The 64,827-nt window shown below is 40.4% G+C and overlaps 1 protein-coding gene across 5 annotated transcripts; it reads right to left on the reverse strand.

Annotated features, from left to right (window-relative positions):
- Nucleotides 1-11,490: 11,490 nt before the first annotated feature.
- RNF182 (ring finger protein 182) lies at nt 11,491-40,468 on the reverse strand. Of its 5 annotated transcripts, XM_061346431.1 has the most exons (6): nt 40,218-40,468; nt 33,832-33,970; nt 29,123-29,251; nt 23,683-23,859; nt 17,824-17,904; nt 11,491-12,487 (listed from the first exon to the last, which is right to left on the reverse strand). In XM_061346431.1, the coding sequence occupies exon 6, from the start codon at nt 12,269-12,271 to the stop codon at nt 11,534-11,536; it is 738 nt and encodes a 245-aa protein (XP_061202415.1). In that variant the 5' UTR covers nt 12,272-12,487; nt 17,824-17,904; nt 23,683-23,859; nt 29,123-29,251; nt 33,832-33,970; nt 40,218-40,468; the 3' UTR covers nt 11,491-11,533. The 5 variants fall into 5 exon arrangements, with proteins under 5 accessions (XP_061202415.1, XP_061202414.1, XP_061202416.1 ...); XM_061346430.1 differs by lacking the exon at nt 29,123-29,251; XM_061346432.1 differs by lacking the exons at nt 29,123-29,251; nt 40,218-40,468 and adding an exon at nt 39,993-40,210.
- Between the last annotated feature and the right edge of the window lie 24,359 nt (nt 40,469-64,827).

The raw sequence follows: 64,827 nt of genomic DNA on the forward strand, positions 1-64,827 counted from the left end.
CAGCGGTGTTCAAACTGCAAGCATCTGTCATCACTCCACTGAGGAGAATCTTCAGAGAGATACCAGTTTAAAGCAATAAGCAAGCAATGAGTTATTTTCGGAGAACAGTGACCCCTGTGACACTGTGCTGCAAGCAGGGAAAAGAAAAGTCAGTTAATTGTGTCAAGTGTTCTGTTTGATTAGTCAGTCAGGTCTAAGTGATGTGATTTGTCTAGTGATTTGGTGGTTGTTCCTTGTGCAGAACAGAAGGAAATACATCAAAGCAATACACAAAGCAGAATGGAAGGAGGTCATGGCTGAAACATTTCCTTAAGAATCTCAGCAGCAAGGCAGGCAGGGCAGAGGAGGGAGCCCTTGGGGAACAGGGAAGGAGAGCTAAGGGGCTGGCAGTGTGGAAGGAAGGATGGGAGGAGATGGTTGCTTGGTGCCAGGCCTGTGGCAGGCCATGGGGAGGGGAAGGTGGCTGATGCAGCTGATGCTCAAGTGCCACTGCCCTATGGCTTGTAATAGTTGTGCAGTGCAGAAGATAAAGATGCAACAGGCAATGTGGCTATTAGGGAGAAAGCTCGCATCGAGCCCAGCCTCGTGACTGAGGGTTAGTGCTACACTACCAGCACACAGCACTGAAGGGGGAAAGAACGCTTCATGCAACATGAGCTGCTTACACTGGGTAAATGCACGCAATGCTGTGCTGGGAATGGAATGCTCTGTTCCTCTTCACGTTAACAGGAGCACAAGGCTTCATCCCTTGACACTGTGTAAAAGCATGCTTGTGGTACCTGCAAGGGTCTTCCTCCCAGTTCTCTCTTTGAAGCCAGTTCAGATTGCTCTACAGCATTTCCCGGAGGTGGCTGGCACCAGACGGTTCAGCTGTGTCTCCTTGTCCAAGGATTCAGCCATGATTTATGTTTCAGACAAGCAGGCACAGCTGGCAGGTAACATCTCTCAAGAGCTGTGATTGCTCAAAGTCTGGGAGATGCAGTGTTCCCAGTGCTCCCCACCCGGTTGCTATAGAGACGTACAGCCAGGTGATGCTGAGGTGCGTCCCGGGTCAGAACACCAAAGCCTTATGTGAAACTACTCATGAAATAATTTGCCTTTTGAATAAAGTGTAAATGGCAAGAGGCACACGTTTGCATTCCTTTGTGATGTGTAAGAAGCTCCTGGTATTTTCTATGTATGAGGATGTGGAGAGCTGGCTTTTAGCTATGATGTATCAAGAATCAGGGTCTAAGCTCCATATATTTTCCTTTTTGGAGGTTCCAGTGATTCTGGCTGAGCACTAAAAGCTGCCTCTTCTCACAGTTATATTTTTTTTTTAATGGTGATTTTATCAGTGCAGTTCAACAAAGAAACTATGAGCTTCCAAGTGAAGGTCACGCTTACTCTCATTTGCTGATGCACTGCATTTCCTTAACCTATGCACCAGGCTGTGTTGGAAAAAAAAAACCAACAGGGGAAATATCTGAAATTCTGGTGTGGTAAAAATGAAACTGAAAAGAAACTTCCCATGTTTTAATTTCCTGTGGAAAAACAAATGCCTAAATTTTAATTTGAGCTTTTATTTCTATGCTAGGAAGAGGGAAGATAGTGCACCTCCACCTTTTGCCAAGGATGGTTTACTCTCAAGTTCAAAGTTTACTCTCAAGTTCAGAACTCAGCAGGTTCAAATATCTACAAACTTAGAGGCTCATGAGATCTAGAAGTCAGAAAGCTCATATATGTTCTGAGCCTTCCCTCAGTTAAACAGAGAAAAAGTAAACAAAGTGCAACAGGTGAGGATTTGCAATTTAAAAGTCACTGCATGACTTTTGTATGTAAACATCACTCCATCAAAGTCCCATCCATTGAAAATGCACGTTACACCAGAGGTCACATACTGGATAATAATGTGAATAAATCTTCCTATTCTACCTACTACTACAAGACTACCTAGCACAACCCTGTGAGCTGTGCTCTTCTAGGGTCCATCTCTGCCTGAAGCCAGCAGTTACACAACACATTCAGTCCTTGCCGTCCTGCTAAAGGAGCATTACTTCATTCTGGTGGAACGTGTGTTTGCCGGGCAGCGGCATTTCCCAGTGTGCAGATCACACCCATGTCCCCCGCAGCCAAGCTCCATTGCTGCCGCCCTAAGAACACGAGGGACAGCCTGCAGCTTGCAGCCTTCAGAAGAGGCAAACACTGGTGGCTCAGGTTTTAGAGATGCCTTTACTAAAGATTTCCAGGCAAGAACATCCTTCTCTAAACCAGGAACTACACTGCCATTTTATCTTACAAATATGTGGTTGAGTGATCATCTAGAAATCTGCCCAGCTTTTGTTTAAGTTTTTGCAGTCTTCTTTTAAACAAAATACCTTACCTTTCCATGCAGCAAACAGAAATCTGTTGTCATATTTGGTTAAAATAATGTGTGATACTATCACATACCTTCACTTTTAAGCCATTCTGATGAATAACACGAATGAAATCTGAAAGACCTCCAAATCCAGGCATTAAGAAATATGCTTACCATGACAAATCTTTACTGAAAAAATTTGAGTTTTTATTGAGTGAAACAATTGATTTTACATTAATGCTTCATTATTTCACATGGGGAGAGTTTTACTTTTCCCATTTGCTACCACGTTATAGTTTCGCTGTCTGCAGGATTATGTTGTATTTCATTGTTCCACTCCTCAAGTGAAAACAAACAAAAAGGAGTCCCCACACTATGACTTCTTTCCATAAAACTAAAAAAGACAAAAGGCAAAGATAAAAGATAAAAGGCAAAGTTACAGCAGTCAAACTCCTCTCATAAAACTCACATTACATTGGGTAAGCCTCAAGCTGATCTGAAATTTAAAACCAGGGGATTTTAGGAGACAAAGTATAAAGTAAAGCAATGTGTGCTTAAACCTTCTTAGTTTGCTGGATCAAGAATTATACTGTACAATGTGTGGATAATTCACCAGAGCTTGCACACATATTTTTCACATTGTACCTGTCTTTGTGCATTATTTCTATAATCTCTTACTGACTTCACCTCCAGCTGTTTGCCCTCTCCACCCAAGCCCTGTTGTGTGATGAAGCCTCTTTCTTCTTTCTCCTTTAAAACAAAGAAACATTTCCCCCACACTTTCAGAATCCTCTTGCAAAGTTTCACCAACTGCCTACCTGATTTATTTAGCCTGTTTCATTACCAAAACAAACAAAATGTCATCAGAGATTTGCTCCTGACCCTGGAAGTGCCACAAAATTCCTGAGTTTCACCTCAGAATTTTATTCTTTGCTGGCAGAAAATGAGCCCCATCTAGTTTGAATGCAATAATACTGTTGCGTTGGGATGGCTTAAATTATTTACAATCACTCCGTTTTTCTAAGTAAAAGCAGGAACATCGATGTAAAGAGCATCAACACAGTCCTCCAGAGGCTGCAAGGAGCTTTCCCTAGGGCTCAGGACAGCAAGGGGCTGAGCCCCCTGTTTATATCCGTGGCAGCTGAAAGCAGAGACCTCCAGCTTTTGCCCTAACTGGCTATATGAAGGACCAAACATAAAGGACTCATCCTCTAAACAGCATTATTATTAGATATTTATCTGCCAGCATCTCCTCTTCTTGAATGAAGGAGGACATGAAAAAGGCCACAACCCTTGCAGAAAAGAAAGATTAAGTAAAAGTCATTTAAAAAAAAAAAAAGTATTCTTACAATAGAAGCATAGAATCCGCTAGGTTGCAAAAGACCCTTAAGATCATCAAGTTCAGCCATTACCCCAGGGCTGCCAATTCCACCACTAACCCATGTCACTGAGGGCCTCACCTACACAGTTTCTGAACAGTTCCAGGGACTGTGATTCCACCACTTCCCTGGGCAGCCGGTTCCAATACCTGATCACCTTCTCTGTGAAGAAATTGTTCCTAATATGCAGTCTAAACCTCACCTGGCACAGCTTGAGGCCATTACCTCTTGTCCTGTTGCTTGTTATTTTGGAGGAGAGACCAACCCTCCCCTCACTGCAACCTCCTTTCAGGTAGTTGTAAAGAGCGATAAGGTTCCCCCTGGGCTTTCTCTTCTCCAGACTAAACACCGCAGTTCCTGCAGATGTTCCTCATCATTCTTGTGCTCCAGGCCCTTCACCAGCTTCGTTGCCCTTCTCTGCACCTGCTCCAACACCTCAATGTCTCTCTTGCAGTGAGAGGCCCAGGACTGAACTGATTTGAGGTACAGCCTCCCCAGTGCCCAGTACAGGGGGATGATCACTGCCCTGGCTCTGCTGACCACACTATTGCTGACACAGGCCAGGACGCTGTTGGCCTCGGCTGCCTGGGCACAAGCTGGCTCGTGTTCAACATCCCCAGGTCCTTTTCTGCCAAGCCGCTTTCCAGCCACTTTCCCCAAGGCTGTAGCACTGCATGGGGTAAATGAAAAAAGCTCTAGGCTGTAGTGTGTTGTGTGTGGCTGCAGCAAGTGTGTGAGGTAGGTGTACCACTACGGCAAGAAAGGGAAGGCATCTTACAGTGCTTGCTGATGAGTAGCTGCTCAGTCCAGCAACGTCAGGCCACATGCTTAATAGAGCTAAAATCTGTACAGAGACTATGCCAAGATGAAATTAAATATTCCCTTGGAATCTACCATCCCCTGCACCCATATGAACTGGACAATTGGAATAAATACCTGTAAGTTTATCGATGCACATGGTTTTGTCCTCCATATAATGCATGATATATAAACTAACAGTCAAGTGTAACACCTCAGAGACACCGTAAGGAATTGTATCAATGACAAAGTGATTTCAGTGGCCATGGGAGTACAGACATCTTACGTGCTCATACAACTTACTTACAAGTGATACTAATTAGAACCTGTTTCTTAGTGTTTTGCCCTGCCTCAAACCAAAAAAGTAGCAGCAGCAAAGGTAAAATACAAGTAAAATGGCTGGTGCTAGGCATATAAAGCCTGCTGTCTAAGGAGAGACCAGATTGACTAGGACCAAAAGAGGCAGCTGGGGAGAAGTATGAGGGATAAAATAATGATGGCAATATTTCTAGAGGCAGATGAAGTTCTGGGGGGTGTGAAGGAAACAATGGGTAATCACACCTTGGAACTGCTTTTCCTATCAGAAAAAGTAGGGGACATGTAACTGGTATCTTGGGAGTTTTTAAGACAAAGCAGACCTTTTCTACAAAGGATATAACTGAATTATGGAGCTCACTGATGCAGGATTTTATAGATGTCAACACTATAAATGGGTTAAAAACAACACTTAAAGGGAGTCACGGAAGTCCACAGGCAAGACTCAATCCCACAGATACAAACATAACCTCCATCTCAAGAGGTCTCCAAATGGCTCACCATCCATGGGGGCTGTTCATGGACTTTTTTACATACATCCACCAACAATCTAAGGTCAGAGAGACCCTTCTTGAACCAGCTGACTGCCCACCTGATCCCAGCTTGGTGTTCTCTTATATAGTATCACTTTAAGCATCTTTTGAATGCAAGACTATGAAGTCCACCTGTCCACCTAGGGTTTCCTTAGTCACACTGCTCCGTCTTGTCATCTGAGATAGGCAGAGGATTATCTAATACATGGTAATTAAATCAACAATGCACTTTTCTGTTGTCAAGACATGAGTCACTTTTTCATGCACAGATCTGATCCAACGACACAGTTGCAAAGGCATCTTTTCAAACCCTTCTCCTTAACACTGGATTAGATTTCTCTTCTGAGCTAAACTGTCAGCAAAAACTGCTCTGCAGTGAGTGGCAATCAATCCAGCCTTGTCTCTCAACAAGTTAAGAGTTTTGGCATAGAGTGGTTCTCACATAGAGGTTTGCTTCTGAAAAGGATATTTAAATGCTTTTTAAAAGTGTACTTTTATTAAAATCATCCACTTTCAGAAAGAAAAGCTCTTTCTAAAGAAATAGGCTGTTTGCCTCAGCACCTCTTGAAATTTCAGCAATATTGCCACGCACGCACTTGGGAAGATGCATTTCTTCAGTTTCACTTGGCATTTTTCTCTTGCTAATGTTGAATGAAGCCTCAGCCATGACTTGCCAGGGAGTATGTCTGCTGGTACATGGCACACCATCTCAGTGGAGTATTAGCAACTGTTCAGCAACTGGTTACTTACCTCTTGCATTACTTAAACAACAAGGATTATGAATTATTCAGCTACAGGATGAAATGGATAAATATGATACATTTCCCAGATTTCACAAAAGTTAAAAGAGCGGGAGCAGAGTAGAGGGATGGCTTTATGCAGAAGAAAAAATTGGGATCAGTATGAAGAAAACATTTCCTAACAAAGATGCCTATTAAATGGCTGAAAAGTCCCTTGTGTAAGAGGTGGAGGCCTCATCACTCGAGACATTTAAAACCAAACTAGACAAAGCATTCATCTCTACAGGAGCAGAGGAAATGGATAAAATGACTTATTAGGCTTTTTTCCACCCAGCTCTGATTTCCATGATTTAATACATTTTTTAAAATGCAAACCACAGTTGCATAACACAAGAAAGAGGCAGAAATACAATAAAAGGGTTTTTAGTTGTAGTGTTGCCCAACACAATGAAACTTGATTTAAATTAAATTTATGCTAGCAATTCAGACTGCAAGATGACTTCTCTTCCGAGCATTGAAAGCTTTGCTACTGCCACATGAGTCTCTAAAAATATGAGTTGCCATCCCCAGACTGGGGATTTATTTTGTGTACCAGAACTCTCTATAAAGCATGATGATTCAACTTTCGACAAGGGGAGCTGATGCAAAAGACAGAATGGTGCTTTACAGAGAAGCAGGGGAGTGTGGGGCTTGTGCCTAAGGTCTGGCAGCCTTATAAACTCCCTCAGGAATTTCCAGCACTAAATATTTACTGATGTCACTCAACATCTAATCTGCTTGTATGTAAGTAAAAGTAGACTCTCAGAACAGTCTCTTTCCATCAGTTTGAGTATCTTAAAATGATTTCAAAATTCTCAGTTCTTCTTCCCCCTGTTGGTTTTTTCTTACCCTTGAAGGCAGTTCTATTTAAAATAGAGCGCACTCTCTTGCTTTTGTCGAAATATGAAGAAATACAGACCCTCTCCCTCCCCTCCTCCCTGAATTGAGAAACCTTAGGGTAGTTACAATGAGCCAGTTTAAGAGTGGAACACTGTGGACCTTTCACTACACCCATCACCCACACAGGAAAATGAAATCATGATGTACAACTGCTGTACAAGAAATCAAGATGCACAACTGAAGTAAACTGCCACAGAGGCAATGCAGAGGAGGGTGCTGAGTCATGGTGGTCCTCAGGCCAGAGACAGCCTGTCGCACTAGTTTTGAACCAGCCACGATAAGGCAGGATGTAGCCGCATGTTCTTGCTTTGACATCAAAGCTATTTTAACAACCTGCTGCTGTTTCCCCTCTGCACCCTGTTCACTCTCGCATCCTGGCTGTAATTTGCCATCTTTTCAGAATTAATCATGCTCTGGACTGAGCCGCAAACTCAGTGTAGTAGGAAAGGTTGCTTCATTTCAAAATACTGTTTACACAGTTCCAACAGAGGATGCAGAAAAGTAATGGGGAAAAGGGAGTTGAATCTAGCCCTGGAACTGGTTAGAATTAGGAAGAACAATGGTTCTGTCCTGTAATTACAAGGAAGTCCCTCAAACACAACGTCATCCACTTTCCCGTGAACCTCCTCAGTTCCCCTTTCTCTGGTTGAAGTTATGTGTAACCATAACTGAGTTTCCCTGTACTGTACTACTAGTCTACTTGGCTGTGTGCTGCTTGGACCTATCTTCAGGTAACAAAGGTCATGGGGAAGAACATCTATTCTTGGATACATTGTAAAATGCTGGCAACCCTGAAGTTTGCCAATAGTGTTATCAGGAGAAAGCTTCACCTATTTTAAGTGTTTTATATTAATATATAGGTTTTGCAGGCATATGATAAATATAGTAGGACAAAATTCACAATGCAGCTAAATCAGACATCAGCCCTTACTTTCTTCAAGCCTGTCTGAGAGATCCCAGCTTTAACTAGTTAACATAGTAGAGTATGCCAAATCTAAGGATCTCTTTAAAAGATAACGATCAATACTTTGCCATTTGGAAAGTAAAAATAGTCAACTATAGCAGCAGTAGCAAATGACTTTTAATTACCAAATGACCAGAAAGGTAGGTATGAAAAAATTAACCTTTGTTTTCTACCCCAAACTCATTATTTAAAACACAGCCTGTTTGTCCCAGGCATAGACTTCTCCCCGCTTTACACAGCTTCCTATCCACAGCTCGCCCACAGCCCCAAGACTCTATGTGCTGGTTATGAACCCACAGACCCTGCTTTCCATGTAACTCACTCTCTGGTAATTGTCCTTTAGGCTCTTGACTCAGGCCATGTTTGCAGAGTTTCATCCCTCACTGGATCCCACTCAGAGGATGTTTCAGTGCAGCACATCCTTCCTATGTTGTGCCCAGCAGCTACTACTACATCATCCTGCCCTGGCCCTCAGGAGATATCACTGTATTATACTGTAAACAAGCAGCTAATGAGGATACAGTCTGCATCCATAGGATAAGCAGGAATTAAAACAAAAAATCTAATTTGTATAAAATTAATCCTGTAATAATGAATTCATAACACATTGTACCCAGTTGAGTCACATGTCTCTGCAAAGCAGGAATAAAATCCTACCGAAAGGAAATTGCCTTGGTGGGCAGGCAGTATTTTATGATCACAGGAGCTATTACTCTCCAAGGAGAGAAAAAAGTCACAGAAAGGGAAGGAAATGCAGACAGGCAGGTATGCAGGGCTGGATTCTAGTTCCATTTACACTAACAGAGTTATTCCACTGTAGAGGAGACAAGAGTTTTCAGTTCTAAGTCTTAAGGATGCTGGAGAATAAAAATAATGGAAGAGTAATATCTGAAGTTCTTCTAATCTCAGTCACACACCAAATTCTCTCTCCAAAGATAATTGAGATTTAGACCTCCTAGCAATTCTCAGTGGTCATACTGTAAGTCATACAGGAATGTTATGAGACCAAAGCTGTAATAACGTGCTCTGTCTGAGCAGCAGAATAGCTATGCAATCAATATGTTTTTACACGCTCGCATTTTAGAGTGGATTAGTGTTGCAGCACAGTCTAAAATAACAGCATAAATTTAACAGGCTGGCAGTCTTAAAAGAGTGAAGTATAACAACAGGTGTATTTATTTGTGCTGTGAGGTGTAACTGATACCACTGTAATCCTGCCGAGATTTTTAAAACAGAGTATAAAATACTTGGTGCTGGAGCTAAAATAATCAACTGAAAATCAAACGGGAAAGACAACAGGTATCACTGTAGACATGTTGTGCAGAGGTACTACGTATGTGTCACACATTTGCAAAACCTATTAGTCAGCCCTTTATTAGAGACACTACATTCAGACAAATTGAACAAATCCTAAAACATATAAATCCCTAACACTACAAATACATCTTTTCCCAAAGCTATGAAGTACGATAACACCACATAGGTTTCTATTTTTCTTGCTTTTTGACATGATTGTTGTTGGATACTTAGATTTTATGAGTTCTTAGATGAGTCAGACCTTGCGGTATACTGGAACTGGAGATGATACCTCTTCTAACTATATGCTTTACCACAAACATTAAAAACAATTACTTAGAAATAGTAATTTCTAGGAATTCTGAAAATATTTTAGTTATAATTGTTATCAAATCATTACAGAAAAGTCTAAAACATTTCCAGTAATCATTCATTACATAGCTCCATATCTCCATACACTTGGAAACTATGATTTTGCTTTAAGTTTTCTTCTTACATATGTGTCTATATGCACATACACACACATATATATGGACTACTATAAAATGAGTGTCAAGAAAAGCAGGACCTTTACATTTCCACATTCTTCCCTATGTTTGCAATAGGAATGAAACTGTAGATAACATCCATGCCATCTACAAAATTTAAAGCAGACACAACAACCACTTATGCTCTGCTTTTCCCATTGGCATTTTCCATTCTTTCTTAAGTCAGTCTGCTCTAAGAATACGTTGTTAGGCCATACATTCAATCTTCATGCAACAAACCCTTCTCCCTCTGACACTGCCTTGAAACTACAGAATCTTGTGCCTGACCCAGAAACCATGCTTCCCTTCACAGCTTTAACCCTGCTGTGCACAGGCAAACAAGATTGCATCTGTGGTGTCAACTAAACCTAGTTACACACATTAAATATTTCCTTTTTTTGTGCTCTTCCAGTAGTTCAAAAAGTAGCCTAAACCATACAAGATACAAGCAAGCCTTACAGGGCCTGATTCTATTTGTGGAATCATCAGTAACTCCTCTGAACTCAACTGATGAAAACATACCGATTGCCACACCTAGAGTGCCATCCACTCACAATGGTGACAGAGGGAGTTCAGGTATTAAACATTTTGAAGAACTATGCGATGAAAGGAAACCTTTCCAAAGTCATAGAACCTCCTTACAATGCTCATTCTGTGAACTGAGAGAGAAAAAAAACAAGTTTCAGATTTTTTTTCTGAGATTTGTCTTAGTGATTGAAGGTCCATTTCCTAATGGTTGGGAATAAAAGTCTGTCTTGATAGTTAAAGCCACATAAGCCAAATTCTCCCGTGTAGCTACCACAGAGTAGATGTGCATGAAGCTTATCAGGCAATTTGTTAGGAGGACTAATGGGTTGGAGATGTGGTGCGGTGGTAGAAATGCTAGAAGGGAGGGTGAGCATAACAACATAGCTACATAAGTCTGCAGAGCGCTGACTCCTCAAAGGGAAACTTAAGGTATATGCACACCAAAATAAGCACACCTAGAGAAGAGCAAATGTGTGGCTGCGTCCCTGTAAGTACTCATTAGCAAGAGTATTTCAGAGGGAGCTGCAACTATATAACAAGTGGGCTTCTGTTTGGGGAAAGTGTTTTGGAGACATGTTTTTAGCATGGTGAAAAAAAGATTCCTCATGTTGCAGAATGCAAAAAACCTGTAACCATTGGCCTCCTAACAAATATTTCTGCTATAACAAGAACTGTGAAAAAGCAATGGCAGCTTGTCTTATTTATCTTATAGTATCAACTAATAAAGTGATTTTCTTTGCTATAAATGGTAACATATGATAAATAACAGATGTTCCAAAGCATGAGATGCTGTACTTTGACCTGGAAGGTGTCTGTTGTACTAATTTCTTCTAGTGTGGATCCTGCAGCCTTGACTGACATGATCAAGCCAATAGAAAGCAAATTGCTACCCATGTGAATAGTGGCAGCAGCAGCAGGCACCCAGTTTGGCAATTTTGCTTTATCCTTTCCTACAACTTGACCTTTTAACATCAGCATGTAAATTTTATTTCCATTATTTAGCTTTAAAAAAAAGGAGGGGGGAATCAAATCAAGTAGAAAAAAGGACCATATAACTAGGGCCACTGCTTCCATTTAGTAGGATGGACAACAGTAAGAATAAATAAGAACACAAAGACAGGACATATCAACTATGCTACGCAAGTGACAATACATCTTATTTTACTGTATTTGTTATCAAGATGACATGCAGTCTAGAACTTCATGGCAAACACACTGGCAAAAGCCATAAACCATGAGAATAACAAGGCTCGAAGGAACAAGGCTTACAAAGACAACCCCAAGGGTAACTTTCTTAGATACCAGTAAATAAATCCCTAAAGGCAAGGAACTAAAGTACAGCAACCCAAGCAACCACACTAGCACCCTAATTGAGGTCTGGAAGAGCAAAGATGTGCAGTTCCACACTGTCCAGTTATGGGACACAGTTGCAACAGAGTCAAAACTTGTAGGCCTGTAAAATTCCACAACAGGGGTTGAGTTCAGGGTCTGGGGACTTTCTCTTTGTACTTCCATGATTGTTATAACCAGGCAATTAGAAGAGGTGTGAGAAGGGCTAACCAGTGACGCCAGCCTCTTGGGAGTCAGCAAGAGTTCTGTTGGGTTGTCTGGTAGGCACTTTTTTCCCTTTCCCCCACAAGCTAAATTCAGAAGGATGTTGTTGTCATCAGGAAGACTACTAACCTCATCGTCTGGCAGGCACGTTTCAAACCTGCAAAACGGGCATACAATGACTCCTTGTGGGGAGTCACCGAAGTCTATGATCTTGCAAAGGCATTTGGCACATACTCTGTGACAGCACTCCAGCACTTTTGGTTTCCTCTGTCGCAGGTTATAGCGGTTGTAACAGATCTTGCACTCGAGCTCATCTGAGCTCTGGGTTTCCACAGACTCCTCTGGTAGCTGACTGGTCATTTCTTCTGATGGTTTTTAGACTTCAGGAAAGAGAAGTCAATGGATGAAGAGGTCACTCTAGGCTTCTTTTAGAACTTTTTCCTGATGATCACATCACCCATCTCAAACAGGAAAAGAAGAGATGACATTGTCCAAAGCATCAGCAGGCATCATCTATTTTCAGCTTCTGCTAGGGGGTGTGTACTGCATGTCCTTTACTCTGAGCCAGGCATCCATCTGAAAAAGACAATGTGGGATTTTTGTGTGAGAAAAGCTAAGCTGTAGCAGGTGCAGGTTCTACTTTTCAAAAGCTTAGCTTCCTTTGCTAAAAATACCTCTAAGGTAGTATTTTGCTGTGCAGATAGTGCCTATATAGCAGTCATGCTGACAAAACTTAGTATCACTCTGCACGCATTTGCTTTAGACTTCTAACTTTGACTGGCTCAGCCCATGAAGTTCTCAGCAGAAGCTGCAATCTAATCACGGATCCATGACCGTTTGTTTAAATCCCGGTTTCCTCAGGAAATGAGACCTAAGCCCTGGTGCTTTTCATCTTTCTCAGTAACTTGTGAACCTGCTGATCGCTTTCAAACAGCTCAGCAGAGGGGCAGCAGTACTAAACATAACAAAGTTTCTAGAAAAGAAGTGAACACTGGCAGTTGGGTAGAGGAGAAGGAGAGGTATTTGTAATGACCATCGCTTATCCTGAAGGACAATGGTCAGCCAGCACACACTCAGCCTCTGCTCTTAACAGGCAGCATGCTGCCTGTTGCTCAGCCGGAGAAGAGGGCAATTCAAAGGGAAGCTGGTGATACTCTGAGGGGATAAAAGAGTTTCGGGGAGTGAAATGGGTATGGAAAAGGGCTGGGGTTATTGTAAGAGTTATGTGGGGACCTAGGTAAAATCTGTAAAAAGATCAGGCTTTATTAATTTCACTGCTTCTGGAACAGCTCATTTCTCTGTTGACACCTAGCTCCTGAACATAGATTATGAAAATGAGGGTTCATTAGCTTGTAACAAATGTCTCCTCTAATGTGTGGATGCTAGGGTGAAGGCTAATGTGTCTCTCAAGGGCATCAGCCAGATGCTTTCTGGCACAGCCATGAAACACTGGTTTTCAAGTGTTTCATGGTTGTGACAGCTGTTTCACACCTCAGCTAAGGAGAGGCCCGTGGCATGCTTGTATTGCTGCATGCCCATTCTGCACTGCATTTGTGCCACCAGAGACCCATCAGGTTCGCTGAAAAAAAAGTGTATTGTTCTGTTTTGTAACTGTGCATTTTCATGACTTCATGAAACAGCCCCTGTATTATAAGCAAAACATCGACCAGGACCGTGTACCCTGGGGACCAGTAATTACCAGCATTTATGAAACCAGCTTTACTTGTCAGAAGATAAAAACTTCTTCAGATTCGGGCATATGCTTGCTCACAGGGACGGGTGCGCCATTGCATTTGCAGGTTTTGAAACTGTGCTTCACTGCTAGAGTAAGAAGGAACTTGCCACAGTCAGACAATGGGGGTCAGCACTTGTATCCAGTTGCCTCTTGCATTATCAATAAATATCAGGCACACAGAATGGGGGGGGGGTGGTGGGGTGGTGGTGGTGGTGGTGTAGGAGAGAGGGAGAGAAATGGTCTATTTCAGTAAACTTGTTTCTTAACTATCAGTTTTAGTAAATGTTTGATTCCTTTACTTTGGAAAATTTTAACCCACTCCTAGCATTCAAATCTTTGTCCTTTTTTTTTGAGAACAAGGCAGGAAGTTGTGTCTTTTAAGCAATGCACTCCTTCTGTCAATACATTTTACTTGTCAACTATCAGGCACAATAAAGTGTCCTTTGTGGGCCTATTGTTCCTACTGTGCTTTATGAATTTTCCATTCTCTCAACTTTCTGCATAGCTTCTATAAGTAACAATTTCTCAAACTGACCTCCTGGATTTTAAGACAAAGATTTCATTACTGCAGACAATGCAGTAATGAAAAAAAAACCAGGACAACATAGTGAAGAAAAAACCCCACCATATTTCTCTAAGAGTTTATAACAGACATGGCTCCCTCCCCATTTAATTTTCCTAACTTTTTTCCTTCCTCTTCCAACTTATTTCTTTAGTGGTTTAAAAGTTTTCATCTCTCCCTTACTGTTGTTCTTATTATTTATACTGTGAGTATATTTGTGGTGTGTTTCATTAGGCAAGGCAAACACAAAAAGGCTGATCCATAATTTTTAGTGTGTACAAGCTAAACATATAAAAGACAAGTACATCTTTTACAGACCTTATAACCTATCCTTTATCCTTTGTTACACTGTGTGCTTCCTTATTAATTTCTAGTACTCTTTATTTCATTCCAAATATCATCTTCTAGATGACTTTTAGGCATACATAAATGTCATGAGATGATAACTTTCCAAAGGACAAAAAAACCCACAAAAGGGACCTAAATAAGTGAAATGCTGACCTACAGGAAAGCAAAGCACCACTGAGAAGTTAAGAAGCCAAACAAAAACAAGTGATGGTTTTGAACTTTTACATCTTGAGTCTCATTCAAATTCTGTACCCGAGGTGAATTCAGATTACTAACATGTTCATGCTTCACAGCTAAGGCTGGCAAACATTGTCCTGTGATGTAAAATTAGAATTCTGATTAACCAAAAAGCTGTCCCAAAATGTGTCTGCTTCTTATGGAAAACTGTGATCTTTCTCTGCAAACTCCCAATCTTTCTAAATGAATATTTCTTTTTGTTTTCCAAAAAAAAAAGTCGACTTTCCAACCAATTTTGTTAAAACCTGGATCACTTCTGCCTGAGTCAGATTTCAAACTGAAAGCGTTTTCCTGATTATATCCCCTTTAAGTGGCCGAATTTAGCGTTAATACAAGGAGCAACAAGTTGCCGGCACTAGCAATATCTCAGCTGCTAGATTTGAACCATTAACTTCATTTCCAGAACACAATGATCCTCCTTGAGGTAGTTTCTGTCATGAGCTATTCTACAAATTATTTTCTAACTTTTTTTTAATGTACTGCACAAGAAAGAACTGACATCATCTTTCTCCTTCCACAAAGTGTCTTCAAAACATAGCTATCAGTAATAAAACATCACTGATTAATTTTCTTTAGCTAAGTTTAGATGTTTGATTTCTCTGTATGTGTTCTTGTGTGATTACTGCTTACTACTATTCTTCATTTATACATCTATTCCTTTGAAAATTAAAATTTAATCACTAATTTCTATTAATGGTATTCATACATTTTTCAGTTTCTCAGCTCTATGGTGGGTTTAGATGCTTCTTAGAGAATTTTGTATTTTTTCTTCTCAATACCCACATTCTGTCTTTTTTTCTCTGCTGAGAATTGATGCCTTTTGAGCTTTATTAATGCTGCTCTGCTATTATACACACCACATATACTAAAAAGTTCTCTGATCAGGGACTTGTGAAAAATACAAGAAAACTGAGGATTTTAAAGAATTTTTGCTTCAAATTACCCCTATTTCTTGAGAAAATTAGACATGTCTTGAGAAATACAGCCAGCTATTCCTTCAAACCACTTCTGCTCTATGGCAAAGAGACATGTGTGTCTGCGTGTCTCTCCAGGAGGGTATTTACTGGAAGCAGGCAGAATAAGGAATTAAAGTAGGGAATACGTTAACTGCTGCCCCTCTGAATCCTGGTCCCCCACCAAAAAGGTGGCAAAAGCTTCACATACTTCTGCTTGTTGTGTGTTTAAGGAAAAAACAGCTGCAATATTACACAGAAATTATTTACTATATTATACAGAAATGAGGGATTGTGTCTCTATGTTCATGTTTTGTTCTCCTCTTCTCTTTGAGCCACTTTTTTTATGATGATATGAGAATGTACATCCCTATTATATGTTCCAATACTCTATTAATGTTTGGGGTTTTTTTATTATTGGGAGACAATATGAATGTTTTTTTCTGACTTTGACATCCAAAGGACAGTCAAGTAAAAACTCCTGAGCGGAAATCCTATGATGAGTCTAACCTCTTTCACTTCCACGTACAAAACTGCTATTGACTTGAGATCAAAGTGAGGTCCCATGTCTATTTTGAGAGCACTGTGTTTATTTTTATGAATTCAGATATTGCCATGACTTTAAATTATTCATTATGTCCAGTTTTCCACTTGAGCTTATTTATTTTTAGAGATGCCTCACCTGCTTGTTTGATACCAACAGGCACAAGTGTAACTAGGGAACTTTCAGTCACGTATTAAGAAAATAATATTCACAAGGTGTTCAAAGACTGGAACATGTGCAGAGTGAAGCAGAAATTAAATCTCCAACCTTACAGATACTGAAAACATGAGTGGGTACAACCCTGACTACTCTGCCGTAGAATCTGGCCCTGCTTTGGGCAAAGGAGGCAAAGGAGACTAGACTCTTGCTGGAGATTCTTTCCAACCCAAATTATTCTATGATTCTATGTTCTGGTATCCTGAACTCACTTTATGTGCTCTGTTTCAGAAGCTTTGTTCCTTACTGAATAAGGAATCAGGCTGACAGTTGCTTTTGTAGCTAAATATCTCTCCTATATATTAATTCTACCATTTAATATATGAATTCTTTTTTTACAAGAAAGCCTAGATAGCTTCTGTTATTCTGTCTTCCACAGAAGACTATTCACTGGGATCAACACAATCCAATTGCAGAACTTTTCATTCCTGTCTCTATTATGTAGCACATAGCGGCCTTCAGAACAAAATATAAACTGTTAGACATGTACAATGATAAAAGCATACACTCCAGCTTATCCAAGAACAAGCAGATCTGTTATACTGACAAGCACTTGTCTTTTGTAAGGGTTCTGCCTAAGCACTGCAGGTGTGAATCGTTCCTATTCACATTATGTTCCTGCTGCTGCTGGAGCTCTGCCTCCCTCTCCCTTCCCTGTGCCACCTATGCTGTACCTGGCAGACTCCTCTCCCTGACCCTTTTAGTAGAATGGAGAAAAGTTGAAGGAGAAAGCAGAAGATCACCAGGAGTCCCCAGTGTTTCAGCTGACTGCTGGAGGGCAGTCCCAGTAGCAGGGGGAATATCCTCCCCTGAGAGCAAGAGGAGGTCATCGATCAGTCTTCTAAATCACTGCTGGGTTGCAGACTGCAGATTTGCAGGGTTTCATCTCAGGCATTGAAAGAAAGGTGGATGGGTTGTGCAACATGTTGTGACTCCCCTCTTTGCACTTATTTATCAAATACTGCATAGACAAGTGTTCTTACGAGAAGGACATAAGCAGTTAGTTGTAGATGAAGCTCTCAATATTGGAGCTTAGTCATGCTGACAGGGCAAAGTAGATGGGATATTTGTGCTTCTCCCTAATAATCATCCTCTCCCAGTTTATCAAACCAACATTTTATCATTCATCTCTCACACCTAAAATAAATACATGAGGTCAGTAATTAACTTCCATCCATGGAGCTACCCAACGTGATATTTTCAAATGTTTTTAAAGCTTCCTCTAAATGCAAGCCGAGTGTATTTGGGGAATGGGAGAAGAAGAAATGTATATGTATATATATATATATAGAGAGAGAGAAATACAGAGAAACTTACTTTCCAAGAAAAAGAACTTCTTGCAAACGTTCACTTGCAGGGAATGCAAGAAATGCCTGTTCTTCTCCACATGGGTAAAAACTGGTGGAAAGGAGGGAAACAGAATTAGTAGGGCAGGAATATAGCTGGAAGTCTTTTCAGTCTGTTTCTCTGAAAGAGAGGAATGCAGTCCAACTTCTCTAGTTTGGATAGAAATACCCATATGTTAAGATTTCTGTTTAGGAGTATATTGGGTAAATCCCATTTACTAAAATTATTTCTGTAAAATAATCCAGAGTTATCTTTACAGATCTGTTGTTGATTTTAAGCCTCTTTCAATATTATGCGCTAAACATTCTGAAGTGCGATCTCATCTAGCAACTACATATTCACAAATGTTAGCAATTCATTCAAAGAAACCCCAAAAGCAAAGCAGCTAACAAGACAAACTGTGCTTTGAAAGAAGAGTTTTAAAAACATCAAAATACTTTCCTTCACCAATCTTACAGATGCTCTTTGGTCATTTTTACTTTTCCAAACAACCTGCAGTCTCTTCTCCAGCACAGACCAGAAAGCATCCATCTCCTGTGGACCACTGCATTCACATTTGAGCAGCTTTGCTGCATTCTGACTCAGCAGGAAATGACCATCACACTAGATTTTTCCAGCTTATGCTAAGCACAATGCAAAAAAAACCCCAAAACTGCTTTACTAATGTGACATTTGAATAGACTACGATCAAAGTGCCAGCAGCTATCACATGTTCAACCTGTTTCATGCCACATTTCTGCTAACACTGGATGGGTTTTAACAATGGGCAATTCCCTGTCAACTCTATTCAATGTGGGACTTTGCACTAGAGTTACAGAATGTGACATACTGATCCATGTTTGGTTTACTGTCAGCTCTATAAACTGCTATGAAAAATGCCTCAATTCTTTTCACAAAAACATAGTTTTCCGTGGGACAGGTAATGAGGTTATTTCTTAAATGACTATGCACAAAAGAGAAACCCTGCAAATATACAGCAAATATACAGTAAATACTTGTGTATTATTGACTGCTTCTCAAAAGACTAAAATGAAATAGAAGTATTTCTATCAGAAGTTACTGTTATAATATTTAAACTCCTTGCCTGATCTCCCTTAATCCTCTGCAATATCAGAGAAAGACAAAATAGCTTTTCATATTCAAAGTGGAGTTCATCGGTCTCTGATCATGTCATGTAATAGCAGTGTGCTATCTTTTACAAATCAGCAGTTACTGTTGGTTTTTATTTCCCCTCACCAGTAAGTAAACAGAGATATTTTCATCAGACACAAGGTTCAGTTTATTCAGTATTGTGACACTGGCTCTTAGGGTACATTCTATATCCTTTGCATGTGCATATTCATACCACCAGATTCCATTTCCTCCTAACAGTACCATTTGCAACACTTTTTTGTTATTCCAATAACTCACATTAGGTGTCAGGTAGTACCAGAAAACGATATGAATAAAAGCAAATGCCTTCTTGAAACGTACTATCCGCAATTACTTTCTTTCTAGCTAAAGGCTGCTACAGTCTTGATATGAATCTTAAAACTGACTGATGTAGAAAAAATGTTTTCTTAGACTTGTAGACACAAGCAAAATCGCTTCCAATATTTCTTAAGAAGAATTTTCCCCTCATTTATAATTCATGAACTATTTATATAGCAATATGCTGAATGACTACTTAATGTGACATACAGTTGTAGGTTGCTTTGTAGCTGTTTTAAGAATAATAAAGGGCAAAGGGTCTGATCTCTTAAGAGCTGTCTTGATTTAAACAGACTATTAATTACACTAAATCGATAAGTAAAAAGTGGCTTGAAATTTTTATTTAAAATGATAACATATAATTTTGGAAATTAGCTAGTTACACAGAATTCATTCATTTTAAAATGATTTTTAATCGTTTCACAACCTGATTATGTGGGCTGTGTTCGCATTTTCTCTGATACTGTTTTCTCACTGCCAATGGCTTTTCCTTTATGACTCTGAAACCAAGAAATTATCTACTCCAGTGAGAATATATTTCACGATAGAACTCATGACCTTACTATTCTTTTAGCGAAAGGTTACACATTCTCCTTTTTGGTAGCATGGGTGGTTTATAGCAAGTTTCTCAAATACTTAGTTCTGCTTTTCTGCTTTAGTGCTTATGTCCTTTAGGAGCTCTTCTGAGAACTGAACAGAGTGTAAGACATGGATTCTAGAATACAGTTTGAAAAGATACAAAGCGATAAATAAATAAAAAGCTTCCCAGTGCTTCTTAATACAGGCATAAATGTTTAATCAATCATATGACCTACAGACATGTCTAGCATTTTTCTTTAAATTAGGCATTACTAAAAGCCAATATGAATTTCAGAATACACGAAGATAATACCATAGAAGTTTACTTCCATGTTTTGTTTACTACTGTGTGCTTGAATGTAAGCAATTAAAATAAGTCCAGAAATACAGGCAAATATTTTTTCTTTTTTAATAATAATAAAAAAAAGACTGTTGTAGTGGAAGTTATTAAGTAACATACACAAAATGTAAAATCCCCAAAATATGACAGATTCGTTTTTCTTTGGACATATTTTCTATGTTATATAATTTGGGAGGGACCAGGTGAAACAAAAAATACAGAAAAATAATCTTGATTACATCATTCAGTGAGAAATTTCTCTTCACGCAGGAGAATAATTCATTATAATAATTTCAAATTAACCTTCAAAATAAGATTAAAATAGAAAGTAAGTATTGCATTATACTTGTCCTAATGGAGCTGAAAATAATCCCAGAATAGACTTGAAATGAAGACGTACTTGCTTTTTCTGTTGTCATTAAAAGCAGTCTGCCTAATACTTAAGTATGTTTAACTTGGCTCATTCTGTTTCAGACATTTTTTGGGATATGAACAGGTATAAAGACTTTACAATATTTTCTATTTCATCTTAATAGGGTAGTGAACACAGGTGGAAGATTATACAGGACAGTACTCATACTGAAGTGTTCAGTACTAATGTTGCAGATAGACCCAATAGCTTGAAAAGAAAAGGAGGAGGTCTGAGAAAACAGTACTTTATCCTGGATATACTAACCTGTAATTTCAGTATTTAATTTAGTTCACCTAAAGCACATCTAAAAATAGTACTGCTAGGATCAAAATTATTTTTATTTTGCCACTATAGCAATAGTTGGCATAAATTCCCTCTTCACTCAACATTTTTGTATATGACTAGAATTACAATAATGTAACTGAGAAAAAAAGTTGCATAAAAATCTTAGATATATTGAAAAAATGAGTAAACAAAAAACCCCCAGCTGTTATGGAAAAAATATTAGTAGATCTTCTTGACATGTGGTAAAGCTGAATTGTATGTCTTCAATCGCATTCATGGAAACTGAGAGATCCCAACAGAGAAGTGTCAGTAAGGGGACATTAACTGTGACTGTAACTTCTTTTGCTCTCTTACAAAATACTTGCAGGAAAAAGTCCATTTGACCTGATTTATACATAAGGAAAATAATTTTAGAACTGTACCAAATTTGGTTTTAACTACATATTTTTTTATTTTCAAGCACTTGTTATTATCATCCTGCACCAGTCTTTTGTTTTTAGCTAACTTGGAAAATCGTTTTTCTTTGGCAATGAAAGGTCCCTCAAATAATAAGACAAAACCACTTCTCGTTAGGTTTATATACTAACTATAAGCAAACTACAATCTATAATCTTCATGGTCTTAAGAAAAATACAGAAGAAAATGATCTATTAGTTGCTCTTTTTTGAGTGTTTCTGCTGAAAATGAAGCAGCACCAGTTTAATTCCACAGGAAGCATCCGTCTAGCAGGGCTTCACAGTTGCAGGGCAGCTACAAGCAAACAAACTACACGTGCACTCCTGCACGTGCACCCCTTATTCTAGACACAGGCACATGAAATAAAACTGTATGTTTAAGAAGTGTATGAAAGTAGTTAAATTGTGTCAGATTATATGCACAGCTTTTATTTTATGCCATTAAGGAATACAGGAATCCTCTTAACCAAGAGCAGTATCAGACCAGATGTATCTTTTTTATCTACTATGAATGATCTGGGGCTGTCAGAGCTCCATGGAGTGCTAAGACCAGCCTCAGAATCGTTGGAGTGTTCTGCTCATGAGTTTTGCTCAGCTCAGATTAATGCTTATATAGGACTTAAACTTCAGGGGGACAGATATGAACTGCTCTGCTTTTAACACACTATTTAGCAGTGAAATGTGGCATATTTTTTTTTATGCGTTATGAACTGTCAGAGAAAGAGCTTAAGTACTACTGGATGGAGTATTTCAAGCAAAGGACAGAACCTTCATGGGCTGAGATGCTGTATACAGCAATATAGAGACTACATTCTGTAAGAAACCACACTGGTACGATTGCTCTCCCAAGAGCAATCCTCTCCAATGGTAGTCTCAATATCCCCCTGAGAGTTAAGTTTTGAAGTGCTAGCCCTCACCAGACCTCAGACTTTGAGTCAAATTTTCCTCAGTGGGCAGAAAAAAAATTGGCTCTACTTACTATGTATATGTCATCCCATCCTACAGCATTCCTAAAGTACACAGGAATCTGCTGCTGCTGAGCCAAAATATTATATCCTCTGGATATTTCTGAAGGCACAATGGTCACCAGAGGTTGCCCCGAGACTAGTGTTACTTCTGGGAACATAGTCAGACCTGGAGCACCCTTCAGATTGGATAAGAAGAGCAGGAAAAAGCAGTCATTTGTCCATAACATGTATCAAAATCCGGTTCAAAATGAAGTGTAACTCCTCACAAGTATTTCTGATGGAGATATTCTCCCACAACAGCAGCTAATCCAATCAAGTCTAAATCTGATCAATATGAACCTGCAAAAAATTGTAAAATCTGCACAGTTGGAAAATCTGTTTCAGCAAGAGTTGCATATTTCTATTTTGGGACAAGGACAACCTCGATTTTCCAAATTTCCCATCATCCAAAAGAGTTACTCTGGTGAAGTCTTACAAACTCAATGGAGGGTACGAGATTGTCTTTGCTTTGAGCAAAGCTACAGCATTTTGATGCCAATTGTAACCACAACAACTGAAGGGTTAAACTAAACCAAAATGTTTCAAGTGTGCCAGTTGAGGATATACAAAATACAAAAAAAAGAGAGGAAAGCATTGCTTCAGAAATTCTTGAAGTAATCAAGGCATATTCAGAAACACAACTTGTATATTAAACTAATTAGAAAGAAAGGAAAAAACAATCACCACAAAACAGAAAGAAAAAACATAAATGGAATTCTAAAGGATTAAAAAGCAATACATAGGTCCATAGAGAGTTATGACACTTGCCTATTTACCTGATTTAGTGCAAATTAGTAACTGAAACCAGGTATTGGTATTTTCTTAACTAGTAATAATGAATGCAGATTTCAGTTTAAGTGTTTTGCAACATACAATACAAGGCTAGAAAACCTAGAAAATATAACACCAGCAAGTTCTGAATTTCACTTAATGTAATATAAAAATCAACACAGCAGCTTTTCAGTAAGTATTCCAAAGGACAGCAGGTTTTCTACACAGTATCACAAATGAGCAGCTTGGATGAAGCTTATAGAAAAAAGCAGGAAACAAAAAACAATTTTTGCCTTCTACTAATACTTCTTGTTATATTTTATTTTATATATTATTACTAAGCTATATATTACTACTAATAACTTGTTAGCCTACTAGACCACAGTTTATAAAGTTACAAGTATTGCATTAATAATCAGTGCAAAAGGCAGCATTGCATCCACTGTGAATCTGCCTTTTTCACAATCTCTGCAAACACAGACCCACAATTCGCAGCAAGTTAAAATATACCTTTTTCCTTGGGCTTGGCTTCTTGACAGAAGGAGCTCTGAAACTGAATAAAATCCAGTTCTAGTGTCTCCTCTAGAGTCAAATGACTACAGTATTACTTGAGGACTTCTGAGCCATATTTATCCTTCTCTGCTTCTGGAAGACTCTCTCAGAAAGTGCACCCTAAGAAAAAGCACCCTGAAAGGCATTTCCCATTAACTGTGGTGAATATATTTTGCAACAGCGAGCACATCTAACTTCAAACTGCAGCGCAGTGTTGACAGTAGATGAGCCAGATCTGGTACTGGAAGCAACCTAGCTGTAATCGCATGTAGTTCTAGATGAGAACTAAGTTAATCTGGTTTGTAGAAGATTCAGCCAAAACTTATGTACCATTTCCCACTTCATCATCCTATGCTAATATGCTGAGGTTTGTCTTCAACCAGTGCCAATATATATTGCTTATCTGTAAGCTGTCACTGTGCTGGGTTAAGCTACAGAAGACTGCATTCTGAAATGTGATAGGAGATATCCTAGAAGACAGAAAAAGTTTTACCTTTCATTCTCAGAGTTTCCAAACTTAGATATGTCTCAGTTTGAAAAGGGTATCTCAGAGGATCAGTAACCGTTGAAAATGGAGACTTTCATCTCCACTTACGCAAAACTTTACACAAATGTTGCTGTTCACATCATGTCTGGCTGTGTTCCCCCATACAGGTGCCATCTCAGGTTTTGTCATGCCCATTAACATCTTGTGTGTTTGAAGCAAAAAGGCTTGCAGTAGAAAGCTTGAATAACTTTCATGCCTTTTCCCTGAGAGACTCCTGTTTCTGAATGGCCATCACAGAACACTGCTATATGGACAGATCATAAGACAAAGGTGGACTGAGGGAGAAACAGCTACACCAATAGTGAATTTTATGCTAAGCATATTCACCAGACCAAGTGACTGCTGCAAAAAGCCAGTCACACATCACACAGCTAAGGCCAGTTCTATATACCAGATCAAGTCAAATGAGCAAACTATAAGCACGGAATTCAAACAAAAGTTTCCAGATGGCAGATTAGTTGAATATACTAACAGTTATGGCTTTAAACAAACAAACAAATTCTAAATACACATCTAAGGTTCATTGTTGATGACAAAGCTGCTTTCTTGTAACAAATGCAATGCATGTATTCAGATAAATGAGAGCTATCTGTGTAGTCCTACTGGACTGAATAAGGGCATCTGAGAAAGGACTGCCGGAACATGCCTGCCCCATGGTGAAATTCTTTTGACCAAATGATTCAGAGTGAAATGTCTGACTTACTTCAGCCAGTCCTATTAATGAGTCACTATATTTCTACAGCAAAAAGTGATAGAATATCATGCCACCTATGCCTAAACCTTTAGCTTTCAATGATCCCACTCAAATGCACAAAATTAAAAGCTATGTACAGCATTTTCAGTGATGCAATTTATTATATAGTACAGCAATAAAAGTATTCTTTACTTTCAGGCCAGTGTGGTTAAAAGCCTTTTGATTAACAGAACAGCAACAGGGCATATTGATAATTCATTCAACAAAATACTGTAAGCTAGATCCTCTTGTGTAAATCAAGAGTGATTCAATCAAAAGAGATGCAACACTTGAAAATATAATGTGAGCAAATCACATCAGCTTTTGTTAAAAAAAAGGCCTCTGTTTGGAAAAAAAAAGCCTTCTTCCTGTTGCTTTCCATATGGTAGCCTGTAGTTCTAAAGATGTGTTAAGAAAAACTTAAGGGATTTGTTCATCAAATTTACTTACCGAGTTTAGCTTTGAAAATGACAGTAAATATTAATTCTTGGATGCAAACATTTTGTTAGGATACATGTGCAGGCTTTTCTCAGGCAAGATTCCTATTTATTGGGGTAACAGAAAGAACACTGATAGAATTAAGTACTAGAAGAATACTGTATGCTTTTCATAGAATCACAGAATGATTTGGGTTGGAAGGGACCTTAAAGATCATCTAGTTCTAACATCCCACCTTCCACAGGTTGCTCAGAGCCCCATCCAACCTGGCCTTGAACTTGCAAGGATGGGGCAGCCACAGTTTCTATGGGCAACCAATTCCAGTGCCTCAGCACCCTCACAGTAGAGAATTTCTTCCTAATATCTAATCTGAATCTCCTCTCTTCCAGTTTAAAGCCATTCCCCCCTTGTCGTGTCCCTACATGTCCTTGTAAAAAGTTCCTCTCCAGATTTCTTGTAGGCCCCTTTAAGTACTGGAAAGCTGCTATAGGTGTCCCCTGAGCTTTCTCTTCTCCAGGCTGAACAAGGCCAGCTCTCTCAGCCTGTCTCCACAGGAGAGGTGTGCCAGCCCTCTGATAATCTTTGTGATCCTCCTCTGAACTCACTTCAACAGGTCCACATCCTTCAAGTGCTGGGGGGCCTGAGCTGGATGCAGTAATGCAGGTGGCACTGCAGGTGGCGTCTCACAAGAGTGGACAGGAGGGGCAGGATCACCTCCCTTAACCTGCTGGGCATGCTCCTTTGGATGCAGCCCAGGATATGGCTGGCTTTTTTGGCTGCAAGTGCACACTGCCAGCTCATGTTGACCTTCTTGTCATAGAATCATAGAAGTACAGAAGAGTTAGGGATGGAAAGGACCTTAAAATCACCTAGTTCCAACCCCCCTGCCATGGTTGTCAACCAACACCTCTCAAGCCTGTCACTGTCTTTTTTGATAGCATCCCTTCCCTCAAGCATGTAAACTACACCACACAGCTTGATGTCGTCAGCAAACTTGCTGAGGATGCACCCGACCCCACTGACCATGTTACCAGCAAAGATGTTACGCAATGCCAGTCCCTATACCAACCCCTCACCGGTCTCCACTTGTCTTGGTTACTGTTTCATAGAACAAAATCCTTTGTGAATTTTCTACAGTTTGTTACTGGCCCATTTATTTAGCTCTTAACTGTGCAATCCCTGCTGAGGCAAAAGTCAGACTGAATTGACTAGGAGAATGGCACAAACAACCGTTTAATTTCTACTTGGCTCTGTTATTGAAAAAAAGCTGCGTTTTCTTAATTGTCACATTATTAAATCTTGGAAACAACTGTACTTTACAATATACGACTCCAACCAGGGAATATCATCAGTAAAAAACTATGATGGCATCTAGTAATTCATAAAAACTGCAGGATACTGTTCCATATCCAGAAAGATAGGCTTATTTTAATACACTGGGTTGTGCAGAAAGGAGCAGACAAGATCTCAAGGACAGTGTTTATGAATACATGAATTGTGGCAGCCCCACTGGCAGGATATCAAGTCTGAAGGACTTACTGATCGAACATTACGTGAATGAAGTATTTGATACACTCAGACAGACTTGGTATGTCTAAATGAGACATTACAGCCTCGGATGTGTCTCATATTCTCTGAGCATAGCAGGTGGAACCTCTGGCTTATTACACCAGTGGTTCTGAAAGAGCTTTAGATTCCCCTCACCATCAATAGCAATCCTTAACCATTTCACATAGTAAGATTTTAACTTAGCTACTCATAAAATGAAACCAGAGCGCTATGCATTACAATTGTCTTTAAAACCACAAGACATCTTGCAGTGACACCTTAATAACAACATCATTAAGCACTAGATCTAAATGGAACAAAAAAGGACCTCCAAAGTAAATGCCCACTATATTTTCTGAGAACTCCGCAGTGAATCTTGCTATTGGTTATACCTGTGCAAAGCCACTGAGTTCAGTTCCATTGACTTACTGGTGCTGCATGAATGTAACTGAGCACAGAATACAGTTTACAAGATTGCTACCTCAGAGTTTTGGGATCCTTACAGAACAGAGTTTTGAATCAGAGAAAAGAGAGAGCAGTGACTATGATGAATCTCAGAGAGGTTTATGTATGGAGTGGACAGAGAGAATATTTAGGAAAACCAGCTTCTGAACTGGCACTCTAGGGAACACAGCAGAAAGCACATACATGGGGAGAAGGTTTGAATGTAATAAAGCCAAGTTTGAGCTGATACACAATGTGAATTTGGACAGAGTTTCAAAGACTCAGAATTACATGATTTAGGAAGACAGGCAAGAAAGAGACAAGATGTTTAGATAAAGGGAAGGGAAGCAATAGAAATGCCAAGTCGGCTAGGAAAGAGTAGGTTACATATTACAAGTCACAGAATCAAAGTAACAGAGTATTAAGGCATAGGCAGAGGTGAAAGGTGAGGAAAATTTTGTGTTTTATACCAGAATAGATGATAGGAAAAATTGCTACTAATCTGAATATGAAAAGAAATGGAGAAATCAGACATGACTTCTGTTGCTCACCACATTGATGAGAATGAACATGGTAAACAGTAACAACTATAAAACAGGAGAGGATGTAGGTAGAAAATGTGGAATTCATTTTGATACTGGAAATACAAGTAAAATAGCTACAGTGAAATTTTAGAGAACCACCCATAAAAACCCCATAAACCCCCAAAACATCTAAACAATAACAAACAAAAACACAACAGGAAAGACTGGGGAGGGAAAAGAGGGATGCAGGGAAAAGATGCATTCACAACATCTACTTCCGAGTTGTCAGATCACAAACATGACAAATGACTTGGTCTTTTAACAGGAAATTCTGTTAAAGGCAAAGGCTGAACAAGGTGTGGATGATGGGGTTCATTAGTATTTTTGGGGAATCAGTATTTTCTCAGATAACAAGCAAACCAAGAAACACAACTCCTGGTCTGTGGTAGAGCTGACAGACATTCATGATTTAGAGTGACATGGTTTCGTTCTATATGTACAGCAATGTTTAGAGTACATAGGAATGAGATTATCTGTGGGTCCAGCCTCATACAATCAGCTCAGCACAGTGAAGAACATGACAAGATGAGGTCTGCAAACTGGGGAGCTCATTTTGGGCGCTGTATTTTTTTTTTTTAAGTGGACACAATGATCCTCATTGTTTGTGACTCATCTTGTCTCAGACAAGAACTGAGATGACAATTCAATCCCAGCTCTCTTGAATTTCAGAGGTTTACAGCCTTCTGATCAAAAGGATCCACTGAATGGAAGCTTTTCAAGTACAAGATTATTTAACAGATAGTCTAAATCACCTCTCTTGTGAATATGAAACTAACTTTTATGCTCTGAAAATGCTTGGGGGAGAGTGGGGGCTTGTGTGGTGGCTTGGTGTTTTGGTTTGTTCTTTTTTGTTTGGTTGGCTGGCTTTTTTGTTTTGTTTAGTTTGGTTGGTTGGTTGGTTTTGTTGGTTTTTGGTTTGGTTGGGTTGGTTGGTTTTGTTGGGTTTTGTTTTCCCTTGTATTTGGGTGACTAAAATCCATTTTTTTTAATATAACAAAACAAAAAAACCCTTTAATCCTTACCTGTGAGGATATGGGTAGTTGGACAAAATGCAGACAAAAATGTAAGATTTAAGTAAGGACCATAAAACTATATTTATCTTACCTCCTGTGCAGTGGAGATCATGGAACATAATCCACTAATTCCTGCATTCAAGTGGCAAAATCACAGAGTAATTTAGATTGGAAGGAACCTCTGGAGGTCATTTGCTTCAAACTTTATTTCCTGAAAAGTCTAGAAAACAATATTGCAACACTGAGTACCAACAGTTTAGTACAGCTCAATGAGCGAGAGTGCTGGTCTCACTCTAACCTCACAAGCACCACAGCATATGTAGGCAAATAGTCTGTCTAGCATTCATACTGGAGATACATTCCTTTCAATGACAGGATGGACAACGGATGCCGGCTATCCAGTCCTCACCCTACCTTCTAATTCCTTTTTAGGTTGGCAACCACATGCTGCTGCTAGATGTGACTTGCTGTTGTCTTTAGACACCAACAGCAAAAAATCTCATCTTGACCCACCTCTGTGAGTCATCAGGATTTACCAATTTGTCTCCTTAGGTGGGTTCCCTGAGAAGCAGTGGTGTAAATGTGTGCAGTTATCTTAATGACCTGCTAACCTCAGTGCCATCAACAGCCATTCTCCCATTCCAGCAATCCTTCTCCCATTGTTACTTTGGTGCTTCCAGACCAACACAATCCTATTCACACCAATCAAGGTTCTCACTGCTATTCTCAACAGAACTAGAGACAGGTCTGGAGTTATAGCTGCCCAGAGCCTCCTCCATTTTAGTTTTGGATATACTCAGTGATGATGGAAGGTCTACAACCCCTCTGGACAATATTTGATTTCTGATTTTCAAAAGCAGGTCTAACACACAGTGCATTTTCCAGAAAGGGTTACAGAGGAGGTAGTGTGTTGCCTCAAACATTATGCTTCCATGCTTCTAAATCCATTGCTATATATTAGTGAAAATACAGAAATACGTGATACTTCAGGATAAAAGCTGAAATTGTAGTTTTCACATTGAGAATGAGCACTGCTATCTCCTCATAAAAAAGACCACATCAGAAAGAATACTGCTGCTAGTGACTGTTGCTCAACTGGAATAAAACACCGCATTTCTGCAAATGCAGAAGAAAAGCCGCTCAATACATTTATTTTAATAACCTGGACAAAATAATGTTTTCATCTACAAGATAAAATATGTACAATAATGTTTAGCCAGATAATTTTATCTGACATTTCAAGAAAAATATTCAGTCGTAGCTGTGCTCTGCAGTCAGTACTCTAAAGCGATACTGATGGACGGAGAAAGCAACACACACATACCAACACAGACATTCCCTGCCTGTAAGCCCACTTTGGGCAGAGGACACAAGATGTCTCTATTTAAATGATGATTCGAGACTGAAGAAAAGAAAGATTTAACAGAATTATCAGGGAGTCACTTAAATAAAAGAGAAGCTTTGTTTAAACAATTCAAAGCTGCGACACAGTGCCATTATCACAATGCCTCATATTAATTATTATGTTTGCTCTTTCCGGCCTGTCACAATGATGAACAATAATGATGGCACAATGTGAGATATTCAGCATTTAGCTAATTCACTCAGTCTAGGCAGGGGATCAAAGATGTCTCTATACTCTTCTATTCATTAACAATGGCCCTTTCCAGTTCCAAATGTAACTAAGAGAAACCCTAAAGCTTTTGTGGCCTGTGCATATCTTGTCTGTCCTATCTGAGAACATTAATGGCAGCTGCAGGAATGCAATTGCCACATACAACCTCAGTCTTTCCAGGGCAGCTGGCACTGTGGGGAGGCAGAGCAGAGGTCTACAGCTTTAGTTCCCTTCCTCTCAGCGCCAGCAGACCAAAAACCATATTTGCTGTGGCAGTGACATTCTTTGCTTATGTGAATGAAAAATTCTGGGGATGGGGAGCTTCATGGACATCTGGAGCTGTACACAGGAAGTGAGCTTTGTCAGTGTCCTCACTGGAACCCATGGGTTTAATGACCACCAATTTTTGCCTGTTTCCTATCAACACAATCCCCTGTGGTTTTCCCATTGTAGCTTTGCTCATCAGTAAATGTATGATGCTTGCTGTTTGCTGACTGGCACACTGCATTTCTTTCTGCAGATGGCTGAATAACCATTCATATCTCTGACTAGAGTCTTTCTTTTGCTAGAGATATGCAACTGGATTTCTGGAGGGCAGCTGCTCAGTGTTTGTGTGCCAGTCTGAGTGGCCTAGTATGTCATGGCAGACGCATGATGTCATTTCTGGAGCGGGCTTCATAGGAATTGTGCCACTGCTCAATCCCATGAATGCTGATGAAATTGCTTTCCCAAGATTTGTTTCTTCTTTCAGAATATGATCTTGCAATATATGGCTTCAGTTTGATTTTTTTCTACAAGTCTCTCAGACTCTGCTGATTGTCTGAGTGTTCCACACTCAGTGTATTCTCTAGAAAATTTGATCTAAACATTGCAGTGTATTTTACACTACGCAAAGTTAGGGACTTTACAGGCATACTGCCAGGATAGGAATTCATTCTTATCCTCATGCCAGTCCAGAAATCCCACTCCTAATTCATGTTTCTTCCCCAAAGACCCATATCTTCTTTCCTACCACAGAAAAACAAAAGCAAACAAGAAGCCACACAAATCCCAGCAAACCATTCCAATCCAAACTGATGCCAAACAATATTAATCTCCTTTTCTGGAATTTTTTGACATACCCTACCTGCTGCACTTCTGTCTGTTTAGATCCTAAATTCTGCACAGCAAAGGCTGTATTGCATCTTTTTCATCAAAGATACTGCTAATGTTCAAATAACAAATAATGAATCTAATCCATCACCTATGTGCCTTACTATAACACACACATACACACTTGAATTTCAATTTTATGCATACAGAAACATCAAAGCAAATGCTGATTGAAGCTGCCCCTTGTCAATACTCCAAATATCCCAAGACAAATGCAGTTCTTCAAACCTGATCAAATAAGCTATGGCCCAGAAGTAATGGGGTGAATATTAACCTTACTTTCCAATACAGACAGTCATGTGCTGATCACTGTATTGTTTGTTGCTGTTTCCCAGGAGTTATTATTTGTCATAGCATGATTTCATCCTTCTTTTTGCTCTTCACAGGTGCTTTAGCTAATATTGCTAGTATGTGAGCAGCAAAACAAATCATCTAGGATAACACTTTGAAACACCTTTTAAAAAACTATCTGTGTTCCAGCATGGTTGGGTTTTCTGTACTCACACAGACAAGACCATAAGCAAAAAAAAGGTGTTAAAAACCTAAGCATAACAGCACAACACTGCTACTGAAAGAGGTGCAGAGTGAAGCAGTAAAAAGTAAGAGGCATCAAATATGCAGCAGGATTGTTTGTTACTATTTTACAGTCAGTGGATAGATACTTCTTTTTTTGACATGCATAGAATTATGTCCACAGCTGCTCTTTATTAATCATATTGTGTGAATTTGTTTCTTTTCCTTGAGCAACAAACAAAAGGTGACAGGGATGAACTTGCTTGTATAGTAATTTACATCAGTGTACGTAGGCAATTTCCATACATGCATCTGTGATGTCAACTTACACCCTTAGTTTACTTGGCAAATATAAATATACATGTGTGTATATTTGCATAATTTAAAATATGATAGCTCTCTTGAGAGGGTAGCAAATATAAATGTGTGCACGTGTGTGCATGCATGGACTAGAACTACAGCTGTTACCCTCTCCAGAGACCTACAGAATTTCAAATACACACAAAGTAGGAGCTATCTATATACATGACAAAGAGTGAGTCAAGCATCATATTGATGTTATTAGAACTGAAAACAAATGACAAGACTGGCACAACTAACATTTCTTTTTATGAATAATTTTACTGAAACAGAAAAATAGGTGGAAGACTTAATTTTTAACAGGGAACTAAGTTCAGAAGGCTGTTCAACTTATTCATAGCCGTATCTGAATCACAAAACTGCATCAAAAAGAACTCCAGCAAGTTTCTTTCTATATTTCACTGTGACATGCCTCCCTCTTCCCTGTCCCAAAGTCAATGAGAAGTCATATTTTAATAAGACTATGGCATCATGTCTTGCTGAAGCCTTACATTCACACTGATGAACACACGAAAAATTATCCTCAGTCCCTAAAAAACACATGAGAATGATGCAGATGTTAAATTAAATTCATAAAAAGAAGCTTCATAATGCAAATGTTGCCAGACCCACCAGCACAGCACACAGCTGTGGGACAGCCTATCTTGGGAGGTATAGCAGGAAAAGGTAGAGAGACATCATTTCACTCAATGTTTCTCCATTCTAGGGTTTTAAATGCTTTTTTAACTTGCCTGAAAGATGGCATAGACAGGCAAGACAGCCACCTAAGGGAGTTTGTTTCATTTATTCTTAAGAGACCTATTAATATTTACTAGAAATATACTTCATGTAGGATTTCTGTGGGATCCATAAGCATGCAGTATTATTACTTCATACTTAAATCACCTGCACACCAGTAATTTTCAGCCCTGCCTCACTCCAAGTCTTGTAAGAGCTGTTTTCTCTGTCTTCCCATCCAAGAAAGCATTCTTCTTCAGATCCCTACTTGAGCATGTACAAGTATGCACATGCTTAAGTTCAACTAAAAGTAGATATATGCATAAGTGTGATCCTATTGTCTTAAGAGATATCTATTCTAGGATATGATTTGGCAAAATACAACATGTAAAACAGAGATATGATGCTTGAGAAAACATTTTGGTGAGCTTCCAGGGACTTACCTACTAGCTGCCAGGCTGGCTTACAGTTCTGGGCTCAATCTATTCATCCATCTATCCATCCATCCATCCATGACCAAAGCGTCTGACTACTAACAAAACCAGATGATTCATCATTGGTATGTTCTCTGTTCAATTTGTCCTGTGGGAGACATGGTATTTTAAAGTATTAATATTTCAGGCTAACAGAAACTTATGGTATAAAAGACAAGTTCTATATTGTTCCTAGTTTTTAAAAGACAGAGAGGGACAGAAATGAATTTTTTCATTGTTAGATGATCTTTAAATGAGCAGGCATCCATGCCTGCCTTCTGAAGTGCAAAATACCACCTAATGGCCAGTGAGGAATAACATGAGCTATACTGCTAGAAGGTGCTCTCCCTTTTTGATAGATCTTCTGGTCTTTTTTGATAGATCTGACTAGTAAGATTGTATTTCATTTTCATTTACTTAACACGTGTTATTCAAGGTGTCAACCTTGAACTTAATAGCACAAACATCAAGGATTTGTCTCAGAGACCTATAGGGAGGATAAGACAACTCCAGGTCTGCCATGGAGATGGCATAGAAGAAAGGAGACGTACATTAGAATATTGAAAAATGCAGAGTGCTTCCACTTAAGAACCTTGATCCAGTGATACAAACAAAATGAAGAATTAACAAAAGGGAACCGCATTTCTCTTTAACAAGAAAGTACTTTCTAGTTGCATTATTGTTGCATCAGATTGCTATAGAGAAAGGTATGACTATTCACATAAACTGAGTATGTCACACTGTGAATGAAGCACGTAGTCATAAAATGTACACACAATAATGCTTGCCAAAAGTGATCGTCAAATAGGCATGTTTTAAAGGGGGAGCTGAGCACTAGGCTAATAAGAGTTTTTACTAGTGAACTTAAGGGAAATATAAAATAACCTCTGATAAATTATATGAATTGCACAAAAATATGGCAGAAAAGTAAATAATTAAGAGGACAGAATTATTTGGCAAAACAGGCTCACTGAAATAAAATGTACCTGAATACAACCTGATACACAGCCTGGAAATAACAAACCAGTCCTTGAGAATAGGGAACTGTCTAATGCGAAACAAATAATATGAAAGGATACAGAATAATGGAATATAATATTTTGGGTTTGAAGGGACCTTTAAAGGTCATCTAGTCCAACACCCCCTGCAACGAGCAGGGACATACAGAAATCACAGAGGACAAATCACTGCGTGTGAGATCTTAGCAACATGGACTTAGGAACATGGGATGGGTGAGGAGGGAAACATAGCTATATTTAGCTCCAGATACCAGTACCATTTATGTTTTGGTAAGAGTAAAACAAAGATATTTTGCACAGTTCTGATATTCACATTCTATAAAGGATCTTGAGAGATTGGACAGTTTCTCCAAAACCAGTGAGATTGTCACTAAAAAATTATTCAGGAGCTGAATAAAACTCCTTCAAGTGAAGGCTTTAATGAGCTCAATCTGTTTAGTTTATCAGAGAGTAAGAGGCAACTTGATTACGGGAATAAAGCATCAGGTACAAAAGCACTCTTTGATTTACTGGACGCAGTAAAATGCCTGTAATATACTGAAAGCAAAGCCAAGTACTACAGCATTACAAAACATCAGCTTTCCACTGAATATATGTATTACAATACAGTTTTAGTCATACAATCACACATAATTTTCTTCCACAGGAAGCTTCATTGAGTGTGCAGGATAGTTTGTGATTATAGTGAATGGTTTGGTTTATTCTCATTGTTTAATTTGTGACCCCACAACCCACTCATTATACCTAGCACCAAACACAGCACTGTTTCTTTCTTTGACTTTCATTTGGCTGGCACTTTAACAGCATATGACTGTAATTCAGTGAGCTGAAAAGGTACAGGAAAATAAAAGCCCTCATTACACACATGTTATACAACACTCCACCTGGACAAAGGGTGATTCAAACACTACACAAAATTTCTGCTTAAGGTGTTACTACAAAATTCTGGTTAAATAAACTGAATATTTTCAATAGTGGTAGAAGCCCTGGTAAGCCTTCTCAAGCTTTTTTGAGAGTTACTTGTAGGAATTGTTTAAACAGTGAAAGGCCAGTATCAGCTTGAGGTTTGTTTCCACCACAGAATCCTACCCAGGTCCCCCATCATGTATGAGGAGACAAATGACTTCTGCAGGTTCTTTGTAAACACCTGCAGGGCAGCTCCTCAGGGGCCAAGACATACTTTCACATAAAGCTATTCCACCGTAGAAGCTTCAAGGTCAGATGCTTTTTCAAGCAGACTCTGATCAGGTCACTGATTGTGAGTCACCAAGAGGAGAATATTTCCTTTCTGTTCACAGGAGCACATCTCCTGCCTGAGATTTACAGACTGGCTATCCATCTATCATCTGAAACTAGAGTTTTCCTTCTCGCCATGAACTGCCTGCCAAGATGAGCTCCCCTGCCTGGAACACCACCTGCCCTAAAACTATTATTGAAAGGTTGGGTTTCCTGACCAATATCTTTTGCCACAGATATTGACAATGAAGCCTTGAAGGCTTACAAAAGAAGCCTGCAGCCCCTAAATGGGCCATCCACTGGGAGCACACAGCCTAATATCTACAGATTTTCCTGTCTGGGTCTCCTCCACCAGCCTGTCCTAATCCCAGTCCCATCTCAACCTAACTCCTCATGCCAGTCTCAGGTAACTCTCACGGGCTGCAGATTAAACCCCACCTTGTTCCTCACTGAAGGCCCATAACCTTCAGGTTCTTTCAGGTTTCCATATGGCTGCTGTCAAACCGAGATTATCACACCCCTTTCTTTCTGCCATGCTGCCATTTCTCCCGATAACTCAGACAATTCCTAATTGAGGCAGGAAAGCAGAAAGAAAAGACAGGCCATCTCCAGCCATTCCCCAATTTCTGAACACTGCAGCACCATAATTAGTAATCTTTATAGATGCTACTTCCAAAGGCAATACATATCTACAAAATGCTTGTGAACCCCAGTCTTTCATAGAACAACTTTGTTACACATAGGCTAGATTTCCTGGAAATGGCCACAGCTATCAGGTAAAGCTTTAATGAATGTCAAGTCTCTGCTCAATACTTTGGAGATACTGGAGCATCTCAGGTTTTCACACCACCTGGACTATACTTAAAGTGCTATTGTGTAATTTAAGCTTTTACAGAATGTTTGTGTAGATCTTGTCTAGACAGGTAATAAAAGACTTCTGACTGGAGAGCTACCTCAGACTTCCACCCATTTGGAAATCTACTGAAGTTAAGCCTGCACATGAACATCCTCTCATTGCAAAATAACTTAGCTGTAAGCTACCATCAGCTCTGAAAAACTGGACTCATCTGTCAATAGCGAAAAAGATACAACAGGAAAAGGAAAGGTATGTTTACTTATGGCACTTATTATGACTAAAATGCTGCACTACATCATGTCTGCAGGAAAACCAAGCTGAATGAAACCACAGAAGATTGGGTTTAAACAATTGCAGAGCTGTAATAGGTTAAAAGCTGCATATCCTGTACTCCTTTATGTATCTTTGCATATGAATTTGAAACCTAAGGTATGTTTTCAGGAGGCCTAAGCTCTTTGCAGCTTACCACAGCACTCACACTTGCAAATGTTTTCTTTATACTAGAAAGTCACAGTTATCATATGTTACACTACTCTAAGGTACACATCTGCCAATACTATGTTATTGTCAGAACAGTGTTTATATTGGACAGGAAGCGGTTCAGCATGCAACGTGTGCAAAGGCCACAGGAGAATTTCCCAACCTTTGCTCTCTGAGGATCCCTAGTAGTCCTTAGCAACCTTGCTGGAAAGACTGAAATCAGTCTCTAGACAGTAGGCAATAAGTGTCGCTGGCTACAGCAAAGGCACACACATCTCCAGAAAAACATTTAACAGAGTCATCAAACCTACTATATAGACAAACACATTAAACTCAGACTGATTAAAGCAAGAGGAAAACTGGCAAGCAGACTCCTGCAGTGGCCTTATGTCACTGCACAGAGTGCACAGCTATAGAGAATGCTTTCATGACAATTTAAGAACTGGCCTCCTGTAAACCTAGTCTGGACTAAGGAGCATCAGAAAGGTGTGAAATGACAGTCTGAGAGACTGTGATCTAAGTGCTAGAACTGTTCAGACCATTAGAAGCTCTTATACATGTCAGAGCCTATTACAGGACATATTATCTATAGTGGTCTATTGAGTTCTTTCCTGGTACTGCCCCAACTAATACATTGTTTTTATCTCTAATAAACTTCATCAAGTGGAGTCTGCAATTGTTCCACATGGAACAATTTCAAGACTGAAATGCCACATGGGAGCGTTAAACATAAATATTTTGCCTATCCCTTCAGCTTTCAGGGCAAGATTATATTGAGTTCTGATGTCTCTCATTCCCTGCCACACAGCTAAGGGAATAGAACTCCCCAGGTCTTTATTACATACAGCTGACCTTTTATTTCCTGCTAGGTGCATTCAATTTCTGATAGCCCAGAGTATGGTCTTGAAATGCAATTTTCCATCATGCTAAACTAATCTGAGGTCCCCCTTTTTACACATTTAATAAACTCAAAAGTTTGCTATTCGGTGTTGCATGAAAAACAGAGGTCATTCAGAAGGTTATAACTTTTTCAACAAAACAACTGTTGTGGCACTTGTGAAAGAAGCAAAGGACAAACATTTATAAACACTAGGCAAAACACTGCAATCAACATAAGTAAGAAATTCCACTTCTGTTTGTCTGTTTATTTGTGATTTTATTTTTAACAACTATAGCTTAATTCCATTGTACCTACTGCTGATATTACTCATTTAACTTTTATATTCAGAATTGTTTAAACCTGATTAACCCTTATTTAAAACTAATCTCTTGCAAGAGAAGCCTGTCTACAGTTTATATGCTACTTGTATTCATGATTGCTAAAGAGAGCTGTATCTTCTCTTTCCACCCTATAAAATATTTTCATAGCGTTTACTTAGATGGTAACAGCAGCTCCACTTTTCATTTAACAGTCACTGTTTTTATATACTTCTCAAACTTCTTCCAGTCAATATTTAACCTTTGGGTTCCAATATGCTGATATTACATTATGTATAGTGTTTTAAATATCAAATCTGATATATACAGTACATATTACTTCTAATTTTGATTCTTGTCCGCCCACTCAGTAACTATGATAGCCACACTCTCCTCATCTCACATCCTATTTCCCTGTTTTCTCTTGTTTATATCCAAGAAGATTCCCATCTACAGCATCCTGCTGGCTGCATACATGCCACAGTACAACTTTGCCTTGGCCCATCGACTAATTTATTTCCTAAATCATTTAGCAACGAGCCTTAATGGCTGCTCCCTAGGACCTCATCATGCAAGGTCAGCCGTTCTGTTACCAGTGGGATGTTGCTCTGAATGTTAAACTTCTGTTGAAATGCATGTTTATTCGTACAGCCACTACGATTCGAATGTTATTCATACAGTCACTACAAACATCGCCCAGGCAACTCTCCTGCCCGCTAACGACCTTCCCATCGACCCTCCGACACGAGAATTTCAGGGGCTAGGGGTGGCTTATTCTTAACTAACCTTGGTTGCCCGAGATAAGCACGCCTTTATCACCTCTACCATCTTACCGTGGCTCCGTCTTCGAATGAGCTAAGCTGGCTTTGAAACACTCATTTTGTGTAAAACCTTTTGGTACACTTACTCCTAAAAAGCAGCAGTAATTTCTTCAATAAAAATCAATCCTTTTGATTTTTTTTCCTTAAACTAAGTAGCGCATTTTAAAGCTATCACCCTATTCAACGTTACTTTATAAAACTGAACAAATCAAACTTTGTAACCCCCAGATTTCCAAGGGGGCAAAGCCAACACCACCACCACCACTATTATCGAGGGTGATCTTAACCGCGGAGGGGAATCGATGCCCTCGGCCAAGAGGCAAAGCCAAGCCCACCGGTTGCAGCCCAGGGCGCGGAGCCCGCCCGTGTCGTCCCCCCCCTAGCGCAGCCTTCACGCCGCCGCGGGACGGTGGAGCCGACCCGCCGGGCCCACCCCGACAAGCCGCGGTGATCCGAGCGCTGAACTGCCGCTGTGCCCCCGGCCCTGCCCAGGCGGAATCGGAGCGGGGCCGCCCCGCGTACCTGCGGCACTCCTCCCCGCTCCCCTCTATCAGGTGCCACAGGCGCGGACGCGTCCTTCTCCTCCTCTCAGACGACGCCCGCCGCCGAGCCTCTCCCGCAGCCGTCACCCGGCAGCAGGTCCCCGCGCCCCGCCGCCTGGCTTGGGGCACCGCGGCCGCATGGCGATGGCCCGACCGCGTTGGGAGCGGGTGGCGGCCGCTGAAGAAAGAGCCCCTCGCTCCGTACCTGTCCGGGGCGCCGCAAGCGAGCGGGGTGTCTTCGGGAGAGGGAGCCTCGTCCCCCCTCAGCTCCGGCGCGGCAGCGGGCGGCCGGCCGGCTTTGTTACTACTCGGAAGAGCCGCGGATCAGCGCCGTCGCTATAGAAACTGGCTGTGCCTCGAAGCGACACCGGCGAGTGGCGGGAGGGAGGCGGGCGCCGGGCGGAGGTGTGGGGTGATGATGGAGACGTTCATTCAGGAATATCCTGGCCTCTTCCTCCGCCTGCAGCCAGCCCCCGGCACCGCCCAGCCCGGTCACAGGGGGTGGAAGGGCGCCCCGCCGCTCCCGACTCAATTTGCTTCTCTGGGTGAGAATGGGGGTCCTCTGCTTTGAGCAGCCTCGGCCCCGTCATCGCCGCTTCCTCAGGGAGACTTGTCCCCAGACCACGCCAGGGTACCTGCTTGCCGTTTCCGAGAGCGGTCCCCAGGGTAGCAGGGGACCAGGAAGCACCCACACCACAAAATTTAGGGGGTTGATCTAAACTCCCGTTCCTGCCCACTTATCTCAGCAGCCTGTTTGCCACAAAAAATCCCAAACCATGGACCAAACTTTTTTAGGCACAGCGTTTCAGTTTGTAAAAGTTATAGTTCCACATCCCCTGGTGAGGAACTGCTTTCTTGTGAGAGCTTGCTGCTCTGGACAGAAGCTGATGGTGGCTGAAGCAAGATCCAAGGGTGGGGTGGGGTTTTTGCATTTGTTTGCTGCAGCAGGCCCTAAGGACAAGGAGTGGTAGGATCTGTTGTCCAGGGTGCAGTGCAGGCAGCAAACACAAAGGGAAATGAGGGTGGTGGGAACGAAGAGTGAAAGGCTGAGAATGCGTCAGTGTAAAGCAGCCAGGTGGGTGGGAGATACCCTTGCATCTGATATGTATGAGGTTCAGGGTCTTCCTTGCATAATCCTAAACCTGAGGGATGACAAGTTTTCCTGCAGCAACAGCTTATGGCATGTCACGGATGTCATGCCATCTTCATATGCTTCTCCCTGCTTGGCATGACTGACAAAAGAAAGTCCTTCCTTTCTTTCTTTCCTCATCTACTGAAGGCTCAGTGGTGTCAGTTTGTTGAATCTATTCTAATTTTTCTCCCTGAAACATTCTTATTCTCTCAGTAGTAGCAAAGTTGACAAAATATCCTACTAAGTGCAAGATGGATTTCTCCTTTTCTCTTTCCCTGGTTTATATTGATTAAATTGGCCTTCCAAGTTTGCCAAACAGCAGAAACCCAACATGCAAGGCCAACTCAGGGGCTGCAATTATCCAGCTCAGCTACTGCTAAGCTACAGGGGATGACTATTAAGTATCAGCTCTGCAAGTCACTGTGAGCAGGTGAGTCTGTGCCAAGAGCTGCTGGCACACTGCAGAAAATACTCTTTAGGAAGAGTTTGCCAAAGAAAAGTAAGACACCCCCCTCTCAGGAGCTCTTCACAAAGCAATGTATCTTACACTGGAACTGCTGGCAGACTGTAACACAGCCGAATGACAATGATGGCGCAAATGAGGGAGACAGAAAGTTGGGTATGAAAGACAGGGGGTCACCGTATATCTATCTATTTAATTTGCATGCTAAATACTAATTCTACAGTTAAGAACAGATAAATCCAGTCAGAGCATAGCAGAGCTGAATTAATTTTGTTTGTTTTGCTTTATAGCAAATTTGCTTGCTTTGAGGTGGAAGGAGTAGCATTAGAGAAGTGAAATATCTGCCATGTGCTGGATCTTACAGAAGAAATTCTTCTCTTTTTTCCTGTATATAAAAGAATGTTTTCATCCTTTTAATCAAATGGAGTAACAATATTCATAATAAATATAGTGCTTTAAAAAGATGAAAGCTTGAAATCAATTCATATTCTAAAACCTTTTGGAAGAGTAAGGATGCTTTTTAGCCTAAGATGTATTTACAGAAGTGAGAATTTAAACACACAAATGTTGCTAAAAGAAGTGGTCATTGTTTTGACAGCAAGAAACACGATATTGCTATGATGCCTGTTCATTTTTCTTACAAAAGAATTTAATAGCACTTTCTCCCAGGTGGAAGCACAAGAAGGGCTAAAAAAATGCTAGGAAAGACTTACCATCCAGTCTTCACTGATACAAAGCACCTGAGTAGTAGTAGTATTTTGTGTTTTCCTGGGGCTTTTAATCTTCAATGCGGTTTTACACATGGACTTCTAATCACGTTTCCCTCTCTAGGCTAAAGGTAAAGAACAGCATTTTGAGAAGGTGCAGTTGAGGCAATTGGGTGCTAAAAGACTCACCTGCAGGCACAATCAGATGTGTCTTAGTATTGTGCAGATATCTGTGCCTTCTAGATTACCCTTCCTGTCAAGGTTACAAGGATATTTTACTGGCAGAGATGAGCCATTTTTACAGATGCATATCACCTGCATCTTTAGGAGAGAGCATTAGCCAGCTCACCGTTCCAGTGCTTGTGAAGTGTTTTACTGCTTTTTTCTTTTTCTTTGTTCTTTTTTTTTTTTTTTTTTTTTTTGGGGGGGGGGGGTGGTGGTGGTGGTGGTGGTAGTATTTGATTGTTTTTTTAATTCTGCTTGAAATGTATTCAATCTTAGAGTTTAATGTCATTTGGATCCTAACTTTTATGATAGCGTTTACAAAGTAGGGCACCAACTGCAAACATGCCAAGTTGACGTTCAGGTGGTTTGCAGTCACAGTATTTCTATCGTTATAAGTGAGCTGAATGAAACAAAAAAGATACTGAACTCTTGCCTTGTAGTAACAAAACAGTATTAAGTCAGCATCACATTTTGGAACATTTTAGCACTAAGCTGTCTTGCCTTTGTGTTTTGACATTTTGTTCCTGTTTCTCTCAATTCGGGTTAAGGATAATACTTTTTAAATCTACAACTGAAATGCCTTCTGGCAGCATTTTTAGGGAACGTGCACTTCTTTGGGGGAGTGTGACCAAAAAAAAAACATTTAAAAAACTGTGTGCTGATACAGTCATTGCCAGCTTCTGACTCTGCAGTGACATGTGCATCTTTCTCAGCATAGAGGATTTTTTCCAGTAACTCAGTGTACTGAAAGAGTTCATCGTGGAACATTGAACAAGCATTAACATTCGTGTGGAGCAGGAGAACAGCTTTTGTCAGTGTCCCTTCTCTTTTACCCTTTGTCTTCATTTCAACAACCATTCATCCCACCAAACACTCTGTTGGATTATTTGTTCCCTGTAAGCAAAGCAAAGTATCCTTAGGACAGCACTGAAACATTAAATAAAGATTGCTTGAGCTGAAGGAATAAAACACATTCTTAGCACATCATATTAAAACAAAAGAGGGCTATAAGCTGTGATAAAATTGAAGTAACAATATTTAATACTAATATTAGTTATAATTACTAACATTATTATTAGGATTGTGGTGCAACCTAGAGGCTGCAGGGACCTTTTCCCCACAGAACAAAAATTTCTGCCCCAAAGCGTTTACCTTAAAATTAAATGTCTTTCCTGAGGGCCTGGAATGCTATTAGTTACACATTTGGGTATTAGAAAATGCAGTGGGGCCTAATTTGATTGTGGGTTTTTAGATATAATACAAATCTTAAGTAACGTAATAATTGTAATAATAATTCTGTCAGGAGATGGTGCAAAACCATTTTTCTGTGTCTATAGGCTAGGGGTCCTTTTGTAAATTAGAGACTTCAGAACCTGAAAATGAGTTTAAATGATAATTGAAGGAAGCAATAAAACTTGAGTGTGCTAAAATATGGGATGAACTCCTAGGTTCTGGCATTGTAATGGGAAACTGTGCTTTCCCCAGGGCTATCTTTCAATTGTGTTTCTTCAGCCATATACTCTTTTTTAATTTATTTTTTTATTTATTTTTTCCCTTTGGCTGAAATGAGTATGTAAAACCTTTGCTTGAGATTTCTGGATGTCCTGCAGAGGCTAAGTGACAGCAGCACAAAAGGGACTGGAATGCCAAAGAGACAGAGGCATCCTTCCCCAGCTCTGCCAGCTGCTACACATAGGCACCTCTTGGTGGGTAGAGCCACAGCAGCAGTGGCAGTGGCTGGAAGTGTTTATTTTCAGGGTGAGGGACATGAAAAGATTGTTGAAGGGAGGGACGGCATGTGAGGGAGCGCTGTCATTAGCAGATCCATGGTACTTGGGGTAGATGTTTGGGTTCCCAGCCTTTCTATATACCTTTCTATATACCTTTCTATATACCTTTCTATATACCTTTCTATATACCTATCTATATACCTTTCTATACCTTTTCTTTTTTTGTTTTTTACCACATTGGGGGAGGTACTGGCATAAGGAAAATCAAGTATGTATAAATAAGTTCAGACTTACAGCTGATCATTTAATAAAAAAAAAATACTTACCAAAGGTTTATAAAGGCTCCTGTCCAAATTTATGGCGAGAGGGTACTGTTGAGCATTCAAAGCTATCAGAAAGCAAACAGCAGTCTTGCAGTACCTAAAGGGTCCACAAAGAAGCTGGATAGGGTCTTTTTACAAGGGCATGTAGTGACGAGACAATAGGAAATGGCTTTAAGCTGAAAGAAGGTAGATTTTGATTAGGCATTAGGAAAAAAAAAATCTTCACTGTGAGGGTGGTGAGGCCCTGGCACAGGTTGCCCAGAGAAACTGTGGCTGCCCCATCCCTGGAAGTATTCAAGGTAGGTTGGATGGGGCTTGGAACAACCTGGTCTGGTCAAAAGTGTCCCTGCTGTGGCAGGGGGGCTGGAACCTTTAAGGCCCTTTCCAACCCAAACCATACTATGCTTCTATGATTACTACTATCTAGTTGACTTTCAACATGACCATGCCTGCCCTTTACTATGTAGTTCCATGCTGAGATACAACAGCTACTAAGTGAAGTAGCCTGCTGAGAAACAGGCAATGTCCAAGTTGAAGTGTGGTGCTATACCATTATAGACATGTTTGACTGTGCTTATACTCACTGTGTGGGGCAGTGTATGTATGTCTTAAGTGTATATGCTTACAGGCCTCCTGTGACAACATGACATCTCAAGGAAACACATGAGTTAAAAGGGCATGTTAAAAAATTATTGTTCTGGAAAGGCATAAAATGATATGGCAACATACAGAACACATACTGTTGTTTAATTTTGCTTACTGTAGAAGAGAGATAGTGAAGGGAAGCCTAACCTAAGTACCTAAGTAAACACCATAGGGGCCAAAGGGATTAATGCTAGGGAAGTGTAACTCTGGATGGTGTGTTTTGTGTTATTCACACAACCTACTGGGATCTTAATTGAGTGTAACTGCTTAGAAAAAAGATCCTGGCATTACTGTGGAAAGTTCATCAGACAGCAGTGTTGAACAAAATACTAGTGGGAAAGGAAAAAATCAGACTGGAAATACTATAATTCCCACAGATCAGTTATATGTTACACCTTGAATACTTCATTCAGTTATGGGAACTTGACTGCAAAATAGATACAGCAGATACAGGGAGCATCTGGAGACAAGCAGATGATTAAAGGCTGAGAGAGAAAATTTTGTATCTGGAGAAATTGAAACAATTAGACCTATTTAGGAGTGGCATGAAAAAAGGACTTGATACAACTTTATAAAAATAATGAATGGCACAAAGAAGATTCTGCATTTCTAGTCACCCCCCCCCCTCCAATTTAAGAACAAGAATTCATCCAGTGGAATTAAAAAGATACAAATTTAAAAGCAATGAAAGGAAATATCTATTAAAGTGAAAGTATTCATTGTTACATTAGATAAAATTTAAAGAAAATACTAGATTTTATAAAACACATTGTAAAGGAATAAAACCCATCATATTTCAATGCATAAGCCTGTCATTAAGCCAGAGGGACAGGGAAAGAAGCATTAACAGTAACTCCTTTTGGGCAAATAATTGAACTTCTTGAAACTTCTTCTGAAGTTTCTTCTGCTGGTGATTAGGGGGAGAAGATGTGAGAACAGATAATATTGTTTTTCACCTGATATGCAGATTCACTTTCTCATCCAGGATGGACTAACGGCCCCCTGCCACAGTCATCCACTTGTGCCTGTATGAACATCCTCTCCTATTGCATAGCATTGTGTGCTTTTCTTTCCACAGATCACCAAGGACTATGTTGCCGGGAAATTGCAAATCCTTCTTTTTAAACCTCTTTGCAGATCTGGCCTTTAGGGACTCAGGTATCTAAAGACACACCCATGTAACCAGCATAGTCCATTTGTATGGTCTATGCTCTAGGTAGTCCTGTCAAGCACCATTTGATTCCAGTATGAAAATCTCTTGACTACTGGAGCTAGTAACCTGCTGTGTGGTTCATACTTAAATCAATTTCAGGGGTAGACTGAATATGAAACTGTTACTGTTTCTTCAAATAGATGCAAACTTACTAGGTGAAAACCAACAGAAGCTAGCTACTTTGGAGACAGAACATTCCATTATTTCAGTATTTTACAATTCCAAGTCAATGAGCCACTTTTGGAATTTTCACCTCAAGCCTTGCAGTCACTTGTCATACAAAATTCCAAAACTTTACTGGAGACAGGAGATTTTAATTTTTATTATTTTTTCATTATCAACTAGATTCACCCATTTTAGCTACACCTTTTTCATATAGCGGGAGTTCAGTACAACAACATAGTAACTGTGCCTCGCAAAAAAAAGTAGGGACTTCATATGTCTTGGAAAAGATAATAATGTGACAAGATTACATATAGTCCAAGATGTTCAGCCATCTGAAAACTACTTACATCTCACACAGCCATTATGTATATGTAAACTTGAATCATGCTTTAATTTGATGGTGACTTATGATGCCAGTACTGCAGAGCACTACTACATCTATTACCTTCTTACTTTCCTATAAGCTACGTCACCCAAACAAGTCTTCAGGCTGAAGCTACCAGTTCAGTACACAGGAATCACAGTTTTCCCATGCTATTTGTGTGTTTAACCAGAGTGAGATTGTTCAAGAGGATTGACCAACCTGTACTACTAACAGATTCAAATATGCTCATCTTTTCTTGCCTTACATAAAAAAAACCAATTACTGTCTCACAGCTGGAGTTTGTGCAGCAATTTGATGGCAGCAATATCTGTTTCCCTTTGCATTTCATATCCACATCCTGAAACACAATGGCACAGCTAAAGCAACTGCAGAAAACAACTGCATTTTAGTAGTCATTTGCCATCAACACTACATATACAATGTTTTGTTGTTTGGTTCGGGGTTTTTAAGCCTGGATGGATTTCCATAAAGATGCTGATGAATATTAAACCTCCCACTTATGCCCCAAACAACAGAAGGAAGAAAATATCAATCTAATCTAATGGGAGCTCAATTTTCCCTGGGATGTGATTCTGTGTCTACTAGTGGTATGAAACTGGTAGAATTCATGGTATGTGCTAGTGTCTTAGTTTTCTTGAGGTGCATTAGTTCCTGGAGGAAGTATGTATTCTGTGTGATAGAAATGAGCTGGTTGGATGATGTTAATTACAGTGTGAAAGAGTATCAGAAGCTCTAATGCTTACAGCCTTTCTAATCAGTGTTTGTTGCTGCTTCAGATTTAAAAAAATGAAACTAAGAAAACCAAAAGCTGCAGCTTTTAGGTTTAAAAAGCTAAACCTGAGAAGCCAAAGAAAGACACTATAGCTTTTCCTGTCATCTTCCTCTTTACTTTGAATTTATTCTTTTATTGTTTGTTGCTTAACTGCACATAAAGAAATTAATGATGCATATAGTAAGAAGGCCACCACAGGCAGAATAATGTTGAGTAAATGTTTCTGCATCACTAAGATCTATAAGCCCCAAGAGCAATTTAAATATCTGAATCAATGATTTGTCATTAATTAATGATTACTGTCCTAAAACCAATTTCACATATAATAAATTTACGATAGGTTAAATGTTGCTTGCCTTGTGGGAAAAAATATCCTTAAATTGTGTTATCAGAAAAGGTAATTGGAGAACCAAAATGAAAAGTGAATACAGAACAGAATTCTTGAAGAGGCAGTAACTCTGGGATTTGAAGTGAAGGACAAGGGAAGATTTTCAGAAAGGTAGGCTTTGGTTAGGAAAAAAGCTTTAATTCTTACTGCTTGTAGTCACGTTGATTTTGCCCGTATCAATACTGGGTAAGACCATGGTGACTTGCTAGCATATGACCTACGGTGCTCTATCTGGAAACCCACTGGGTTCTCAGCAAGCAGCATGTTCCACACATTTGTAGTAAGGACAGCTACCATTTGAAATGCACGTGCTAAACTCCTGTGGATCAAAGAGCTAGCCGATGGCAGAAAAACATGTTAGTCTCAACACATTACTCATTTTGGCCTTATAATCCAGTTGTGTTCAAAATGTTGACACCTTGAAAGGGAAAGGAAATAAGATAAAGGAAAGGAAGAGGAACAAAAATTACATGGGGTACACAAAACTTCTAGCATGGGGCAAATGTGGATTTCTAGTAAGAAGTCCCACAGTGCAACACAGATCTTGCATGAAGAGAAAGAGAAAACCACATTTCAAGCAACAGGTGAAAGGATCAACAGAAGCATTGCTATGAAGAAGGCAGAAAGGGAACAGAACCAGATAGCCTGATGGGAGAAGCCCAATTGGGTGAAAAAACAATGCAGAGACTATTAGTACAGGCTAAGCTTTCAGGGAAAATATGTGGAACGAGGCATTAAAATGTCACCTCTAAGGAGCGTGATGTGAACTTTTTCTGGCATGAGAATGAGAAGAATGGGGCACCTTGTATGGGAAGCAGAAATAAAATTATGAGCATGTAGGACATATGAGAGAAATGAGGGCTAGTAGCATCTGAAAGAAGAGGTGTTGAGACAAACAGATGTGAGAAACCTTGTCTACCTCAGATGCCACAAGGTGAATGACTCCTGAAAATAGCCACAGTGGTTGTGATGAAAGTATCACTTTCTGAATTGGAGGGTTACTGCAGATAGCACAGGATGGATGTTATGATGGCTATACATGACTCGTACTCTATCAAGCTGTGCAGGTTGAGAGGATCACAGGGCCTGTCTAAAATGAGTCTTCAGTGCTCAACCCTGACACCTCAGCTAAGTCCTAGGACCTTGAATCAAAGTGTGGGTATATCAGAATGCAACTGAAAATACCCACTGTGATTAACAACATTATTTTTACACAAATGTGCCTTTGTAGCACAAGAAAACTTGAAGAACAATTATTATGATATTCATTTGGGCGATATGTCATACATTGCCCAAATATAACCACTTTCTTCCAGCTGCATTTCCATTATTTCTGCCATAATGTTCCCACTCTTCAAAAGTGTGTAGTAAAACTACTGCTAAATTGAAAGGAAGAAAAAGTAATAAACTTAATTGTTACATGGAGTACCATGACACAAAGTACCTTAAAGGGTTATTGAATTCTTTTCCCTTTTTAGGGCACTGTCATCCCAGATAGATTTATATGTCTGTAGTAGGAATAAATCATGATTCATTTGTACTTATTTATTAATAAAAAACAAACCAGTCTACCTGGTTTATAGAGGATTGTAAGATATTGATTCAGAATACTGTAAAGCTGGAAACCTGATTCAGTCTTATTTAAAGGGAAATTCCACACTTTGGTAAGAAAGGAAGAAATCGCTTTCAGGTGATACATTTTTACTTTTTAAATGACAGTTCTTCTCTTTGAAAGCAGCTTAGAGGTTTGAAGTACTGGAATTAGCCTCAGAGGAGATTAATTGACAACATGCAGGTGAATGGGTCAATTGTACAAAACAGCTGATTTAATCACAGGGTTTCACAGATTTGCCACTCTGACAGAGTAATAAAGTTTATCACATCCTGTAGATTCCATCATACAGTTTGGCCTGCTACAAATATGATGGAGATGATCACACTTGAAAGATTTTCTGTGGTCATTACTAGTATATAGTGTAGTCACAGTTCGTTGCTGGAATGGGTAATCAAACCTAGTGGTTTTTAATCTGCATTCTCCCTGTACCTATGAACACATCAATAACAGATTTAAATATTTCAAGGGTCAGTGGAGTTAACAGTAAGACTGACTTTGATAAAAATGTGAAAACACTGCAGTTCATCATACTTGTAAGAATTTTTATATCATGCAGGTGTTTGCTCATCTACTGCTAAGCCCAGGAAGCTGGATACATAGTGAAGAGGGAATGAAATAGGGTATTACAAATATCTTGGCAGTATCTTACACAGAAGATGTAGTAAGCGTTTCATAGGTACCTGTGTGGCTGTTTTTTTGACAAGGTGATGAAGTGGCATTTCAAGAACATCATTGGTAAATGCTGCAGAACTGCAATTGTACACACCCATCTGGGGACTTCTACGGGCATCATTACAAATCAGGATTATACACATGCTTCCTGAGATTGCCCATCCAAGTAAGATAACCAAAAGAGAACAGTTTGGTATTTTTCCTCTGCACACCTGCAGTATTATGCCTACAAAATGAAACACACAGCATCTTATTCAGAATATGCATTGAAAGCCAGGTCGCCTATTACAATAAAACTGACTGTTTTCATTGGACATGTTTCTAGCAATGTGCAGGTGGTGAAATCAGCTGGAAAAGCGTCTAGAAACAGTACTGAAAATGCTATTTTTTATTTATTTATTATTTTTGGCCTCTGTGTAAGCAACATTGAAGAGTCTTTGCCTGACTAGCCTCTGGTAAGGCTGCACAGCGTGTTGTTGCCACCTAGAGTCAGTTCATCAAAATAGAAATTCTGCATGTCTTCCCCCCCCCCCCCTCCGCTCCACTTAAAGAAAAAGGAATCCTGCAGCATATCCAGACATCTCCCACCCCGTCAATTAGTGCTTTCTTTTCTTTTCTTTTCTTTTCTTTTCTTTTCTTTTCTTTTCTTTTCTTTTCTTTTCTTTTCTTTTCTTTTCTTTTCTTTTCTTTTCTTTTCTTTTCTTTTCTTTTCTTTTCTTTTCTTTTCTTTTCTTTTCTTTTCTTTTCTTTTCTTTTCTTTTCTTTTCTTTTCTTTTCTTTTCTTTTCTTTTCTTTTCTTTTCTTTTCTTTTCTTTTCTTTTCTTTTCTTTTCTTTTCTTTTCTTTTCTTTTCTTTTCTTTTCTTTTCTTTTCTTTTCTTTTCTTTTCTTTTCTTTTCTTTTCTTTTCTTTTCTTTTCTTTTCTTTTCTTTTCTTTTCTTTTCTTTTCTTTTCTTTTCTTTTCTTTTCAAACCCACCCAGAGTTGCGATTCCAACAGGTTAGCTATCCCTGTGTAAAAGGAGAGAATGCAAGGCGGCCTCCAGCCTTATTTTCATTAGTGCCGGCAGAGGGACCACTTGTACTCATCAGTGATCTTGACCTTCCATGTGTGGAAAGCACAGCTCTGGCCTCTTCAGCTAAACTCACTCAGGAATGGTGAGTGTGTGCAGTGCAGTGCCAAGGCTAAGCATGTGGCTGCTGGAGTGCTTTGCTGGTTGATAATCAGTATCTGGCATAAAATTCCAGTAAGATTCAACAACCAGTGCAAATTCACAGCTCTTGTGAAGGTGAAGTGAAAGTGTCCACTTCTACACTGGACAATAAACCACTTCTGAAACAAAATCAATTTCTTCACTTCTATATTTTTCCATACTTCACGCTCAGGGTAACTGAAAAACAGAAACTGAACAGATCCCAATATTGTCCTTGCTGCTCTGTCTTGTATCAATTTTTAATAAAAATTTAGAAGTGATTTATACTCGAATAACATCCTGGGGAATCCTACAGCATTGCAACTAGTGAATCTTCAGAAAGGAAAGAAATGCACTCATTCCAAGGAACAACCATTCCTAGGGCAGAGTATAAAGGAGAGTGGAGGAGATCAGAGATACTTAGGCCTTTCCACTGACTGCCGGGTCTCACTCATCTCCCATCTCTACCAGATAAAGAGCCCTAAACATGAGCTTCTGTAATCTATAACTCTTTGACCAGATGTTTCACAAAGATAACTCCTTGATTCAAAACTTTAAAAGGTAAAATAACAGGACAGATGAGTAATGAGGATGAAGCAGCAGTTAAAAGAGTTAGGAAGTCATCTCAAGAGAAATTCTGACCTTCTGAACATATGAGGAAAATATTACAGATATGTATTTAGAAACTGTAGATGAAAGGAGAAAACCAAAGACTTCTGAAAAATATCAGTTCCATCAATTTCTTCAGTCTGAATATGCTTTTCAGAGCAGACTGAGAATCTGCCAGAATACATTTCCATCTAAGATCACTTGGTTTTGACATTTATCATTCAGAGCCATCAAGAATAAATTATAATGTAAACATTCTGCTTCCACTGTCAGTAGGAAATGTCTCAGTCTCCATGGCATATATAGTTATGTACTGCTTGTGGTACTTTAAAATTTATGTAATGCTACTTCTTTTGCTGAAGGAAGTTGCCATTTTGGTTGACCAGTTTAGATAAAGAAGAGACAAATGATTTGTTCTCTCCTGGAAACATGGCCAGGCTTCCTGTGACTTGTTATTCCCTACTTTCTTTAAGAAAATCACTCAGACTGACCAGCTATCAGTTGCTCTGTCTTTGGATGAATAGCAATAAAAAGCTCTTCCTGAAAAAAAACAGTATTATTTTCTCTTTTCATCCACCAAAACCCTGCTCTATTCCATTCTGAAAATGAACAAACTAGCATTTTAACTTAAGATACAATTTAAAGAATAATCTGTAAGTAGACAGCATCACAAACAAATGACACATCCATTGCTTGTTTGGGTGGCCTTGACATCTCGAACACTCAGGCAGCACTGATTTCTGCTTTTGAAATGCACAGACTAAACTGTAACACTCAGACTGATTCAGAGGGTGAGGAGGGAACACAATGAACTTTTTAGTAATTCCTCCTGGCTGTACATGGTGACAGATCACAGCTTTTATTTCACTGACCCGTTTTTACTACTCTGCTTAGGGCCAGCATGGAGAGTTTTTCAGAGATGATTTTTTCCCTGACATAATTGGCACAACTCTGAGGTAACCAAGCCTCTCAGGGGAGAAACAGGGTGCTTGTCTGGCCATGAACACCATCATTTTAAAGCCAATGGCAGTGAGGTTTGTTAAATGAGATGCTTTACAATAAGCAGACAGTGGCCCACAGATATGACACAGCCATTTCAGACTTTAGTTGGAAAGAAGCTTAAGTTTTGTGAGAAATATACATCTCAGATAATCGGAACTGTAGGCATGGCTGGTAGTGGGAACCACTCAACTTGTAATTCTGCAGTGAAAGTTGCCAGATCAGTTTAGTGGAAGACTTGGAATTTTCCACATAATATAATCCTGTAGGTAGAAAACCAGATGCTATCCTCTGCAGGCAAAAAAAATCAAAGCATATATTTCAGTAGTTTGCAAAAATTTAATTTAAAAAGTAAAGAAAAATTATTTACAGTCTACTTTATAAGTCTTCATTACCAAAATTGGCAAACCATTGGGTAATGTGTCACTGGCTGGCCTGCTAAGAAAGATTGACCTTTGGCTCAGGTGTGCTTCCTAGAGTGTGTTCAATATGCCTCATAGGAAACCTTCAAGCAGCATCTGTTCTCTGCCAAAAATACACAAACAAGTAAACCAAAGCTCAAATAAATATAAAACGTAGAACTTCCTATATTTTAAATAGTCCTAAGGAGAAATTACTCATAAATTTTCATACCTATGTCCTGGGTTCAGCAGTGGCAGTCATTTTTTCTCCTTCTTGGTAGCTGGTGCAGTGCTGTGTTTTTGACTTTCAGCCTGGGAACGGTGCTGATAGCACCGATGTTTTTAGTTACTGCTGAAATGTTTGGTCTGACCAAGGACTTTGTGAGCCTCATGCTCTGCCAGGGAGGAGGGGAAGCCGGGAGGAAGCAGGGACAGGACACCTGACCCAAGCTAACCAAAGAGGTATTCCATACCACAGCATGTCATGCCCAGGATGTAACTGAGAGTTACCTGGAAGGGCTAGTTCACTGGGGGCTTGGACTAGGTATCGGAGGTAGCAGTCGGTGCTTGGTTGGGCTGGGTGGGGTGAGTTACTGGTCAGTGGGTGGTGAGGTGTTGATTTTCTTCCCTTGTTATTTCCTTTATCATTATTATTACTGGTGGTAGCAGTAGTGATTTGTGTTATACCTTAGTTACTGAACTGTTCTTATCTCAACCCATGGGAGTTGCATTCTTTTCAATTCTCCTCTCTGTCCCTACAGGAGTAGGGGGAGGGCAAGAAGGGGGGGAGTGAGAGAGCAACTGAATGATTTATGGCTGACTGGGTTTAAACCATGACAACCTAAAGCTTGAACTTTCCTGAGAAATAAATACTCACAAACAAAGCAATAAGGGTTTTTAGCTCTTGAGAAAATCAACATCAGTAAGAGCACCAACCTCTGCTCCTTCAAGTCTTAAGGTACAAGAAGGAAAGGCTAACATGGGAAGTGGAAAGAGCAGGGATTTAACTTATGTTGTAGGGGAGAATGATAATAACTGCAGCTTTGAAAGATCTGGAATGAATGCTCAAAGCAAAACCTTAATTCTCTGAAGAATATTTATGCAAGCCCTCCTGCCATGTCCACAAGCAATCACTCCTTCCCAGAGAAGACCATCAAGGCATGAATTCTAAGCAATGGCCCTTTCTTTCTGAGGTCCTTTAGCTTCTCAGGCTGTTAGTGAGTCAGGCTTGTGCAGAAATGAAACATAATCCTCATGCTAGTAGCTACCTGCTGGATGTTAACATGATTTAAAAATCTGTGTTGCTATAAACTTGAGTGCTTTCTTAATAAAATAATGCTTTGTGTCTGTCTCTGTCAACATCTGTACAACCATCTAGCTAGTCCTAATAACTTCTGAATCCATTGGGCAATTTTAGCTAAGATTAATAGAGGAAGGGTGGTTTCAAAAAATATTAAATTCCTAACAGTTTTGTGGAAATAAGTAGCTAAGGAGGGGAAAAGTAATGCATTAATGCTCCCCATGGAGAGGAAGAGGTAGAAGCTCACCCTTTATTAAATGGTTGATTATCTAACTGAGCAGGAGCCATTAGTCATGATTCTTGTGGGACTACTTGCCATTTATTAGCAGCTCCTTCTAGCACATGCAGGGATCACTGTAGTCCGAGCTAAACCAAGTCTCCAGAAGCAGTGCAAAGCTGCCACTAAGTGTAAGACTGCATCTTTTTGGTTCTGCAGTGGTATTTCACCCTGTGGCTATCAGAACACATGACCAAGGTGGCAGTAATGAATTTTGTTTACAATGGATTAAGCCTAGTTTTGCAACTCATTTGCTGGAGTAGGGTTTTTTCTGTAGCTCCTTAATATGAGCTGAGATGATCAAAAGGTCAGTCTTGGTCAATACCATTGTCAGGGCCCTGAGGGCACAACCAGCCCATCATGCCCCTGCCCCAGTTGCCCTGGGGCTCCCCCCACCCCATCCAGGTACCAGGACCCCATTTCAACCCCCCAGGGCTGTGAATCTCTGCCCCAGTGATGCCACATCAAATCCCTGCAGCCCTACCCTGCATGGTCCTGGGTTTATCCCTGTTTTAATGGAGGGGCTGGATGCCTGGGGCAGAGGCTGCCTCTGCCTAGGCTGCCCTGGCTGGGGTGATGGGATGGGCCCTGGCTGCCAGGCCTGCTGCCCTGGGATTTCTCAGCCCTTGCCGCACCCTGACAGACATGCTATAAACTACCAGTGCTCTTTGAACCATGTCAAGGGATTACATCTCATCTGTGCTACTCAGTCTGGCATGAAGATCCCTAAAGGAAAGGCAACAGACCAATAGAACTTTTGGGCTTTTGTAAAACTTCTCCAATACCTTCTGCAAGCTTGGACAATAAAGGAGCTTGTGAAAAGCAGAGAAAGAGAGGTTGAAAGATGAGCAAATTGGCTTAAATAGTATCAAGGCTCTCCCAGCACTCTCTGGTGCCTGTCATGTTAGGCTGTGGTGACTCAGGTTTCCGACCTCAGTCAGGCATCTGTTCAGCTATGCCTGATAAAGAATGAAGTCCCTTGGCCACCACAGTCCACATCTTATTCAACTGAAGTTGGCACAGTTCCTGCAGTTTATATCAATAAATGGTGCCTATGGTGTGGCCACACCATTACTTTTGACAAGTCAGTGATGGGATAATGACCTGTGGCAAGGGGTAGGTAACTTGGATCAGTAGCTTCTTAAAATCACCTCCCAGAGCCTGAGAGTCAGGGTCCTCAGGACCTGATACTCAGTTTAGTATCTTCACATATTTGTCACTTGTTCCTCTTTTGAAAGGCCACCAAACTGTTTCTGCCCACTCTGCTGTCTAGTTCCATTACACTTAGAAGAGGTATATATGTCACAGCTCTAGAGAAAACTTTATATTTTTCATTTCCCCATTTCTCACTGCTCATCCTCCCACCATGTCACCTGTTTCCTCTACCTCCCCTTCAAGAAGCAGTGGTTCCCCTTTCCATCTCTTATGTGCATCAGCATGACTACTAAAGGTTTTGCTGATGACAGCTCGTGTGCAGAGTCCTATGCTGAAGGCATGAGGGAGGCTGTGCAAGCTAAGGTCTGAGAGAGTCTGGTACCCTACTGCTCTGAAGAAAGTGGTTCCCAGGGACTTTAAGGGAACCCAGATAAGCATGATCCTTTTTCTACTTGCTCTGGACCCTTGTCTACAGGCAGGCGGGGCTTCATCCTTGGCTGCCTCCCATCAAGCTGCTGTTCCAGCAATGACTACACATCCGGTGCTTCACAACCTTTGTTGGTGTTGCTGCTCTCCAGTTTGCTGTTGCTTCCTGGGTCTTGTTGTCTTCTGTGAGTGTGGAGTTCTCAGGCAGTAGATCTTCCCTTCGAAAGCTAAAGGAGAATGAAGGACCAACTGTCAATATATAGAAGAAATGTGACCAAAAAGACTGAACATATCTCAACCCCAAGATTTAAGTACAAGGTCTTTTGTTCCCAAGTCACAGTTTCTGACACTTGTGAAATGCCTCTGCTCAGGGTGGTAGAATTAAAATGTTTGTAAACTGTCCTTCCAGTCTAAAAAAAGGAAGAACCAAAGTGTACCTGCGAGCAAGCCATGTGACAGTATATAGTTACCAATGGCTATTTATTTCAGCATCCCTTGAACTGTGCTTCTTATTCTCACTTTCCCCTCTCTGGATGTGAGTGACAAGGAGTAAGAGAGGAACCAAAGACTCACTGTAAAATCACAGCTTGTCCAGACCAGCAGTGCTGGGTGATGTAAAAGATCTGCCAGAGGGGGATTTTGCCTCTCTCCTTGGTTAAGGTATCTGAATGCTTCCTCCTTCAGGGATCTGTGTCTGGAGGTGGGGATACAGCCCATCAGACCCTCCCTAATCATAAACAAACTACAGTAGCAGCTGGCTATTTAAATAGTGAGTGGGCAAGGGTTCATCAGCTTGCTTCACTGAGCACTATAAATCGCTGTCTACTCACTTCATAGGTAACAACTGTGTGTATCCAGTGCAATTAGCCCAATATCCTATTCCTTGAGACCTGAACTGAAAACCATTCAGGATAACAGATTGATGCACTGATAGTCTATGAGACTATCACTGAGCAGTGTTACCTTCAGGCTTATATAGTTCCCATGCTGCTGGAGTTAGGGAAGGCTTTGTGGCTGGAAGTCTTATCCTGGGTTGGGCAGGCAGAAATGATCTCACAGCTTGAGGCCACATACACTTTTGCACTGAGATCATTCTTCAGAACCCAGTTTTTAGGAAGATACAGTGGTATAGGAAAACTGATACTCTATAAGGCATCCACAGTCCAGACAGGACTGTGTGGTGATCAGACTGCTGGATGCAGTATCTGCTGGATTTTGTGGAATATCTGGGCAGGGTCTTGGGGAAGGCCTGACAGCCTTTTGACACAGTGTTCCATACACTGTCCTCAGGCAGGGAGGAGAGGGTTTCTGGAGGCAAAATACATGCAGTCATATGGTAAGCTGGAGGCCAAGAGCTCCATTGTAGCTTCAGCTGGAATGCTTCCAATACCAAGAGCAGGGCTGAACTGGGAGAAACAGAAACAAATTCTCAGCGAGTAGCTGGGAAACGGTTGAAGACAAAGGATTTGAACTTGTTGGAAAATGGGAAAACTTTCTGAACATATGTAGTCAGATTCAGGTAAACTAAAATGAAACTGGTGGTGGCATTTATAAAGGTGTTAGGAGATTTTTTTAACATTGAATGGAGAAGCTGACAAGTGCTAAAACATGATTCAGGATGGCATAAATTCAGTGCAGGAAGTTGGGAAATCTTTATCCTCTAGTGAATAACAAAAATTTGGTGAAACTAAAAAAGAAAAAATACAGAAAAATCAAACAAAAAGAATCTCATAAGTAAATAAAGGATGCTTCTTTATAAATGCTAGAAGTCTAACAAACAAGATGAGGAAACAAACATGCCTGATTTTAAGCAGGGATGATTTCATACTATGTGTATCAGAAGCTTGATGGGAAAAAGGCAATTAATCTGATGCTCTAGAATCGAGGCAAAAAGTATATAAAGAAACCCCAAAGGAGGCACCAGCGTAGAGAAGGGGTAGCATGCAATAGAGAAAGTTTTGTGCCAAATCCAAGTAGCAAGCTAATTGTGTTTCCAAGCAGCTCAAAACCTATATAGCCTGACATTCCTGGCATAAGTCAAAAATATGCCATATCAGGGTTAGTTCAGATGTCTGCATCTATTACATGCTGAGGGAGATCAGAGTTGATGACAGGGCAAGAATGCAACAGTAACAGGAGATATGTTTCCCAACTGCATGTTGGGTAAATGTCACATTGGAGATTGATGCTGCAGAGAAATAGAAGTGTTTCTGTATGAAAGGGCCTACAAAAGAAGAAGAAACTTTTATATTAGCCCTGAGCAACATGCAGAACCTGGTTCAAAATGCCCCTGCTCAACATTCTTGCCTAGGGAACAAAAGCAAAAAAAGCCCAACCAAATACAATAGAATTAGGTAGGAGCAAGGAACCTTGCTAAGAAGAAATTAAAATGGATGACTGAAGGCAAAAACGTTTGTATGGTGACTATTTAAACATAACATGTAGGAGTACATTTACTCTAAGCCTCTCTGTTGCAGACAAAGGCTTTGGAAAGACCAAAAGGAAAGCTGACATGGCTAACAGCAGGATAAAGGAATTTATTAAAGCAGAAGACTTTCTTCAGAAAAGAGAAGTTGTGTCCAAGAATGGAACATAGAAAGGATCATAAACTCTGGCAAGTTAAATGAAAACCACAACAAGGTCAGCCATATAGAGTCCCAGGCACAATTTCCAAAGGCTAAGGGTCCACCAATAAGGGCTCTGAAAGAAATTAAGGCCCCATAGGACAAGAGGAAAAGTCTTCATATGAATAACCTATTAAAAGAGGAGGATAAATGGCCAGCATTCACATCTGAGGGAGGTCTCCAGTGATATTTGAGGGGGTTTTGTTCCTGGGCTCCTGTGGTTTAACCTATTTATAAATGAACTTGAAAAGAGGGCATATGATGAAAAGACAATGTTATTGCACATAGTGAAGGTGAGTTGGCTTAACTCTTTTCAGGCTAGACAAGTATTCTGTTTAAGGTCAGTGTATGTGGGCACTGATCTCAGTTCACTTGTTATTAGTTCACTGTTCTTTGAAAGACCTGGGGAAAGCCAAATGATCTCAGGTGACAACAAAGGAGAGAAGAGAGGTGAGGGACTGGAAGGAAGCTGTGAATGCTCCATCCCCGGCGGTGTTCAAGGCCAGGTTGGACAGAGCCTTCAGTGACATGGTTTAGTGGGAGGAGTCCCTGCCCATGGCAGGGGGGTTGGAACTTGATTTTAGGTTCCTTTCCAACCCTAACTATTCTATGACTCTATCATCAAGGTTAAAAGATCAGGAATGTACAGGTAGGGAACCAAAAGGGGATGTGGGGCACACCACCCTGAAAACATCCCACGAGCCAGTGGACAGTGCCCACTGGTGCCATGCTGGGAGACCTGAGAAGAAAAGGGAATGGATATAGGCTCCTCATTCACCAGGACTTTGTCACCAGACTTCCTCTTTCTGCTGCTGGGGATGGTGGGGGAAGTTGATCAGGAAGTGCCATGACTCAGTAGCACCTCACTTGGGGAAGGTATAAAAATACCCACCCCACAACAAAAGGTCTTAGAGGCACCAGCAGAGAGGCTGCAGCTTGGCACAGCTGGTCCATATGGATGGTTGAGTCCTCAGATGGTGCACAACAGTCAGGGCACCCTGTGAGACCTGATGTTAGCACAGGCTGCTCCTACGAGGATTCCCTGAACTACACACCTGGTGGGCTGTGCAATCAGTAAGAGTATGAGGTGACCTACTGGGATCCTTCATTCGTTTCCAATGTAAGAAGTCCCATAGCATGCATATTTAGGGAGGCGTATCGGCAAGATAAAAGAGCATCAGGAGTAAATATTTCCACAGCATGATTTGGGGGTTAGATCGCTCCTAAAACACTGCCTGACCAGGTGTGGTAAGGAGATGCAAGGTCCAAGAAGGAGCTCTGCAAGGGTAGGACTACTGGGACTGTCTGGGGACTACTGTTGCAGAATTCAGTAGACAGCAGGCAATAATGAGCTTCTTACCTTCTGGAGAAGGCAGCATAGGCAACCCCAAATGGAAGGTGAGCAATTGGGAGTCCATCAAAATCTGCAAGCTGTGGTCCAAGATGTCCCTAGTCCTGGTGATGCCAGCATCATCTAGCACACTGATGACAAAGGAGAAACCAGGGACCTGTTGAAAATGAGATTTCAATGTGTACCTCCAGAAGACACCACAGTTTGAATGCAGTGCTTTAGCCTGCTTAGCTAACCAATAGCTTCAATGCAGCCTTATTCCAGTTCTTACAGCTGCATAGATGGACACAGGGTAAGTTCTTCCTCCTGTTTTCTTAAAGACAGTTTCTGAACACCTAGACCAACAGTTTCAACAGTTGCTTCTGATTTTTGATACTTCCATTTTGGGTCTGTAATTTGGGTCACATTTCAATTTCTATATGAGCATGCTTAATCAGGACTTTGACAAGCAGGGCTGGCACATCTCAACTGTCTCACTCGAAAGTCCAGGTGTTTCAGAGAATTGGCTCTTGTGTATAATTAACTGGGTGTTATTTATCGAGCTGGCAGCAGAAGACAGTCTGTAGCAGAAAGCTCTGTGCCGTCCAGCAGGTCAAAGTTCCAGTGTTTTGGCTTCTCACTATTGCTGGATTGCCACTGTTTAAACAGCAAGTTTGGCCCTGGCCCAATATGTGCCATGAAGGAGCAGGGACGAGAATTAAACTTTCCAAACTCCAGTTTGTGAGTAATCTACGTACATCTCATTAGCTGCAACCTGGAAACTCTCAGTTGCTTTTATTTGTTGGCATGGTGAACACCAACATTTTATCATGACAGGAAAGTAAATGCAGCTCTGCTGGGCCCCACAAAATACATTACTATTCTTCATCCGTGGCTTTTGAGTCTTCTGTCACTGTTCCTTTGGCTGACAATGCCACATTACACATAGTATATTATTTTAGAAATGGTTGTCTACTAAACATAAAAGCCTTCCTGGTTTTGTCAGTTGAACTGAAGCAGACAGCTTTTATTGCTGCATAGGAGACTAATAATAACTAAAATAAATAAAAAGCCCCCCTCCTCAGTTGCTTCACAATCGATATGAGGCACAAGGATGGACCTTATTGAAAGGAGGAACCTTAATGCAGTGGAACAAAGGATGTTTGGTAATCATATCCCAATACAGAAAAATCTATGCCTTCCCAGAAATCCTAAATGCTGCTTTGCCACCTCTCTTTTAACCTGTGATTCGTCATTGTAGGGAGCTCCTTGTACTCTTAGATACCTAAGGTTTTGTTTTTTCTAAAACTCTGTGCTTCCTGATGAATGCTGGTGCTCAGGGCAAATACATGAAGTAAGAAGGAATCTTACACATCTTTCTCAGCCACGCACTGGAGTTAAAAATATGAAAAATCCACTATCTGAGTATCGAAGGGACCCAGTACTTACCTGGTTTAAGAAAAAAGTATATGTTCTTGGAATGCTCGTTTCACAAACAACATTCTCAAGGCTCTATCAACACTGAAAAAAATACAGTCTTGACTTTTTAACCTTACCCCACGAATCCAGTCCACATCCTTGTGCTTCTAGCCTCATTTCCCTCAGAGAATTAAATTTCTGTGATCATGCCATCTGGCTGTCTATCAGCCAGTATGTTCTGAACCTGCTTTCTATCAAACTGACAGAGGGATTGGGACTCATAGAGAATTAATGCCTATGAAATTCATGAAAATCAGCAATTGGGTCAAAGACAGATATCCAAATGGGTGCCCTGACTACAGGAAAGGTAGGCAGAACACAGCCATTTTACATGCTGCTTGCTAATATCAGTCATAATGTTTGCAGCTCTGGACTCACCAGAGCAGATGGTGCTTCTCGCTCAGTGAGATTGAGGGTTTATGGTTGGTGTAGTGAGCAGTACAGGTAAGGGAAAGAGAGAAAGGTGCAACAAGACACACCTGTAGGAAAGCAGGTCTCAGGTGCACAAAACAGTGTGTTTAGTGATAAACTTCCACTTACATGCTGCTTCTGTGCTTCCTGAGGGCCCTGCAAAGATGTGAATCTATTTCTCATGGAGAAGCCTCACAGGCAATCATTGCCTTTTCACTTCCACACCTGAACCTGTCCAACTGAGGTCCCATTGCTTCCACTGCTCAGGGCCGGAGAGAAACTAGAGCAGCTTCCAGGGCTCTGGAGATAACAGGCTTGCTCTTTGAGACCATTTAAAGGATATTAAATGTTAGAATGGAAAGTACATACCAGTTCAAAGTTTCCCTAAAGAAAAAATCCCTACCAGGGAAAGTTTAGAAGCAAAATGATTTCTCCTTCCCCAGCAAAGGGAGTTTCAGTTTTTGTTTTTCATATCTTGCTTCTCTTGCTTCACATACTGTGCTATGGAACAGCAGCTGAGCTTGCAAATACTTTGGAGGAAAAGGGCTGTTTTGCTTGAAGCTATGCCTGTCCTAGAGGGTAAAAGTGTGTGTTTTTCAAAGTCCTAACTCCAGTATTTTAATCCTGTATTGTAATTAACCAAGGAATAATATTGTTTAACATCACCTTGGCAAGCTTGTGTGGCATGTGCATTTCCCAGATCAGACTGAAGCCTGAAGTGTTATGCTTTCCTTCAGTGCACTTCTGTGTGGGCAAACTTGTGACCTCAGCCTTAGGCGTGCCACAGACCCTCCAGACTACATCTGGCCAGGCCATTTTCAGAAAGATTGCTGTGGGCTGACCCACAGCAGAGGCAGGAGCTTTCTGTGGTTAGCTCACTGGGGGGTTCCCCACAGTGAAAAAGGAGGTAGATAAAGTTTTTGCCTCTTGACTGGTTTATGAAGGGTAAATATATAGCTCAGCAGGACTTGCAGAAAGAGGCACTTGGGTGAAAGCTGAGTGCCCTTCTTGGAGGTGGGCTTGATGTGTGACTGACTCATGGGGGCAGGAGAGCCATCATTTTAGTGAAGAACAGATGTGAAATATATTAACTGGAGCCCTCTTCTCTCCAAGATTTCCTTCAGCCCCCCCCCCCCCCCCCCTTCTGTCTTCTCAAGGACTCTATTATTTTACACAGGAGAAAGAAGTGAGAGTTCAGGATTTTCTCTCCCTCTCAAGAGATCCACTGGGATTATACTGTATTTGTACCTTCTAAGTAATGGATTGAGGTCCTTGAAAACAGAAAACACAAAGAGTGAAAGAAAGCTTAAGCTTGTTACATTTACAGTGCAGGTCAATGAAGACAGAAGCAAAAAGCTTTAAAAATAACGAGGCTATTTCAACAGCGAAGTCCCTGGTGAAATTGCTCTCCAACTTCCCTCACAGAACAGATTGGGCTTTCTGAAAGTGTTACCTACCCACAGTGCTTACCCATCTGAGCTGGACTTTTGAATGCCGATTACTTGTCAAACTGACTTCTCCTCACAATGCTTTCTAGAGGTTATTGGGTTTCAGGGTGCCCAGCTTGATATGGCTTTCAGGAACTTGGTTTTCAAAAGGGGCTGACCATATAGTCTTTACTCATCAAAACTCCAAAACCCCCCTCCTAACTGGCTTCTCCCTATTGTGATCTCAGTAGCCTAAGGACAGGAGCCACAACTGTTTTCCAAAAATAACATGTCAGCAACTTTCAGAGTTTCATGATTTGTAAATGGTTCTGTGATCAACCTCAGACTTCCTCAAAAATTCTCCAGGGGAAAACAGCTTTTACAGATCACAAGAAAAGGACATTTTTTGTTTGGTTGGGTTTTTTCGGATATGTTGAGGGGATATCCAAATGATTCCTCTTCTGGGAGCTGCCTTGATTTTTATTTTTATTTTCATGTGGAAATTTTCCAGCATATAATTTGGTAGAATTACATCACCAGCTGCTCCTGATTATCTTGAAAATAACACTAAGGAGAGATACTACTTCCACATCATGACTACAGGGGAAGTTACATGTATAGCACTACAGTGTGCATTGCTCAGCCTTGCTGTAAATTCCTCCATAGCCCTCAGACCCAAGTCACAGTGTCTTCGTGGTGTTACAGCCTGATGGCTTAACTGTGGTTTCAGAAATGTCACTTCATATGGCCAGC

Source organism: Neopsephotus bourkii, unplaced genomic scaffold, assembly GCF_033783945.1.
Source record: "Neopsephotus bourkii isolate Nb327-2 ecotype Australia unplaced genomic scaffold, CSIRO-AGI_Nbou_v1 NB_272, whole genome shotgun sequence".
In the NCBI taxonomy this organism is placed as follows: Eukaryota; Metazoa; Chordata; class Aves; order Psittaciformes; family Psittacidae; genus Neopsephotus; species Neopsephotus bourkii.

Excerpts from the sequence above, each read along its gene's own strand:
- RNF182 (XM_061346434.1), bottom strand. The coding sequence starts at position 12,271 with ATGACCAGTCAGCTACCAGAGGAGTCTGTGGAAACCCAGAGCTCAGAT.